At 41.6% G+C, this 72,089-nt stretch overlaps 2 protein-coding genes across 4 annotated transcripts in view; both read left to right on the top strand.

Moving 5' to 3' along the window:
- The first annotated feature begins 23,505 nt into the window (after window positions 1-23,505).
- Window positions 23,506-47,093, top strand: Hebp1 (heme binding protein 1). 2 transcript variants are annotated; one of them, XM_063238252.1, is made up of 5 exons: window positions 23,530-23,706; window positions 30,881-31,092; window positions 32,321-32,459; window positions 34,479-34,659; window positions 46,519-47,093. In XM_063238252.1, the coding sequence occupies exons 2-5, from the start codon at window positions 31,054-31,056 to the stop codon at window positions 46,688-46,690; spliced, it is 531 nt and encodes a 176-aa protein (XP_063094322.1). In that variant the 5' UTR covers window positions 23,530-23,706; window positions 30,881-31,053; the 3' UTR covers window positions 46,691-47,093. The 2 variants fall into 2 exon arrangements, with proteins under 2 accessions (XP_003470467.1, XP_063094322.1); XM_003470419.5 differs by lacking the exon at window positions 30,881-31,092 and having other exon boundaries at window positions 23,506-23,706.
- A 17,135-nt stretch (window positions 47,094-64,228) lies between these two features.
- Gprc5d (G protein-coupled receptor class C group 5 member D) overlaps window positions 64,229-72,089 on the top strand; it is a 9,231-nt gene continuing 1,370 nt past the window's right edge. Inside the window, exons 1-3 of one of the 2 annotated variants that reach the window (XM_003470418.3) lie at window positions 64,229-64,347; window positions 65,432-66,372; window positions 72,022-72,089. In XM_003470418.3, the coding sequence (XP_003470466.1) occupies window positions 65,475-66,372; window positions 72,022-72,089 (966 nt within the window). In that variant the 5' untranslated portion in view covers window positions 64,229-64,347; window positions 65,432-65,474. The remainder of the gene's footprint in view (window positions 64,348-65,431; window positions 66,373-72,021) is intronic. The other variant, XM_013153025.2, reaches the window with a different exon arrangement.

The following is a 72,089-nucleotide window of genomic DNA, read 5'->3' as shown; positions in this document are numbered from 1 at the left end:
ATCTCCTGATAGTGCCCTTGAAACTCGTTTTTTGCCATCTTCTTGAAGTTACAATCAGTGATAATTCTATCTTTCCAGTTATGGACTCCGAGTTATTTTACGAATCTACTAGCACAGTTTGGGATTCACATCTGAACAAATTCAAACAATGATGACTTAGGAAGCTACAGAAAGAAATGAAATGTCAATGTGCCACCATAGAGTCAATTCTATGAAGTACAGTTAAATGAAAAAAAAAGTGAAAATTCAAGTGTACCTTTACTACAAAAGAAAGGAAAAAATGGAAAATGCACATGTATTTTTTAATAGAAGACTAAATTAAAATATAATGAAAAATGATTACTTTTAGGAGTGTTGGGGATCAGAAAACAAAGCACCCACATAAAAGCCACAGCAGCAGCCTTGAAAGCAATGTCTCTCTCTGATATTCTCTTGCCCTTCTGTCTCATTCTCCCATGAGTTGGGACATAGGAACTAGAATTTCTCTTCAGTAGAGCAGGGACATAGAAATCAGAACCCCTTTACTTCAAAGCCAGCCATAAAACCTAAAATATAACTCTTTCCCCATATAAAGAAATTCTCTGACTTAGATGACTTGATTGTAAACCCTAAGGCCTCCATTACAGAAAGCATCTGTGCCATGCCCTAGAGGAAGGAATGCTACAAGCAAAGAGCCAACGAGGTGAACAGACAGGACCTGCTGGTTACCCCTGGCACCTCCACCACTCCACTGCCTTAGCTCCTATCCCTCTGTCCCAATCTCAGGTCTACAAAGCTGTTCCTTCTTCATCCAAGAATAGATGTGTACTGGAGTCTCCGATCTCAAGACACCCACATCACATAAAACTATGACTGAATAAGTCTGTTATCTCTTTTCTCCTGTAATTATATTGCCAGTTTATTCAGCTAACTCAAATATTAAAACTTCAGAGAGAAAGTTTGAACTTCCTATAGGAAAAAAAAAAAGCAGGTTGGAAAGAATGGGTTTAGAAGCTAGCTTCTCTGAATATACTTGGTTGTATAGCATTTGCCTTAGAGACCATGAAAATGGTTTATATAATTATAAAGCAAAATTAAATCAAGGTGAAGAATTATTTGATTTCTAAAAACTGAAAATAAAATATGAAGTATATCAAGTTGATGGCTTAACTATATTGAGAAGAACTAATTTGTAAAAACACAATAATGTGTATCTTGCCAGGTATGGTAGCACACACCTATAATCCCAGCACTTAGGAGGCTGAGGAAGGAAGATAGTTACAAGTTTTAGGCCAACCTGAGTTACACAGTCTGTTTAAGACAGTCAGAACTGCATAGCAAGATCCTGTCTCAAAAAAAAAAAGAAAGAAAAATGAAAAAAATATTAAATGTCATTCAAGAATCACATTAGTAATAACAATATTAATATTGTTAGTATGAAACTACTATACACATAGAATATAACAAGTAATTAGCAGAATTTGAAACATATGCATAAAAATAATAGACTACAGCAAAGTAGGTAATTACTAATGAGTAAGAATAAAGAAAGACAAAGTTGGGCAATGGAAAATGCACTCTTTTTTTGAACTAAAATGCAAATACTAATTTATGAGATATTTCTCTTTTTTAGAAACAAATACCTGTTTTAAGCTCTGTCCAAAGAAAAAAGATCTCAGCAAAGATGAAGCCAAGAGCAATGGGGCCCTCTAGTGTTGACTGCAACCTCCAAGTAAGTCCTGTTTCCCACTAGCAGGAAACAGGGCTTGGGGCAAAATGGGTGACTTCCCAGGGAGCAGGCATGATGAGCCTACAGCAGATCGCCACAGCCACACTAGAAAACAAGGGAAGCTTCTGCCATCTACCGGGTCACATCACAGGAATCAGTGTGAAGGGGCTCCCAGTAATCGAACATCGGACATGAGCTAGAAGAATAATGACTGCAATACACTGGACACAGTGTCTCCGCTACTTTTTTATTGTTGAGACAAAATACGTGACACCCAAAGTTAGGGGAGGAAAGGTTTATTTAGCTTACAGGTTTTTGAAGGTTTCAGTCTATACTAAGCCGGCTCCCAGGCAGGATGGTGTAGCTGAGGGGCAGCCATTCATGGTGGCCACAAGCAGCAAGAGCAAAAAAGGGATAAATAGAAAAGGTAAGAGCAAAAAGGGAAAAAATGGGGAAAGCACTCTGCCTTCCCTCCCATATACTGTATGTTGACTGCCTGCCCGAGTAGGTACAGCACTCACATCACCAATCCCAGCAGTAGATAATGAACCAATCACAACACTAGATTCAGCTGCCTCCATGACTGCCTGAGGCTTGGGAGGCCATCCAGACACAAACTATAACACATGGAAAATAGAGTATGTTAACATCTATATGTCCATAATGATACTTTAAACCCTCGTTGATTATTCTTTAGAGGCTGCCAACGAACCAAATCAGCTTTCTAAAAAGTAGAAATGTGAGGGTTGTGGCCTGGTTGTGTGTAGGATCATGTACAGGAGGCAGTGATAAATATTCTCTCGCTCCTTTTTAGACAAACAACTCCTTAAAGTATTCTCATGAATTCCCAGAAAGTTTCTTAGGCTTACTCTCCAATTCTTTACTATGGGATCAGCTCAGAGATTAACTTTTCCTTTTCTTCTGCTTCATTCTTCTTTTCTTCTTCCTTGGAGGATTATTTTCCAAAATAATAACCATAATTCAATACTTGTCTTAGGATCAGCACTGTTTCAAGGAACCTATCCTGAAACTATTTCAATGGGAGATGCTCTACATAATGGAATATTATTCAGCCTTTAAAAAGAAATAGTGCCATTTGCAGTGATATTTGAAGGATACTATATTAAATGAAACAAAGTAGGTAATTATCAGGGGTACTGGGTTGGGTCACAAGCTAGAGAGACTATGTTTAAAAATACAGAATTCCAATTAGAAGAAATAAGTTCAAAAGATCTATGCTATACAGTATGATGGTTACAGTTAATAACAGTATGTTATATAATTGAAAGTTGCAGAGAACAGATTTTAAATGTTCTCACCTCACAAAAATACATGCACAAAAAACATGCATATGCAGTAATACATTGTTAATTGGCTCCTTTTAAGTGCTTCCACGATATGTACACATTTCAAAACACGTTTTATGTCATAACTACATATGATTCTTTATCTTTTTTCTTTGAGCCTTCTTACTTTGTAAGATTCTTTATCTTTTAATTAAAAATAAATGTTAGGAAAAAATAGCAGGCCCTCAAAATGAAATTCTGATACCGAATCACTCACTAGTCAGATATTGATAAGGACCCCATCACTAGTGATAGGCACAGAAAAGATAATGATGAAAAATAGATGGACTCAGGTTAAAAAGACAAGTTAAGGCACATGTGGCAGTGAGAACATTTCCAAGGTAGTATTTAAATAGATTCTTACCCTTGGTAGCCACAGGGCAGATTCTGGTGAAAAGCAAGACCAGGATTTAATTGCCAGTTCAGCAGAGCTCAAAGAATTCTGAGTGACAGCCTAAACATGCCCCTTATGTCAAGGCCAGGATGTGACATGATAACAATGAGAATCAGAGACCTAAAACGAGGTTAATTTGGTGAATGGGCCTGACAACCTTGAAGTACCACAAAGAAATAACAAGTATTTAAGGTGGTGCATATACTAGTTACCTTGTTGTGATCAGTATACAATCTATTTATGATCTACATAGCAAATTGTATTCCAGAAATATGTGTAATAATTGTGTATCAATTGAAAATTACTTAACTTTAGTTAAAAAGATCTAGAAATCTGGCCAACATGCACAGAAGGGAATATAAAGATATTAGGATGCAGGGGTAGAAAATAAGGTAGAATAAGGGACCCCTTATTGATTTGGGAGCTCTTTTTCTCTACTTGGAACTTAACAACTTGGTAAGGACACCAAAACCAGTCCTAAAATGCTCTTGGGGTGCCTTTTTGAAATTTGGTTACAGTGTTGGTCTACTGTGAGACAAAGATGCTGGAACTTCCTGGCCAGTGTTATGAAAGTAACCATTAATCTACGAGAAGTATAAGCATTAAAATCATTTATTACGTGAATCAGAGAACCTACGGTCTGAGTAGTTTCACCAGGGAGGCCATCGGGCATCCCATTATAGGAGAAATAAGAGAGGCAGAGGTGACGGGTGACGGCAGTTTTAGGAAGTTCAGCTGTAAATGTCCTCTGAACATCACAGCTGTGAAAGGGACAGGAGATTCTTCCAAGGTACTGGGCTCTCTATTATCAATGAGGCTGATAGGGTTACAGAATAAAGGGTCAAATGGTGGCATCTAATGCTAAGAGCCAAGATGAACACATTACTGTCATGCGGACTAAGGCGAGAGTGACGGTTGAGGTTCGTGGCATCTGTTGCCATGCCTAGCAGACCATGGTATTACCGGAAGCAATATAAACAACAGGTTAGTGTTACTTGCTTTATTCAATCACACAAGGGTTGAAAACTAGTCAGGCATGGTGATGCACACCTGTAATCCCAACACTTATGAGGCTGAGGCAAGAAGATTACTGTGAGTTCAAGGCCAGCCTAGACTACACAGTGAAACTTCGTCTCAAAAAAAGAAAAAAGAGAGAGAGAAAAAAAGTAGGAAGAAAAAGACTGATTGAGTCTTCACAATGGGAGATTACAATCCTGTTTCCAAACCTAAATCAGTTCTAGACCTGAAGCCTATTTATTGAAGAGGAAGTCAAATCCTTGGTAAAGAATCCTGCAATATCATTGCAAATACAATAAGCAAGCCATCCTCCCCCAAAAGATCCTGCAGACTTTTCCCAGATATATTACAAAAAAAGAGACTATGCAAAACTTAAGTGAAAAAATTTTTCTTGTCAAAACGCAACAATCAAGGTACAACAACGGTGCATATATTATGCGTTGCCACCCCTAAATCAGTCACTCAGAGCATGAGGCATCTGCATTCAATTGTCTGATCAGTACTAGAACAAACCTTGCTTTTCAATGGACTCAGAGAAATCACTAGTATAACTATCTTAACTACATTACATATATACATATACATATATTGTTTCTTTCAGCTTCTCACACTAGTGAAAGAATATGAGGTTTACACACACATGACCGATTTATATCACTTATGATTATGGTCTCAAGTTGTAACCATTTACCTGTAATCTCAAGGTTATCCTTCTTTATAGCTCAGAGAGCAGAAGCTCATCAAAGTCATAGATTTCTAGTTCGAATGCATGTCACAGTGGGAATATTTGCTGGATTGCCATGACCAGAGCGGCTCCTGGAACTCTGGAAGGAGAATGATAGAAGATGAACAGAAGACAAGAAGCTGAGGCCAAAGTGAAGTCCTTCTCTTGATGGGAGAAAAGACTGCCCAGCAACTTCAGTACATTTATTTATACAATCAGCATAGGTTTACTGAGAGTCTAAGGGGAGGGTAAGATTCAGAACAGGAAGAATATCTGATCTTCAACAGAACATCATGCCTAATGGTTACACAGGGAACAAGAGAGGAAATATCTATGTTATCTCAGGGGAAAGCCAAGTCACTCTGTGAGTCAGCTTCCTGAGCTGCGTACAGTTCTCATGGGGTTGTGCCAAACTCATGAGAAGCAGTGACCTTGTTGTAGACACCTGAGATAGTTTTGCCCCCAACACTGGATAAACCTATCAGTGGTTGTCAAGTCCCGATCACATGCTTGAAAAACTGAAATTGTTTATTGATATGTTGAATGACAACCATCATAATGGAAATGGCCAACCTGAAGCCTCTAAAATCACCTGCCTTGTCTCCTGGGCATGACTATATTAGAGAGATAACAGTAGTACATATGTTATTCATGGTTTTCCTTTCCACAATTTTCTGGTACCTACAAGCGATATAAGAAATAGTAAATAGAATATTCCAGAAATGAACAATCAATAAGTTTTACACTTAGCCCTATTTAAGTAGTTTGATAAAATCTCATATCATCTTCTTCTGTCCTGTTGGGACAAGAATTATCCCTTTTCCCAGAATAACCATACTGCATGTGCTGCTCTCCCATTAATCAAATAGCTACATCAGTTATCAGAGTGATTATTATGGTAAGGCAGTGTTTACATTCAAGTATCCTTATTCTGAAACCCTTATTTAACTTCATAATGGTCCAAAAACTTAGGATGAGTGATAATTCAGGTATTCCAAAGAAAATTGTAAAGCACTTCCACTAAGTGAAAAGACAAAAAGCCCTTATGTAAATAAAGCAATTATATGCTCTGTTTACACAATTTTACTAGGTTTGGCTTTGTTCTGTCTTTTGTTAGAGTTTATGCTTTCAGATGGTAAGGGCAGCTATTTTGAATATAATGGGAAATATTATGATAATCATGGTTTCCTATTATATTGTTTTGAAGTCTTATAATGCTTTCATTTATTGATCTGATTTTATTTTGTTTTGTTTGATTTTATTATATGAAATTGTATAAATGCTATTTTGAAGAAAACAAGACATTATGGTAGCTATTGCTGATTTACTATCATCTTGTTTTGAAGTCCTACCATGCTTTTGTTCTTCTGTTTTGATTGATTCTATCCTGCTGTGTTTTATTTGATTTCATTATGTGTGATGTTATAGATAAATTTTTTGAGGAAAATGAGGTATTATAGCAGCCATTGTTCATTTTCTGTTATTTGGTTTTGAAGTCCCATAATGCTTTCATTCTTTTGAATGTTTTTTTTTTTTTTTTTACTATATTGTTAGGTTTGACATTATTGTGTGTGAAAGTCTGCTCAACTATTTCAAAGAAAAGAGACATTATGTTAGCTACTGTTGATGTCCATTTGTTTTGTTGTGAAGTGCTGTGTTGCTTGCATTTTCCTGTTCTGATTTGCTTTGTTTCATTCTGGGTTTTTTGTTGTTGTTGTTGTTCTCTTTAAAATTAAAAAAAAAAATCTAAAAAATAAAAGAAATTATATGCTGAGGTGTTAAGATCTACAGTAAGTTATAATTGTTACTCTCTTGTACTTAATTTATAAGTTAAACTTTATCATAGGTATATATATATATATATATATATATATATAGGAAAACAATAGTACAGAGTTTGGTGCTATTCATGGTTTCAGACATCACTGGGGGTCTTGGAATGTATCCCCAAGTGCATAAGGAGATTATTGTACCACATCTGGAAAGAATTACAGAAATTAATGCTACCCTGAAAGAAAATAAAAAAGAAGACAGTAATAGTAATAGTGGCCCCCATTGTGCCCCTATTTAAATTGCTTTTATAGCCCTGAAAAAAAAATATTAACTCTGCCTGCTGGGCTCCTGCTATAAACTTTTAAAGCTTAACCAAATGGTTGCCCCTAACCACAGACCTGATATTTTTATTGAAACAGACAACACAGCCTCCTTCTCTTAGTTAGTTCATTCACATTATTGAGTGGTTAGCACATTCTGCTTAACTCAGCAATAGAAAAGACCAAAAGTTTTCAAAGTTTTAAAGAAAATGTTTTTGACTGCAGAGAGAACAGTGGCAGTCATTCTGTGTTTTGCCCCAGGCTGTGTTAACCATTGTGGTCCCTGGAATATTTCCTCACAGAGCTCCTCTTTGATCTGGCTCAGGATTCAAAAAAGTTGAAAGATAAAGTCCATCAGTTGTTGAAGTTGCTAGCAGGCTTCTATTCAGCAAAAAACATAAATTAACCAATCAGTGATGACATATTTGCATTACAATAGCTACTGATGCCTTACACTGACATTTACAATATTAAAAGTCCCTGTTTCTTTGTTTTTGTTTTTGTTTGTTTGCTTGTTGTTTTTGTTTTGTTTTGTCTTTTTGAAAAAGTACCTCACTATGCAGTCAGGCTGGCCTTGAGTTCACTTTGTAGCCCAAGCTGGTCTTGAACTTGCAACAATCTTTCTGCCTCAGCCTTTGGAGTGCTGGGCCTGCAAGCATGCACGCCTGGCTCTTCATTTCTACACTTTAACAACTTTTATTTTTGGCCAACTCCAACTTTCATACAAGGAAGGGAGTTCTGGGAAATGTTCTAACTTAGATATGTTAAAGCAGCACAAACCCATATCACAGCAACTTTTTTGAGTACAGTGGAAATCATCTCAGAAAATTATATCCAAAATTTACTGTCCAAAACATTAACCACAAATTCTGATTGTTTTTTACTTGTATGGCAAACTTCTTCCAAATTAATCTCATTTTTTAGAAAGCAGCCATTTTATTACACTTAAGGTTTCTAGGAATCAAGAATTCAATCAGAGCACGATATGAATAGTGCACCCTGGCCTCACAATGTCTAGTGAATTCCATTGGAAAGATTTGAGCATTTAAGATTGTCCTCCAGGTCTGAAGGATGGAGTCTTCTCCACTATCATCTGGTGTGTGGGCTTACATGGCACAAAACTTGGCCTGACTGAGATTATCCACCCAGTTTTTCATGTAGCCTTTCCACCATGCAGCCTTGAGTAGTCATCCTTACTATGTGGGCTCAAAACTAAGAGGGCAATTGCTCCAGCAAATAAGATGATATATACATCAGAAGCCATGTTATGTCATTTCTGCTACAGTCTACTAATTATGAGTAAACAAAGCTAGTCTAAATTCAAAGAGAAGAAGTTATTTCACTTAGTGATGTGATCAAAGAACTTGAGTTCATTTTTAAAACTATCACACTGAAGAATCTTTCAAAATATAGGATCCAACTTTTGAATTAAATACAAGTGTAAGAGAATTTATTCATTGTCTCTTAGAAAATTACTCAAAACTAGCAAGGAGAAGGAAAACAAACACAAACATAATGCTCAATAAAACCAGGAAACAATTAAAATTCTGAACCTCAAAGCAGACAGAAGAGTACCAAAAGCAGAGAAGATCAAGCTGGAATTCAGGAAAATTCAGTGAAAGATGATCCAGGCCTTTGCCCATTCTGTCTGAAATCCATGGACCTGGGTCATCTCTCACTGAATTTTCCTGAATTCCAGCTTGATGATCTTTGCTTTTGACATTCTTTTATCAACAGTTCAAGGCTGAGCTGGGCTCCATAGCAAGGCCTGTGTTGAAACAACAAAAAGAAGAAAGAAAGGAAGGGAGGAAAGAAAGGGAAGAAGGGAGAAAAGCAAAGAGAAAGGAAAGGAGGGAGGGAGAGAGAGAGAGAGAGAGAGAAACAAAGCGGGTTAAAAAAAGCAAGGTATGTTATTAACATCAAAGCTGAATCAAGAGAAAAACATTAACATGGCTTTTTAAAAGCACTTTCTGATAATAAAAATACAATGTACAGTAGCAATATAATAGTTACAAAGATCTATGCACCAAACCACATAGCATAAACAACTGTAAGGCGCGTCTATAGGTATTAAAAAAGAAATAGACCACGTGGAAATTTTTAACCCCTGTTCTTCCATTAAGGTCAAAAATAGATCTTTCATTTCTCCACACTTTTATTTCTAAAACTACAAAAGGTTGCTTTAGATTGCAATCTAAAGAGATTATTTGTACTACCATGTGAAATGGTATAGCTTTGTTTGGAGGCTACTTAGATTAGTCAAAAATGCGCACTGTAAACTTCAAGGAAACTACTAAAAAGTTTTTAAAGAAGTACAGTTGATGAACTAAGAACAAGTAAAAATGGAATCATATTAAATTCTATGCAATTAAAATCAGAGAAGTCAGAAAAAGAAACCTCTCACAGTAAATAAAAGTTATAAGTATAGTTCATATTCTTCTAAATATATCAATAATTCTACCAATTAAAACACAGAAAGTGTCATAATAGCAAAGAAATACAAGTACAACAATATATTACCTATGAGAAATTACCTTAGTTACAAAGATAAGTAGATTAAAAGTAAAGAGGTAGGAAAAAATAAATATATTATGCTAACATTAATCCAAAGAATGCTGAAAGAGCTATATTAATTTCAAATAGACTTAGGATAAGACAAAGTTTCAGGGATGGGGAGCACTATGTAATGATCAAGGGGTCAGTTCCCCAGGAAGATGTAACAGTCTTAAATGTACCCACTTTCAAGTTAAATGGATACTATTAGAGATTTCAACTTTCAACTAGAAATTGATAAATCAAACAAGTAGAAAATAAGGATATAGTATATCTTCACAACCATGAAATAGATCAATTGATCTATTTAACTTACAGATTATTTCATCTAATAACAGAATACAAATTGTTCTCAAGTCCACATAGAACATTCACTAAGCCACATTCTTTTTTTTATTTAGGAGAAAACAAAACAAAAAAAACTGGAAAAAAAGGTAGAAATAATACAGAATTACAGGAAATAAACAATAAGAAATCACTAGTTGATAAGTTACATATTGTCATTTTAGAAATAGTTGTTCAGATGAAGCCACATTCTTGACTGTAAGACAAGCCTTATAAAACTAAAAAGAGGATAAATCATACAGGAACTCTTAGACTACAGTGGAATCCTACAAAAAACAATTAATGGAAATAGAGCTGGAAAATGATCCCACTCAAAATATTTCAGTTAAACACCACACTTCTAAATAATACCTATTCAAAGTTAAGTCTCAAGAGAAATTTTTAAATTTTTTGAATTAAATGAAAATGAAAATACAACTTATCAAAACATATGAAATAGGCTAGGTGTATATCTCCATGGCGGCCACAAGCTAAACATGCACAAAACCATGGGTTCAATTCTCAGCACCAAAAAATAAACAAACAAAAACAACAAAAATGTGTGAAACAGAGCACAAATAGTGATTATAGGGAAACATAGTGCTTATGTTGAAAAGGCAGAGAGATCTGAGATCTTAGAAATCTATAGAAAGAAGGGTGATCTAAACCTCAGGCAAGAAAAACAAAAGAAATAATTATCAAATGAAGCTGAACATAGTAAAATAGAGAAGTTCAACAAAATACAAGTTTATTCTTTGAAAGATTCAATAAAATTGATAAACTCGCCAACTAAACTAGAAAAGAGAAGGCACAAGTTACCAATATCAGGAATGAAAAAGGGTCATCACCATTAATCCAATCTCATAAACATTAAAAGAATAGTGAAAGTATACTATGAACAACTCTATACATAAAGTTGGTATTTGATGAAACAGACCAGTTCCTTTGAAAAGCACTGCATTAGTCAGCTTTCTTGTCTCTGAGATGCAATACCCATTACCCACAGTTTAAAGGAAGAGAGGTTTAATTTGGCTGAAGCAAGGGCTTCATGAGCAGTGAGCTCCAAGGCAGAAGAACATCATGGAGGACGGGTCTGGTTGAAGAACAATGCTTAGCTTACAGCAGTAGGGAGGCAGAGCATGGGAACAGTAGCCAAAAAAAGGGCTTCACATCATATGCAAGGTCACACTTCCGTGATCCACCCAGACACAACCAAAGTGTGCTGTCCTCATCCCCTATGTGGTTCCCAAGTCAACCTAGCTGATACAATTAGACTTAACCACATCAAAGTACCAAAATTCACATGAAGAAATATAAATAACCCAAATAACTCTATCTCAATTAAAGGAACTGAATTAATTAATAATAGCCTTGTGACAAAGAAATCACAGGTGTAGATGGTTGCACAAGCAAATTTATCAGCCTACATGGGAGATACTTTGACGGTATCACTACATTTGGATCTTAATGCCCCCACTAGACAGCCTGTGTATGAGACATGTAGTCTCCAGTGTGGCACTGTGTGAGACGGTGAAAATTTAACAAGGGACTCTGGTGAGAGGCCTTCTGATCATTGGAGGAGAGAGGCTTTGAGGAGAGAGTGTGTTCTGACTTTCTTCTCTTTCTCTTTTTCACCCCCAAGCCAAGACGGAAACGCCTTAGCTCTGCTCCAGCTCCTGCCATGATGTGCAACCTTTCCCAGTGCAACAGGGCCAGCTGATCATGAACTTCTGAGCCAAAATACATCTTTTCTCTTATAAGCTAATTTCCTCAGGTAGTTATTAGAGTCATGGAAATCTGATTAACACAAGTTCCTGTCAAACTTTCAAACAAACAGATCCTCTGGTCCAGGGAATTTCCATCATACATACCTATGTATGTGGGAAATGATATAATGTAGGTGAATTTCTAAGGCAACATCGTGAATGAATGTAGGTGATTTTCTAATGCAACATCATTTCTGTTATCAAAAACTTTAAAACAATGTACATGTTCACTGATAGGCTGCTTGTTAAATGATTATGCTCAGACATACATGAGAATTTCACAGCTGTGATAAAAAGCAAGTTACTCTTATATATCACATTGGAATAATTCTCCAAATATATTAGCACACTTAAAAACAAGAACCACATGAAGAAACAGTGTGACCATATGCTACTATTTGATTAACACTAGAGTTAGGAAGGAGAAGAATAGAGTACACACATATATTGGCATGTCCTCAAAATATCTCCAGAGAAAAATGTATGAAACTATTATAACAATTTATATTTCTGAGAAAGGGTAGTAGTTCCACAGGAAATACACAGGCTACAAGGAAAAATTTTCACTTCCTATCCTTTGGTGTATTTTGAAGTTTTGAAATGTATATCTTACTCAAAAAAATGTAAAAAAATTAAGTTAAGAGTTTCCTAGATGCCTCCTCCCAAAAATTCTAATTTGGGAGTCAAGGAATTCACATTATTGTTTGTTTGTTTGTGGGTTTGTTTTGTTTTGTTTTGTTTTGTTTTGTTTTTTTGAGACAGGGTTTTATTATATAGCCCAGGCTGGCCTTGAACTCACTATGCAACCCACACTGGCCTCAAACTCATTGTGAGGCCTCAAACTCCTGCCTCAGCCTATTGTGCTGGAATTATAGGCACGTACCACCAAATCTGGCAGGGAATCTGCACTATTAAAGCTCTCTAAGTGATACATCAGATGCAGGAGCCCCATGGGAAACACTACCCCACACCACAGACCCACATGTGACAGTATTATCAGAAAAAGTATCACACAGAAATGAGGGAAAAGAGAACCAAAGATGACATCCAGGTGCGCATCCCAATAGGGTGCAAAAATCATAATGTTCCACACCAGCTGGAGGGGAAAATTTCCAAAATGAAGGCCAATGTACCCAGGTAAGATGAAAGTTAGGGACAAGCTCTTCCTGCCATCCTACTTGCAATTTTAATGTCAATCATGTCATCAAAAAGAAATAAGCTGATGTTACAACTGGGTTAAGGGCAGTAAAGTTCTCTCTTTAATTCCTCTTTTTCTCCAAAGTTGCTGATAAGTTTCAAATGAGCACTTATACGACCTTTATACAACCTTTCCCTTCGCCGTTCTTTCTTCCTCTCCCTCCTCCCCACTTAAGTGTATTTCTGTGAGTACATACACATGATGACATCTCACCGTGAGGAGCTGGTACATACACATGTCACCTATTAATCCTTTTTACTTCCCCTTCCCCACCTCTTCCCCTCTACTCCCCATTACTGGATCCCCTCCCTATCTAAGGTCTATCTTTTCTATCCCTCCCTATCTAAGGTCTCTTGGTTTTCTATCATGTCTTTAATGTCACTCTTATAATAATTTATGCTTTTGACTTCTCAGGTAAGAGAAACATGCCATATTTAATCTTTGGTGTCTGATTTATTCCATTTAAAGTCTCAAGGTGTACCCATTCTCCTACAAATGATTCACATTTTTCCTTTCCTATGGCAGAGTAGCACGCTGTTGTATGTACATACACTACATTTTCTTTGTGTATTCATCTATTGATGAGTATACAGGTCATTTCCAAAACTTAGCTATTGTCAGTCTTGCTGCTATAAACATGGGTGGGTTATGTATGTATCACGTAATGTGATGTCCTTAATTCTTTGGGGACCATACCTAGAAGCTATATAGTTGGGCTGAGTGGAATTTCTATTTTTAGTTGAGAACTCTCCATACTGATTTCCATAGTGGTTGCACTATTTTACATTCCCATCAACAATTCCTTCTCAGCCCGCTATGACCTCACCAGCATTTGTTGACTTTTCGAGCTCTTAACAACAGCTAGTCTTTCTGCAACCTTATGTTGTTTTGATTTGCATTTCTCTAATAGCCAAAGGTGCTGAACACTTTTTCATGTACTGTTTAGCTATCCGTATTTCTTCTGAGACAAGTTTATTCATTTCAATTGCCCATTTTTGATTGGTATTTTACTTGGGGGTCAAATTTTGAGTTCTTTATATTTTCATATGTACTTTTACAAAAAAAAATTTTCCTCCTGACAAGTGCCCAAAAGCCTAGATACTAAAACATGTACGTACGTACACACACTCCCTCTGATGTACACTTCTTGAGAACAAAGATACTCTCTTACACAACCACAAATCAGTATCAATTTCAGGAAATTCAATATTGGTCCATTTTTCTAATCTAGACTTCTCAGTAAGACTTAGACAATCATTTTACTACTGTTCTTTATAGCCTTTTTTCCTGGTACAGGATATAGTCCATAATCACAGTCAGCATTTGTCATCTTAAATCTCCATTAGTCTGGGTCAGTTCCACAGTCTTTCCTTGTCTTTTAGCGGCTGACATACTTAAAGAATAGAGATTCATTTTATAGAATTTTCTTCAACCTTGGTTTTCCTTAGGTCCTTATCGTGAGATTCAGGCCCTATGTCTTAGGCTGGAATGTCACATAAACATTTCACAGCATCCCTCCTCAGGCACATTGTGACTTACTGGTCCCATTAACTTTGATGATTTGGAAAGACATTTTCCAGTGTCTCCCTGGTACCCTTGCTCTTCATTGGGAGATATTTTGAGAGGATGTAAATATCTTATTTCTCATTAAAAGAATTATTTAAATATAACAGACAATAACTGTTGGACTCAATTTTCTGTATGAATTAGGGTTTTCTCTTTTTACCTTTGCTTAAATAAGGATCCAAAGAAAGCCCGCACGATGTATTTTGTTGCTATGTCTCTTAAGGGACCAGAACTTCTTAACAACTCTCTCAAGTGTGACAGTGCATGACTGGCTGCAGCAGGATGCCTGCTGGGAAGTTCTTCCTCTGTGACCAGCACCTAGCTCACAGGGCTCATAGGTTTTCATTGCACCCTTGGGGTCTCACTTTCCTTACACTGTCTCATTTAACTGCAGGTAACTGCTGTGCTGGGGTCTTGCCAGACTCCAGAGTCTGGGTGAAGATAAGAGCTTACATAGAGCTATAAATCATAAGCAGAGCCAAAGTCCCCGAGAATCCTCAGCTGAGCCACCAAGTGAGAGGCAAAGGCGTAAATTAGGGGAAACAGACTTTCCTTGTCATTTCCTCAGGGCTGAGTATGGAAGGCCAATGACCCAAGGAAAATTTGTTCTTTGTAATGACTGCTCAGGTGTGTAGAGGAGCTTAAATCTCGGCTAAAATCTATCTCCGTAGTATTTGAGGCCTACGCTCCACACCCCCAGGTGCTCAAGTTAGTTATTTACTTTTGATTTTGCTTTTGAAATTTGGTTTAGTTTGTCTCTGTTTTGTGGTACTAGGACTGAACTCAGGGTCTTCACACTGAAATTCATTCTCAGCCTCTCCCCACTTTGTAGTCCAAGCTGGCCTCAAACTTGTGGCAAACCTCCTGCCTCAGCCTCCCAAATGCTAGGATTATAGGTATATGAAGATTATAGGTATATGACAATATAGTTATGGTGCCCGGCTCCAGCACTTTTCAGACAATGTCTTATTGAGTTGCGAAATTCTTCAAGCTAGGCTTGAATTGATCATCCCCCTCTCAGCCTCCTAGAAGGCTGGAATTACAAGTGTGCCGCACCAAGCCAGGCTTCAGGTTAATTTTAAAAGCAGCAAGACTCTGGCCCTATGGTATTTTTGTTCAAACTACCCTCAACATTACTATCTGCCTGCCCTCAGGTAGACTGCCTCGCTTCTATAGACTCCAATTTCCTAATTGACAACCTTGGGAAATACTAGTACTTTGCTCCCAAGATTATTGTGAAGGTGAGATGAGATAAACCAAACACAAGATTTATGATGCCTGCTAGCTCATACTCAGCTCTCTACAAATGTGAGTTATTACAGCTCTCCTACTAAATTCTTCTTAGTTGTAGCATTTTATTCGCAAAATCAATGCATAAATAAAGCATAAAATACATTTTGTCTATAGCAGCATACATTCCCACAGACACATACATACATGCTGTTATGATTGATACATTGTGTCAATTTGAGAAGTTTAGAAGTTTAACTAAAAGACAGCAGGGTGCCTCTATCCTTGCTTGGTAAATAGCTTCACCCTGTGCAAAGCACAGAAATTTTGTGAGTGCTACATCTGCCCTGGGGGTGGGGGGCTGCCCTGCATACAATGTAAGGGAGGAAAAGAGGCCTGCTCTCCCCCATCCCCTCTTTGCTTTGGCTGCTTTTGCTGGCTGCTTCCGGGAAGTGTTGCCCCAGTGCCAGGCCACTGTACCTTGGACACAGCTGGTTATGGACTGAAACCTCCACAAACAATGAACTAAATAAACCTTTCCTTCCTTCATTTTGGGTGTCAAGTATTTCGTCCCAGCAACAAGAGAAAAGTAACCAAGACAATGCACACACATGCACATACATGCACATATATGAATGTGATAGCTCGGACCCTGGAATAAAACCCAAGGAAGCAAGAAATTAAAATTTGGGGAGCAAAGGCTTTATTTTAGGCCAGGCCTGGCATCACAGTCTCCAGGAGCCAATTTGGAGACTGCGCGCCTTACAACTAGAAAGGTTGGGTTTTAAAGCCAAAAACCACAGGAATGTTGTAATCCCTGACACAATTAGATAGCATCTGGGCCTTATAGAACTTCCTGTAATTTCCTTGAAGTTAAGCATTTCTTTTTTTTTTTTTTTTTTTTTTTACCAGAAGATCTTTATTAGAATCACACTCAGAGTTTTGTTGTGTAGAGGAAGAATATTAGTCCATTCCAGGTCATTAAAAGAACTAACTTTTTTTTTTTTATTTAAGGAGAAAAGAAAAAAAAAGTGAAAGGGTACAAGTTATAGAGATTTACAGAAGAAAAAAATGAACAGTAGGAAATCACTAGTTAATGGATTACATATTACCATCTTAAAAATAATTGTTCAAGTCACAAAATTAAAGCTTGTAGAGTGGACATTCCAACAATGATACTGCAAACAGTTCTGTTCAATGATCCAATAAAACTCAGTGATATCATTTTCTATCTTATACACTTAAATATTCATGCAGTTATATCATTCAGAGCACTTTCTTTTCCTCTATTTTGTACAATGACTATTACACATTTTGGGTTTCATTGCTCCCACGGTTCTTATTGCTTTTTTGGAAGAGAGTAAAACCAAATGAGACATAACAGGACAGAATCGGTCAAGTCAAAAGGGTGGACATAATAGATAATATAAAAACATAATACAAGGTGATCAACAATGGTTACCATAATGCCTCCTGCTATCTCTAATAGAATTGCCTATATCATTAGTTATAATACAATTGAACAAAATAGTAAAGAACAAAACCGACAAAATGAAAACATTGGAGACATTGTAGGTCTTCAAAAGTAGATAAAAGTCAACGAGAATGGGCGTTATAATGAATCTCATTATCTTCTCAGCTGATGCCTAAACTTTCGAACCTGATACTATCCATCAAAACAGAATAGGGGAACATCAGTCAAAAACAAGATGGTGAGAGTAATACAGGGCTTCAAATCGAGATAATAGAAAGTCAAAGTAGGTTACTATATTATATCCTGCTATTTTTTTCCTTTTAATTAAACGGATAAAAATAAAAAAGTAAATAATGGAGTGGAGATTGAGAAAAAAGAGGGCATAACAGCAAAACAGCGCAGATCAAAACATAACCATTTAAGCAGAATAGTGTTTCACCACCAGATAATTCCGACCTAAAAGTAGTTACCATATTGACTCTTTCCTTGAAGTCCCTGAGTACAACTTCATATACTGTAGCATTAAGTATATCAAAACAATGTAAAACCATTTAAGAGAATGACAGCATTACAGAGTATTTAGAATCGACTAACAGAAAATGAACAATGGTTTCTGTATAATCTCCTTGTCTTTAAAAGGTTTTTGCTTATACTATCATACATAATAAAATCCAATAAGATACAACCTGTTTAGACCATTGGAGACAGAAGAACAAAAGCTAGATGAGACTTCAAAACAAGATGATACTAAATCAGTATTACCTATTAAGATGTCATTTTCTCTAAAATAGCTGTTCCTATCATCCAATTTTCTCTGTCTCATTTCTGTTGATCTCTTTTTCTGTCAGTAGCTGTCAGTTTGTCTTCTTCACTTTGTTCTCTGCTCGAAGTTAAGCATTTCTTAAAGAACAGCACATTTTATTACAGATAGCCAGATGAGGGGGAGGGGAGGTGGGTTACAGGAAACTGACACCTAAGGCTTTTACAACTTTTTCAGGAAATTGAAACTTCTAGAAAGATAGGAAGGGAAGGGGATGGGGAGGCAGTAAGATGCATACAGAACAGAAAATGAGGCGCAATGGTTAAAACTAGGTTACAACAATGAACACACCGTGTTACTCAATCATAATACCCAACAAATTGCAAAGGAAAGTCTCACTATGTATTAAATTCTTCAGATTAAGAAAAACACCTAATAATCCATGCTTATTGCAAACCCAAGTATCGAGTAATCCTCTTTCTAGTTTTCCTCACAATCCAAAAATTATATTTGTAATGCCATTGAGATGTTATTGGAATCCCAGCAGGTTAATTCCAATCTACCATCACCAGTGCAATCCATGGTGAGAGTAAAGACACAAGACATATTCCAAGATAAGGGCAGCCAAGGGGTCCTAAGTCCAATGCTTGTGAGGACGTGCAGACAAAAGCCTGGATCCTAGACCTCTCCCAGCATTTATCTTGTATAGAAAGGGGTGTAGCTCAGAGATGAATGATAGTGAGGATGTCCGGGATTACTGAGTAACTTGAGCTGGCTAGCCAGGTATAAGAATGGTATCTCTGTAATTTACAGAGATAAAGATATGCAGAAGAATCAATTTATATAACCCAATTAAGGTAGCAGTGGAATTGTTTTGGGGGGCTATCACTTCTTATCTTGAGGCTCATACCCAGTTGACATTCCTGGAGCTATTTGCTCTAACATCTCTTGTGCTCAATATTGTATTGTGGAGAACACTATGTGAGGAAACAGGACCGTCTGATGGCTATAGATTTTGCACATTAGCACCTGAGCTAGCCTTATTTGCAATGCTCAGAGCCAATTGAAGAGAGAAGGAAATATCCTAGCCAGCCTTTTACATATCAGTATAAGGAAATGAGTCTCCAAGTAATCAAAGTCACAGCAATTGTTTTGGATTCAAAGGGGGTCACTGGAGTTGTCTCCCACACATGCTTCAAAAATACTACTGACACAGCTGTGTTCAGCACAACAGACTTGACTGCGGCAGTGGACAGAGGCCAGCCTTTCACAGTTACATGGTGCTCAGTGCCTGAGGAGTGAAATCTGGTGCTCTGTGCCATATATGGACAAACTGAATCTTGCAGAGATAAGGAAATTTGCAGAAAAGAAATTGCTTGCACTAGCACGACAGAGCTAGATTGGAATCTGGATCTTCCAAACTAATGACTTCTGCTTCCCAAGTGCTTCTGCCACTTGACCATGCTGAGTAAGAAGAGATCCCTTTGGGGCTGGGAATTTAGCTCAACGGCATAAGCGCCTGCCTTGCAAGTGTACGTTTGTGAGTTCGATCCCTGGTACCGACAAAAACGAAAAAGACAAAAAAAAAAAAAAAAAAAAAGAGGTCCCTTTCACTGTACCTAGTTAAGTAAACAAAACAGGTGATTAGATCAAATATCAAGAACAGTTTCATTACTCATTCAATACTTATTGAGCAACCAGGGCGTGTGGCTAATGAGGAAAAAGCTAAAGAAAAATTAGACCTTTGTCCTTGAGAGAAATCAAAATAGGCCACTCCAAAATACATTTCCTTAGCATATTGCAAGTCGTCTGTTCAGAGAAACTACAGACCTCTGCAGACATGGGAATGGCTCTGAAAAGTCTTCCTTCTGTAAAAAGAACTTCGCATGCATCAGTAAAGAGCATGGCAGATAAAAGATTTCCAACATGACACCCCTCCTGCTCTCCACCTAGGAAAGATCTTTTCACAGGAAAAAGAGACTAGGGATCTGACATCGGGCTCAAAGATGGTCTTAGGATGACTGTTACCTGTGAGACAGTATCTGTATGATAAGAAAAACTGATTTTTTAGACTGGGGATTGAACCCAGGGCTTCACACTAAGCTACATCCACAGTCCTTTATTTTTGATTTTTAAGACAGTGTCTCACTCAGTTGCCTGGGGTGGGCTCAAACTTATGTTCTTGCCTCAGCCACTGAGAATGGTGGTATTACAAGGAGGCACCACTGCACCCAGGGATGAAACAACCTTCATTTCTTACCCTGGCTTCTCAGCTCAGCTAAACAGCTTAGATTCAGCTGGTGACATGGAATTAATGTGGATGGCTTTCTTTTGAGTTTTAGCCTGTTCTGTTAGGACTCAGTGCAGGTGCTTCATCCAAGACAATGGCTCCCCATATTTGTCATTTAACATATCTAGCAGAGAGAGAAAACTTTAAACTTCTATAAGAGATTAGTTTGTAAGAAAGCAGGGTTAAGCTAGAAACACAAAGTTCTGGGGTTCAACTCAGCACCATGGTGGAGGGAAATGGGGGTCAGGCTGTGAGCAGAAAAAATACTCAGGACTCTTACAAAGTGATAACCATCTCTTATAAACTCTGAGCTAAATGCTATTTAAGGGAAATGCAAATCAAAGTTATGTAGAAATACCATCTCAGTCCAGCCAGAATGACTGGGCGAATACAAAAAAATAAATGCTGGCAACGATAGGGAGGGGAATAGGGATAAGTTGGGACAGCCACTATGCTCGTCACGACGCAAGTTCTCAAAAAACTACAAATAGAGTTACCAGTTGATCCAGTTACACCACTCCTTGGGCTAGGAGTGTGGCTAGTTATGTGCAAGGTCATGGGTTCAATTCCTAGCACCCAAACCAAACCAAACCAAAACCAAACACTCCTTGGTATATGCCTGAAAAATTATAGTCAGCATAGTACAGAAATAGTTGCATACCTATATTTATTGCTGTATAATTTATAGCAGACAAGATATGGAACCAACCTGGATGCCCATCAGCAAGTGAATGGAAAAAGAAAATGTGGCATACATACATAATTTAGTATTAAGCCATAAGGAAAACTGAAATTCTGTCATTTGCAAGAAAAATGGGTGAATCTGGGGACCATTTTGTTGAAATAAGCCGGATTCAGGAAAACAAATTTTTAATTTCTCCCTCATACATTAAATTTTTAAAAATGACAACGAAACACTGCCAGACTCAGCGTGGTGCCTGCCCAACACGGCGCTAGACGGCGCCTGCCTTCAACACTGACTTCAGCGTTCTTCTTCCAAACTCAGAAATAGAACTCCCCACCTTTCAGGCACCAACATTCCGCCAATCAGCTGTCAAAACGTCACTCTTCCCGCCCCTTCAAACTCCACCCCCTGGCAAACTGAATAAAAGATCTCTGCTTCTTTGTCTGCCCCAAGGGGATCTTGCCCTCTACTGCGGCCCTCCCACCTCCACAATAAAGACCTTTTTCTTTTTTCCTTGCTTTGCTCTTGCTTTCCAACCTCACTGAGGAAAGACCTATCAATGACAAGTACAGGAGTAACTATTATTAGACAAAAAGCAGGGAATAAAAGAGAGGCAGAGGGGTGTAAGGCTGGGTAATGGGGGATGGATATGAAAAAATTATACACATTGAAGACCCCTCCCCCCAAGATGTGAAACTAGCGGGGAGGACTGGGGATGAGGTAACAGAAAGGGGTGAAAAGCCGGGCGTGATAGCACACTCTTGGAATCCCAGCACTTGGAAGGTTGAGGGAGGAGGATCGTTTACAGCTTTGAGATCACTTTGTGCTACAAAGTGAGCCCAAGGCCCCCCTGAACTACACAGCAAGACCCTGTCTCAAAAAGAAAAAAAAAAAAACCAGGACGGGGTGAAAGTGATCAAATTATTTCATGTGCATGCACAAATCTGCCAGAATGAAGACCATTTATCCCTACAATCAATAAAAAAGAGTGAAAATAATAACAAAAATCCCATTTCATATTTTAATGTCTCTAGAAGCATTTAAAATCAATTGAATAGTAACGTTGGTAGTATTTGGGGTTTTTTTTCTTGGCAGTACATAAAATAACAGCGCCTCTTACAATCCATGACATTTTAGAGTCAAGGAAGCATGAAATAATTAAGAGGCAATTTATTTTACAGCAATGAACAAGCAGTTTTTTGACAGAAAGTAAATCTTTTTTATGCACAGTTAATAAAGTTAATATGTTTCCATAAAACTAGAGGTCAGCAGTACCACCATTATTGATCGTCTCTGCCTGGCACAGGCTCAACAGACAGATGGAAGGAGATCCCTCGGATTGGTTCAGAGGCCTCCACAAATCACACTAGTCATTCAGTTACCAATTGCATGTGACAACCATGTTTGTATCACTAATCAGTGGGTTAAAAGTGCATAGATAAAAGTCACATGGGCAAATACTGAGACAAAGGGGACATACAGTGTCCACAGATGCAGAGATTGAAATGTGCTTTCAAGGAAGCAGACACCCAGAGATGAGTGGGAAAGGACGCTGCCCAGGTTGAAGGAGCCATGTGGCACAGAGGGGAACAAACAAGCAAAGAATATTTGGAAAGCAGTGCAAATGCAGAAGTAAAGATCAGTCTGTTGAAGCTCAGCATGACAGAGTGAGCTCAAAACATTATGGACATTGACACCACGAGCATGAGTTCAAATCCTGAACAAATCACACCCTGGTTGTAAGAAGTTATTTAATTTTGAGTGTCCGTTTCTTCCTTTATAGTTTATAAAATACTACTTTCTTAGTGGTGTGAACTTGGACAGGAGTAGAAAATAATAGTAATACAATTGGCTAGCAGGTTATGCATAGGAATGAATGAGCAAAGCTATGGATTGGAAGGATGGTGGAATCTGTGGTTAAAATCGATAAATAGCACGCCTGCAAACCCAGCACTTAGGAGACTGAGGCAGGAAGATCGCTAAAGTTCAAGGCCACCCTAGTGAGTGGGTTAAAAGTGCATAGATAAAAGTCACATGGGCAAATACTGAGACAAAGGGGACATACAGTGTCCACAGATGCAGAGATTGAAATGTGCTTTCAAGGAAACAGACACCCAGAGATGAGTGGGAAAGCTGAGTGGAATGTGAGTAGGAAAGTGAGTGCAGAGCTACATTGTGAGGCTCTGTTTCAAAAAAAAAAAAAAAAAAAAGGATTGTAGGAAAACAAACATCAGGAAACTAGTTAAGAGACTTTTTCAACCTTGTAAAGGAGCGTTAACACTCTGGGAACCAATGGGGCAGGCGCGGCCACGCCCACGGCTCCACCCACAGCGTCGGAGCTGCGCGGTGGTGCGCCCGCCGCGTCCAACCCGCTTCAGCGCAGTCCCTGTGGGCGGGGCCTCCGCGGGCCCTCGGGTCCTCTCGGGTCCCAAGCAGCCCCGCTCTCCCGCTCTCCCGTACCCGGAGTCCGTCCGCGGTGTGTTGCGATCGCCACGGCAACATGTTGGGCATGATCAGGAACTCGCTGTTCGGGAGCGTGGAGACGTGGCCGTGGCAGGTCCTGAGCTCCGGGGGCAAGGTAGGCCCGCGGGGCGCGGAGGTCCAGTCTCACCTCCAAGCTCGTCCTCACCCTGGTCGGGCCGGAGCGGGTTCTGAGGGAAAGGCTGGCTGGGCGGAAACTTCTGCGGAGCCCTCGGCCCTCTGCAGCCATCCTGTGGAGCTGGGAAGGAGGGGAATGGTGCAGCCAGAGGACCGGGCCGAGGAGCGGTTGATTCCGGGAGAGGATCCGTCGGGACCAGTCGGACTCTGCCTGTTGAATGCAGTCTCTTAAGCAAAATTGGGTTTGTTTTTTGTTTGTTGAGAAACACTGTTACAGAAACGACTGACAGAGCCCTAGCTGGCAATAAACAAACTAACAAACCTCCCAGATACTGGAGAACTGACATTAAAAAACAGGGGCTGGGCCCCCTGGACCTGGGCTGGGTGGGGCCGGGGAAAGGAACAAGCAAGAAGAGTGAGGGAGCCTTCATCAGAGGAGGGCCCTGAGCTAGGCCTCGGGGTGTGCAGGAGCCCAGTGTACAGCAAACAGGACGTGCAAAGTCCCAGGACCGCAGTTCCCTTTGGCCAGTAGCATTGCTAGAGTGAGTGAAGAGGGATAATTGCTGGATTTCTCCATCAGAGCTAATAAGGGCAAATGGGGCTGCCGCCTTGAGCACAAGCAGGCGGCCATCTATTATCTTCTCCCTGCAGACAGGTGTTTTGTACAGTGAGGCCAGCACACTGCCTCTCATTTGTGAAAAGCCCATGTCACCTGGGCACCAAGTTCTGGAACTTAGTACAATGAGTATCACACAAAAGCCCTTGGGTGCATGCTGTACTCTTCCACCAAACAGCAGCTGGTCATTCATCTGTCCCTGTTTCCCCAGCTGTATGTGAAATGAGCCACCTAAGTCCTGTCGAGGGTGATATATTCAGTGCCCACAACAACCAGGCAGATAATGGAAACGATTGAAGCTAGCAGTTCTGGATTACAGGGCATGGGGACTGGGCTAACTGGAGAGAGAGCAACAGGTCCCCTCCATAAAGGTGACTCCCACCGGTCACTGTCCTGGATTGACATCACCCACCAGCCAGGGTTGCCAGATTAGTACTGAAGCTAAGTATCCAAATTCTTGTTGTGAAATTTCCCAATTTAAAATTAACCCAACAAAGAGCCATTTTTTGAGTGCCAAATACTGGGCTAGATATTCTTCTAGGCAGTGGAGATAAAGAGTGGACAAAACCAACAGATCTCTGCCTTCACATAGCTTATGTTTTAGTGGCTAATGGACAAAGAAATAATGTGTCATGTGGTGGTGGTGAATAGTAAGTGCTGGGAAGAAAAGCAGGTAAGGCTGGAGACGTAGCTTGGAGGTGCATTTAATGTGTGCAAAGCTCTAGATTCAGCACAATTTTTTTTAAAAAGGCAAACAGGAAATGAATAAGTAAGGTATAGGAACATTAGGCATGAGGCTCTGGCTTTTGAGCAGGAGGTCAATGGCCAAAGTTGTTGGCCACTGACTGAAGACTCTCGTGAGCACTGGCCTGGTGCAGGCTGACAGGGTTCTGACAAAGCACGTTATCAGCAGCTGCAGGCTCAGTTGGCCTCCTGGGGTTAGTAGTGACCCAAGAGTCCACATGGAAGGCTCTGGCTGTTGCTGTCTGTCTCTGTGCAGTCAAGGCTGATCCCTGCCTTGGTTTCCCAGGCTCAGGGGCAGCACTAGTCAAGAGACAGAAAGAAGGGAGAAACCAGGGTATTTCTCCCTCTTTCTGCCCCTCTGTCAGATCTCTTACCATGAGGAACTTCAGAACTTTGCCTTCTGTACAAATCTGTATGGTTCTAGCTTTTACAAGAATGCAAAATATTTAGCCCAAAGGAATCTGTTTCTGCAGCTGTGGAATGGGTATAAAAATATCAAACATTTTTAGTTCTTGGGATGAAAATGTTTTATAAACCTATGCTACATTCTACATACATAGTGATTATGTCAGAACTCTCAGCTCCACTTTTAATTAGCTGTGTAGCCTCAGACAACTCAATCTCTCTGAAGCAGTTCATGACAGAAAGTAGTAGTTCATGCTTTTGAAGACTGTTACAAATGTTTTGGAGTTTGAGTGCGATGGCTACAAAAATTGTTCAGTCCGCACCAAGCAGTTCATTGGGTGCAGTAGCTACTGACTTCCCCTTAGTCTTAGTGATAGTTGCAGACAAGTTACTTAACATCTCAGCTACTCTGAACCCTCAGATTCCTCAACTCCAAGACAAGAGTGACAATGCCAGTGAAACAATCAGATCTTCAAAGGTATACATAATGTTTTTTAAATATACAAAGTCAGCCAGGTGTGGTAGTACCTGCGTGTAATCCCAGCACTCGAGAGGCTGAGCAGGAGGATCGCCGTGAATTCAAGCCTGGCCTAGGTGACTTAGTGAATTCAAGGCCAGCCTGAATTAAAAAATGAGACCCTGCCTCAAAAAAGAAAGAAAAAAAAAAATATATATATATATATAAATATATATATGGTCAGAATGTTATTTTGAAGAGAGTCTCCTCTTGGAATTATCTCCTTGGTCCTGAAAAGAGACCAGGTGGGAGACTCATCCATCCCCTGGCAGATGACTGGCACACTGTGAGCCCGTGGGGGGTTCAGGACTGGTTCCAGGCACGGTGATTCCACACAGACCTCATCAGGCACCTGCTTCATTGCTCAGGGAGAGGATAGACCACTTCCTTCACTGGGTTGAGTGAGCCCTGTGAATGCCCAGAACAGAACTGATATTAATAACAGACATCTATTAGACTCGTGTCTAATGTGTGCAGATAGGTTAGGGACCCCATAGTCTACATTTGAAGCCAGGCTCCACTCTTTGTGCCCTGTAACTTGAGCATGGTACGTAACCTCTTGCTTCTCTGAAACTGAAGATTAAAGCAATAGCTTCTGAAGGATTGAATGAATTTATGTAAGGTGTTTGGAATAATAACAGTTGTACAGAAAGCATTCCATTAGTTAGTATTACTAATTTTTTTTTCTGAGATAGGATCTTGTTCAGACTGGCCTTGAACTTGTGAGCCTCCTGTCTCAGACTCCCAGGTCAGTGTATTACAAGCATATGCCATCACACCTGACTAGTATTTTCTTACAATTAGAAATCAGGCTTCCCAAATATACATGTCGTATAGCCCCCACATCAAGTGGCCAGAAGAAACCTGACCTTGCAGAGGATTGCAATTCCATAGCAAAAAGCCTTCTCACAGGACCTCTTTCTGGACTTGTGTTTGGCCAAAGATTGTAGTGCATGTTAAAAGTCAGTATTTGTAACCCCAGGCTCAAATCCTCCCCTAGGAACTGACTGGATCTATAGGCTAAGTGGAAATGGGATGAAAGAAGGCAGCTGTATTTCATCTAACAAGAAAATACACCAAGGGGATATAGCTCAGTGGCATAAGCACCTGGCTGACAAGTGTGAGGTCATGAGTTCAATCCCTGGTACCAAAAAAAAAAAAAAAAGAAGAAGAAAAAACAACAAAATGTTGAATTTTATCTGGGTACAGTGGTGCATGCCTGTAATTCTGGCTGGTCAGGAGGCTGAGGCAGGAGGATCACAGTTGTAAGGCTAGCCTGGGCAATTTACCAAGATCTGGTCTCCAAAGAAAATTTAAAAAGAAAGAAAGAACTGAAAATGTAGCTCAGTGGTGGATACCATGTGCAAAAAAAGAAAAGAGAGAGATGTTCAATTTTGAGAACCAATACTGTGTTCACATAGGTGCCTTATCTTTTGCAGAAATAGAAAACTCTAGTGAAATAAATTCAAATAGAGCTCCCTGGAGAACTAGAATAGTTTTGTAATATCCATCTCTCAAATCTAAATTTTTATAGTGGTTCAAATGAGAGATTATGGACAGGGACACTGAAAACAGGCAGTGCCTACCTGCAGGAGACAAAGACAGCATGAGCCGGCTTTTCTCCAAGAGACCTTAAAGGCAGTTCTCATCCCTCTATCTGGCTATAGCTATTTGTATTCCTTTCATCAGAGCAAAACCAGGTTTCACTCTGACCTCTTATCCCAGCAATGCTTACACGATACACAGGCCAGGTATAACTACAGGGTGATACAGTTTCTAGTAGAAATAGTCCTGACTCCGTGGGACTTATGGTTTGGGAATGGGATTAAAAACAATCCTGTTTAATCGATATCACAATGCATTAGTTATGAAAGTACAACAATCTGTTGTAGATTAGGGACCGCTCTACCGAAGTAATTTGCAGGCTGGGGGACCTGTTGGATGAGCTTGTTAGGCTTAGGCAGATCATCCCAGGCAGAAGCAGCAGCGGGTTTGGAGGCACTGGCAAGGCAGGTAGAAGCTGAGATGGTGCCCAAGTCATCTGGGTGGGTTAAGTACTCAGTGAATGAAGACAGGGAGTTAGATTACATAGAATGCCCGCTCTGACACACCCAGAGCCTCAGTCTCGCTTCTGCTGGTGGCTGCCAAGTTGACCTTTGTCTATGCCAGCTCCCTGCTGAGCTCCAGACCACCGTGTCCAGTTGCCCAAAGGAGAGTTTGCTCAGACAAGAGGAGGCAGATGAATGGGCAGATGTGTAAGGGCCCTTCAGCTCTGGAATTATCTGGCTTTTGGAGCTGAAGAAAGGAAGGGTCACTCAGGAGGAATCAGAGTTGAGTTCAGTGTTAAGGGCTTTTCCTCTGAGAGCACTGGCTCTCTGAGTGAAATGGGTTTTTTCCAGCAGCTTACTTTCCTTGCTGTGGACTTTCCTGCCTGAAGATCAGACCGAGGGTGCAGATTGCATGTAACATTCCCTAGCGCTCTTCCCTGCTCCAGGGACCCTCCAAGAGTTGCATATACTTCAGTATCCTGTTCAGATCACAAAAATCAGTTGAACAAATTCAGAGGCAGTAAAACTGGCCTGCTGTCAGATCACCATGATTGGACCAGTGGCTACAAAGTCCATTCCCATTGGAATCTGGCCCCTGGAGAACCTCAGGCCCGCTCCCTTTCCATGCCCTCCTCACAATGGACTTGTATGCTTCACCTTGACCGCTCCTGTTTTACCACAGTGGGCCTTGCCACCTGGAGTCCCTTCCCTCAACGATCAGTGTTTATTATGTTGTGTACTAACCATCTGTGTGTTTCTTCCCACCACTTCCTTATTCTTTATGTCATATTAATCTCCAAGTCTGTAGCATCTGGCAGAAGTTTTCAATTGTCTTTATTTAATGAATCCATGAAATAGCAGCTACACACTCACGGGTCTGCGTGACCTTCCCAAACATACAATCACACCCACACACGGGGTCCCAGCCTGACCTAAGTAATTCCTTTCCTTTGTCCCACACGGCCTTGGCACAACTCCCCCTTCCTGTTTTCCTGGATAACCTGTTTTCGGCTCCTTCCTCTATGAGACTGGGCCTTTTGTGGTGTAAAAACCATGTTCTTCATCTCTATTCTTTAGCCCCTGGCACAATGCTCATAGGTTGCCAGAATGGAGAACTTGTTGGTGGAATACAGTAAAAAAGGAGAGAAAGACGAAAGAAAAGAGCCAGCTGGCTCCTTCTTCACTAAGTGCTTGTCACTGGCATCCCCACTTGTACAAGGAGTAACTGCATAAAATGATTCAGAGCTTTATCCTGAGTTGGACACAGGCGTACTAATGTCTCTTCAACACAGTGACCAAGGAGACAAGTAAAATGCTCCATCCGCCCGCACTGTTGTAGAGAGTCTTGCACCATTACAGTGCAGTTTAGGGACATGAATCCCCCTTCCAGTTTCACCATTTAGTAGCTGGGTCATCTTGAGCAACCCAGTCCGCCTGGTTGCTCATTTCCTCTTTGTTAAAATGGGTTGGATTGGGTGAACTTCGGAACTGCTTGCAGTTCTGACATTGTGTTGACTCACAGGACAGATAACATTTCTAGCATTTGAAACGTTACAAGTAGGAAAATCAGTTCTCAAATAAATGAAAGTTGTGGAATCCTCTGCTGTGACAGAGCCAGGAAGAACAAACCACCCTGAGCTTATACAACAGTTTGCTAACGAGAGCTCTTTGGAAGCATCAGCCTCCCCTGGAATTGCTAAGCCCAGAGCCTCAAAGTCAGAGTTGATTTTTGCTAATTGATTCTTGGTCTGGTGCCATTCTTCCTACCCAGGGGCAAAGGAGTTTAAGCTCATGCAGGCTTTGCTTTCAGATGTCTCTGGCCTCTTTCTCACCACTCTGTTTTAGTTTTACACTGAAAACAAAACAAACAAACAAAAAACATAGTGTTCACTTTGGCAGCACCTATACAAAAATAACAAATATTGTTGCATCCCTGGTATAAAGTTATAGTATCAAATGTGCTTATTCAGACTACTAAGTCCACTCACTTCTGCACAGCCCTTCCTTTCTCCAGAGATTCTTTGTGTGGCCGTAGGACCCTCATCCCTAGTTGAGAATCATCAGTCCACAGTATCATAGGGAAGCCTATTTGACCAACGTGGGGAAGCCAAGTCCTCTATTGTGTGTCTAGTTTTCATAAGCATTAGTAGCAGAGACAGCTTCTTAATCAAATAAACATCTACTGAACAGCTATCATGGAAAACTCTGTGGTCTAGTTCCTGTCCAAAAAGACTTTATTGCACATTTTTCAAACTATAACCATGTTCCAGTATCAGAGAGTAAAATCAGTGTAAAACAACTTTTCTTTTTTTATGCAGTAGAATAAAATTCACTCAAGCAGAGTGGAAGTAAACAGGAAAGTGGAAAAAACCATAACACCGCCCATACTTAAAGACAGTATTATGAATACAGATTTCATTTCAACCACGTATATGTCCATAATGAGGCATTGTAGAGAAATGTCTTTCTGATTTGGGGATTGTGGGGTGTTTGTCCTTAAAGTTTGAGAAATACTGCCTTACTGAATGTCAAGGAAGAAACATTGGATCCTGGGAAACATCACAGGACAAGGAGCAAATGGGGTGCTGGAGGAGTGCGTGAGTTGTTCAGAAGCTAAACACCATGGCCGGGAGTGCGATCTTAGGACAGAGACTCAGTGCACAGTGCTTTGGGGAGGAAGCGTCTGTGTGGGGAGAGCAAGGAGCTGAGTGTGAGAGGCTGGGAGGCTGTGAGAGTGAGGTGACAGTTAGGGAGAGGTGTAACTGGATCAAGCAATATTTCTGTTTAGTTTCTGGAAGAATCTCCATAATGATTTCTGTCGTAGTTATTCTAGTTGATATTGCCACCACTGATACAAGAAGATTCACTGTTGAACATATTCCAAAGGAGTTCAGGATTCCATCCATACTATAACGATAGATGTATGCCCATGTTGTTAGTGGCACCATGCACAGTCGCTAAGCTGTGGAAACAGCCTGGATGCCAGTCAACAAGTGAATGGAGGAAGAAAACATGGCAGTGGAGACACAGTGGAATGTAAGTCCACCCGTATAGGAAAATCAAAGCAGGTCGTTGGTAGAAGAATAAATAGAAGTAGCAAACGTGTTACCTGTAATTAGCCAGATTCAAAAACTTTAAAATTGCATGTTTTCTTCTTCTATGAGAAACCAAAAAATATATAATTTAATAAACAAATCAATAAAGGAGAGATAACAAGATACCAGGAGGTAGTCTTTTGGAGACAGGAAGGGCGATTAGCAGGGAGGAGGAGAAGGGGAGAGGGGTAGCAATGATATTGAAGATGATCACGATCCAGTGTCCCAATTTCCCAAAACAAACTCTGTAGATATATGGGGTTTTGCAGTTCAGGCTGGCCTCAAATTTAAAGTGATCCTCCTGCTTCAGCCTTCCAAATACTGGGATTACAGGCATGGGACACCAGGCTCAGCTTCCATGCTGTAATGCTAACATGCACTAACAAAAAAAATAAAAACAATGGAAAAGATGGCCTGGGGATGTACCCAGTGGAGCTCATGATTAGTGTGAGGTCCTGTGCTCAGTCCCCAACACCAAACCAAATAAAAAGCTAGGGAGGAGGCGCTGTGTCCTGGAGTATGTGTCAGCAGAGCTACCCTGGTTCCGCTTGGACTGCAGCCCTGTGCTAGTGTTTTGTGGCCTTTGAGTTCTGTGTGGTGGTTGTTGTTACTGTTGTATTTCTTCGTCTCCTCCCTTCTGACTTACTTTCTTCCTCTCGCTCTTTTGTCTTCCCTCTCCTCTTCCCCTTCTGCTTCTCCTCCACCTCCTCCTCTTCTCCCCGTTCCTCTTCATCTTTTTCCTGGCTCCTCTTGTATTCAGATGTTGGATCTCTGGTCTGGATCCTCTGATTTCTTTTCTCTTCTACGTTTTACCTCTTTTCTCAACTTGTTAGATTTCCTGCAACTTTATCTTCCAACCTTTCTGTAGAGATTTTCATTCTTCTTATTAGAATATTTTCATTTCTAAGGGCTCTTTTGATATCTAAATGCTCCATTTTATAACATCTCGGTATTTTCGGATGCAATGTCTTACCTCCCTGAGAAAATTATTTATAATAAGTGTTTTTCAGCTTCTGATGTCTCCATGTGCATAAGACCCGCAGAATCTGTTTCTTGTAGCCTTTCATGCTCAGGCCTGAGTCTCGCTGTCACCATCCCTGTTATGGACCATTGCTGCAGCACAGGCTGCTACTCTGTAGGTGTCAACACTGTGTCTCCTATACTTTTAGGAAAACATTTCCTATGAGGAAAGAGCCTGTGAAGGAGGGAAGTTTGCCACCGTGGAAGTGACAGATAAGCCCGTGGATGAGGCCCTCCGGGAAGCAATGCCCAAAGTCATGAAGTACGTGGGGGGCACCAACGACAAGGGTGAGTACCCTGGACAGGCCCTGGTCTGAGGAGGTAGCTTTGCAGAATCTCACTTCGTTTATAGGATGTTGCATGAACTAGTGGTACCGTATGAGCAGGGAGATCACCCCAGGAAACACTGAAAAGGCCACTCTGATGCCAGCCCAGGCTCCACTCACTTTAGGGAATCCCTGTTTGTATCATTCGGTTCATGGTTCGTTCCCAAGTATGGAGCCTTCTGCTGTCCATATATGTATTTTTTTTCTTTCTGTTTTTGACTGAACCCCAAGCCTTCACACTGAGCTATAGCCCAATGTCTTTCATTTTTTAATTTGAGACAAGGTTTTCACTAAGTTGCCCAGACTAGACTTGAACTTGTGATCCTTCTGCCTCAGCCACCGAGTGTGCTAGGATTACAGGCCTGAGTACCATACCCAGTTTGTTAATTGTTTTTCCCCGCTTTGGTTGATGGGGTAAAGTCATCCATGGTAAGCTGAGCTCCAGTGGAAAGCAAGGCTGACATCTGGCCAGGGTATGGAGGCTCAGTAAGCCTTGAGGGTTAAGATCCTAGGCTCTGTTCTGACAAATGAAGGGTATGAGAACTCTCAGGCCATCCCATTCCTAATGACTTGTCCATGTGACTGCTTCTCCATCTTTAAAATAACCAGCCTAAAGTTTCATGTAAGGTGTAACTGCTGGAGTAGAACCATATTTTTAAATACTGGCCTCTAAAGGAGCCCTCTTGATTTGTGCAGCATTTGGAATCATTGAAAACTAAATATGGGTCAGAAAAGCCAGGTTTAAAAAAAGCCCATTTAAAAAATTGGCTTAATTTTTAAGATATTTCTCAAGCTGATAATTTAGAAACTGGTATGAAACATAGTAATGTTTTCTAGGAGCAAAGTGACCAGACTTCGGAAAATAAGTTGACCAGTAGAAAGTCAAGAAGAAATCTTTTCCTCTTAATGCTGTTCAAAACATCTTTTTAGATGAAAATAAGTACAAAAATTATAATACTAAAGAATATTTTATAATAGTTATCACTAAACTATTTTAAGTGCAGTCATTGTTGTCTTTTGATATTCCCTTAGGGCTTTTTAATGTAATTTTTGTTATATATTTTGATTCTATTACTAATTATTTTCTACTAATACTAAGTAGTCATAAGAATAATTTAACTGTATCATATTGTTTGATGTGCCCATAATTTCTTAAAACATATTTCTGTTTTGAATAGAATAATAAGTTTTGCTGTACTAAAAGACCTATTACCTGTAGACTTTTCTGTATTTTATATTATTTCCTTTAAGTTGATTAGAATTTATATTTATACAGGAAGTAATTAGATACTGATATCTGCATTCTTAATATATATTGGCAAATAATTTTTTCAAGAATTGTACCACTCCTACCTCCCATGTATAAAAGTAAGAAGTGTTTTATATGCCTATGTCTATAGATATAGAGTTTAATTGATTTAGATAGAGTCGATATAGAGATCTAGAAATCTCTATTGAGATCTCTATAGAGATCTAGAGATTAATTGATTTTGTGATATAGATGTAGAGATTAATTGATTGATTTTGATTTGATATAGAGATAAATTGATTTTGTGATTCTAGAGATCGAAGCCAGGCTACATTCCTAGACTTTTAGTTTTTTTTGTTTGTTTGTTTTGTTTTTTTCTTTTTCATTGGTACCAGGGATCGAACTCATGACTGCCTGCTTGTAAGGCCGGCGCTTATGCCGCTGAGCTAAATCCCCAGCCCCAACTTTTAGTTTTTTGAGACAAGGTGTCTCTAGGTCACTAAGCTGTCCAGGCTCGGTTCTAACCTAGCATTCCTATCCCCCAGCCTCCCAGACCACTGCTATCACATCTAGCTTACCTATATATTTTTAGCACCTGTAAAATTCATTGTTAACTCCATGAACAACAAAGAAAAAGAGTCCCCATGGAAGAATGAGACCACTGTATCCTCCATGCCTGGAGCAAGCTGTGTCCCTGATACCCACTACACTCTTGTCTTTTCACGTTGTCAGGAATTGGGATGGGGATGACTGTCCCTATTTCCTTTGCCGTGTTCCCTAATGAAGATGGCTCCCTGCAGAAGAAACTGAAAGTCTGGTTCCGGATTCCGAACCAATTTCAAAGCAACCCACCCGTTCCCAGTGACGAAAGCATCAAGATTGAGGAGCGGGAGAGCATCACTGTCTATTCCACGTAAGGAGATGATTCCTTAGACGCCCATAAGCAGCCCTTGGTTCCCATAGCCTCTCCTGGAATCATCATCAGTGAGGTTTGCATTGGATTTTTGCTGCTGAAATTAATTCAAATAAGAAATACTGTATCTTGACAGTTATGCATGTTAATTTCATCAGACTGCAGCACACAAATATGTGCAGTATATCTGAATGAATGCCTTAGCCAGTTGCCAAATTGATCAGTAGATAAACTACCTCCTCTACTTAAGTTTAGGATGAATTCTTGCATTTGTTACAATGTATAGGATGCTGAGAGATGTATGGGACGCTCCAATAATGTCTAAGCCACGCTATAGCATAGTGTCACAAACACATGGAAATAGAAAAGATTGGGAAACACTTGATTTGCATGCCATGCTCCCTTGGAGTTCTAGAAAAGCAGAGGGCATTTGCCACAGCTGGGCTCCCACTCCTACCATTCTGCCTGGTTGTTCAAAGTCTATGGCCCTTTTAACAGAGCACACATCATTCCTATTGCCATTCTGGTCCTTTTTCCAGGCCCTCATTTGAAGGAATGCTCTGTTGATTATAGTGGCCAGTGCAGATTGTTGCAAGTTGTGTGTGCGCATGCATGTGTGTTTGGTTTGATTGTACTTGGAGTCACACTCGCCGGGGGCCTTACACTTGCTAGGCATACTGTAGCACTGAGCTACCTGGCCCTGTTGCATGTTTTTACTGTTTGGGCCCCAGGCTCCCCCTCAGATACCAAGTCTCTTCTAGATAATTAGTGATTTCCTATTTGTTAAACTCCTACTGTGTGACAGGTACCACACCAGCACAGGGGAAGTCCAGGACCCTTGGCATAGTAACTGTGGGTTGGGGTTTGGTTCTGCTCTTGGAAAACCTCATAGAATGAAACTACACAAATAATCTTGTACTGGACATTGCTTTGGTCCCCTCGGAAGAACCCTCCAAATTTGATCATTTGACTTTCCTGCTCCAACTCTGCTCTTGCAGTGAGGACAGGTTCCCTGAGGTCATGCCGCCTGTCCCTTGGAGTGTGAGCTTGTCTGTGTTCTTAGGCCAGTAGACCACAGAGCTCCCCTAGAGGTTAAAGAGTGTAATTCAGCTGCCATTGGAGCCTGCCGCTCTTGCACTTTGTTCTACTCCAGTCCTCTTTCAGGGTTCCCAGCCATCAGCACAGAGAGGCAGCAGAAAACTAGAGCAGGGACAAGGATAGGGAACTGGGGACCTGGGACTGAAAATTTAAGGAAGTACTTACTCTGACGGTCATCAGAGTGCAGGGTGGGCCCTGAGAATCAGTGCTTCCTTAAATCTTGCATCCTGGGTATCTGCTTATCTCGCCTTCATTTCTGCTCTGACCTTTCCATTCTACTTCCTGTTCTTTAAGAGGCAGCCCAGTGCCATATGATGAGTATTTTATGTGCAGTTTCCCAGCTCTGCTCTTTAGTACATGGTGTAATGTTTACCAAGCCTCTTTCAGGTTGTTTTGTTTTGTTTTTGAGATAGGGTCTCACTATGCAGTTCAGGCTGGCCTTGAGCTCACTATGGAGTCTAGACTGGCCTCAAACTCATGGCAATCTTCCTGCCTTTGCCTCCCGAGTGCTGGGATTCCAGTCTTGTACCACCACATCCAGTAACCAAGCCTCTTTAAGATTTAGTTGGCCCTTGCATAAAGTGCTGGTAATATAACCTACCTCATAGGATTATTATTAAGGAATAACAATAACATTAGTATAATAATATATAGCATTTATTATGCTATTTATAAATTAATGTTGCTGACCTGTGGTAGGTGTCAGTAATTACTCTTTCTCTTTCCCCTTATTTTTCATAAGGAGTGGGGTTCACACTATTATGTAAGTTCACGTAAGACCCCACACAGATGGGCCTGGCCTCTAATCATTTGTTCAATCAGATCCAGAGTAATGAGCTGTTACAATTGTTTTCTTTTTGTCTTTTAACTTTTTGTGTGGAAACTTTTAACTTTTAAAAAGGTAGAGAAAATAAGATAATGAAACCATATACCCATCATCCATCACTGATCTTTGATCAAGTTGGGGACAGTTTGTGTTCTGTATTGACATAGTACCACCCTGGATTATTTTTGGGTAAATTCCAGACATTGTATTATTTTGTTTATATTTTATTGTGACGACAGAAAAATGTTTTTAAAATATAATAATGTACTACCACTAAAATTTTAACAGTAACTTGTTGGTATGTTTGTAATATAAAATAGTCAGGGTTCTGGTTTCTCCTGTTATCTCACAGTTTATTTGCTTGAATCTAGATCCAAGTATAGGATTCATCATTGCAATTGGTCAGAACATTTTTAAGCCTTGGTATCTGTATCTTTCCCCACCACAGTGCTGGTTCACTTTCCTTGCAGGGTATGAATCTTTCATCCTTCTGTTTCCCACAGCCTAGATTTTGTTGACTACACTGGTGGCATGTCCTTTAACATGTCCTCCTCCACTACCTATAAACTTGTTCTTAGAACCAGAGACGAGTTCAGTTCAGATTTTAGAGATTGGAACAGAATATTTCCTAGGTGGCAGTGTGTGGGCCCATCCAGGATCCTAATGTCCAGTTGTCTTGTTCTTGTGATCTGAATAACTAGACATCATTTTGTTTTAGAGCTTGTACTAAAATAATAATGCTCTCTCTGTTTCCTCTTTCATTTATCAGTAAAGAGAGGTTTCTCCTAGATCTCCTGCTTGTTGTTCTGAGGTAGAGTCAGATAAAACAAAAGCAAGCTATAATCAGGAGTTTTGGCACACAATTATAATCCCAGCGGTCTGAGAGGCTGAAGCAGGAGATCACAGCATTAAACCCAAATTCAGCAATTTAGTGAATTAGTGAAACTCTGTCTCAAAAACTGTTTTTTGGGCTGGAGATTTAGCTCAGCGGCCTGGCTAAATTTTTTTAATTTTTAAAAGGCTGGTGACGTAGCTCAGTGTAAAGGCCTCAAGTTCAACCCCCAATACTGCAAAACAAAAAAGAAAAGAGGAAATAGAAAACAAGATACATGCTAATGCCTTCTCTTTTCTTACCATTTCTCAGAAAAATAATGTTATTTCTTGACATTTTCCAAAAGTGAGTAGACTTCACCTTTGTTTTTTTGAATATCAGCAGAAACATATGAATTTAAATATTCTCCATGTGTTTCCCTTTCTTTGCAATTTTTATTCTTACCGATGCTCAGATTGTCCCACCTTTGGCCAGTGGGAGCCTCTTCAGACTGATTTCTCAGTTATTTTGCCCTGACTTTGGTGAGCTGCTTTGCATGCAAGCACATCTTTAACTCTTTCTTGCTCTAGGGCTGGGATCAACTGTTTCTCTAACAAACCCCAGTTCCTTATGATGGGGAAAAAATATCTGTTTAAGAGATAAATTGACTTCTCTGAAATCTAAACAGCTGATAGTACTAAATTTGGTGTTTAGCCGGTTCTGTGAATTTTTTATTTTACCTATATACAATTTTAACTTTGTGTGTGGCAATTCCTCAACCAGCCACTTAGTGTCGCTGCATTGCCAAATGTGCATTTAAAAGTGCCCTACAGGAATTCGAGGTTTTTCTGATTCTATTGAAAGGAAGCATTAGTGAGATGTAGAAGACAACAGTACTGTTTCAAATATGAAAGTACATTTCAGATAACTTAGTACATTCAATGACAGAGCTAATTCTAAAATGAAAGTCTTGCATCCTTAATGCAGTCTTTTGTAGGGCCTTGTGGGAAAAAAAAGTCTGCAAAAATGTTGTATGTTGATTAGCAACATTAATTACCAACACATTTTAGAGATATAAAATGCTGTGGAAAATAGCACTGTCAGAATCCATGAAGGTTAGGACTTGACATTCAATACCGGGTTCTCAGCAGACCCGCAGCAGGAGAGGTTGGGTGGTTTTAGTGAAACTCACCATTTTAATGAGATGTGTGAGTGCAACAGAAAGTTGATATGAGGAGTTTATGATTGCAACTAACCACTTAATAGCAGTAAGAGCACTGGCATATTAGCAGGTAGGCTTCTTGGAGCCTCAGTTTCCTAATCTGCAAGGTGGGTAAGAGTGTATAACACATTAGATGAAATGGGATCAGATCTGTAAATGTCCACATAGTGCTAGGCATGAGTAGACGTTCAGAATATTTTAGCCTATTTTCTTCTTATTAATGTCACGTCCCTCTGAGATGTAAAGATTTATTACAAAAAAAAACAGCAACAACAAAGTCAAGGTTACAGTAGATGCACTTGGTTTCAACCCTCAGTTCTAATAATTATACTCTTTATAACTTTGGGCAACTTGTTTAATCTTTCAGTGCCTGTTCTCTTATCTATAAAAACAGGATTTACCAGGCATTGTTGTGAGCCCAGTGAAGTTATCCTTAGGAGAGAACCTGTTTAGCTGCAAGGACCTCGAATTTCAGTGTCACTTCTCCCTTTGAATAACTAGACCTTTGGGAAGTGTGACCTTGAAAAAGAGCTGTCTGGAAGGAGCCCATTCCCTAAACCTCTAAGGGTCACCATGTAAGAGATCTGCAGACCAGGGTAGGCCCAAGTTCCTAGCTAATTCCAACCCTAGTACTGCAGGGAGCTTGGACCAAGAGGTGACAATTGTATTCCGCACCTGCTTCTTTTGTTTCTCACTTCAAACTTCAGTGGGCCTCGCCTGTCAGAAAGAGAACCCTGTCCCTTTCTGCGCCTTTACCCTGGTTTGTTTTCCTTTGTATCACTGTTCTCCCTGGCATTGTATACCTGTCAGTTCACTTGTCTACCGCCCTCTCCCCAGTTAGGATGCAAGTTTGGGGGGGGGGGGGGGGGCCTTGGGCTGGAATCTAAAAAGTGCCCAGTAACTGAATGCTGGCCTTGGTCTTTCTTCTGCAGCACTCTGCCTCCCAGCTGTGTCCCCTAAAAGACATTGGTCCCCAACAGAACTTCACCTGTCACCCCTCTATTGGCATTGAGGTGATGGATGGTTTATCATTTCATCAAACTCAACATGAAGACTGAAGTGAAGTCATTCATGCATGCTTGCATTCAAAAGCAGTGCACTCATTGTTCACTTACTTTGAACCAGGAACAGTTTAGGTGCTGAAGTTATGACAGAGAACGAGTGAAGTCTCTTCCCTTTAAAGTGAGAGGAACATTCCATATAGGGAAAACAGACAAAAAAGCAAGTGTCTCAGGCTAACTAAGGGCGTGTTTTTCTAGAGCAAGAACTGGTGTCCACATTTTGAAATTAGAGGGAAGGAGATTTCTACTCAGAAGCAAATGCACTGGGGCACAAGGCCTCCGCCTATAAAATGGGCAGATGCCAATGACATGAAGTCCTTGTCCCTGGAGGAGTTCCGGCAGCATGTGGGCAGGTGTGTGACATTCTGCTGTGTCCTGCTTGGGAGGTTCAGAAGCTTGGTTCCATTAGACGGATGTTTACTGATTCCTTCTAATAGTTAGGCCACCTCACCTCTAAAAGCCTTGACAATGGTATGTATCTAAAATGGAATCAATCATCATGTCCCTTCTCTTATACCCACCAGTTGTCCCACCACCCTTCATAGACTGGTCTTGGAAAGAGCTTTGGTCGGCGAGTCTATGGGGTGATGCCCAGGTGGCTTCTCCACAGGCATCTCCTCAAAGAGTTCCCAAGCCAACAGGGCCCCAAACAGAGCTTATCCCTCCCTGTGCCCCTGTTTTACTTAAGTTCCTGCCATCCTCCTGCCCACCTGTTCAAATGTTTTGAGTCCTTCACCTTCCACACCTAACTGTTGGCTCAGCCCTGTCACCTCCCCACCGACCCTTCCTTCCCATCCCGACGCCGCAGGTCTTCATCATTTCTTTGCTGGACAGTTACCATGCCTCGTGATTGGTGTCCAGCTCTCCCACTAACTACTGCCTCTCTTCAATTACCCTCTTGTTGTCACCAGCCAAAAACACCAGGACCAGTTGTGTCATCTTCCTGCTTAAACACTAAGGCCACCCAGCTCTAGTTGTGACCTCCCTAGATGTACACATTTGGACCGTAAGCCCACACTAGTAGTGAGATCCCCTGTTCCACTGCGGGGGAGATGGTAAACCGTGGCTGGCCCAGGATCTAATCAGGCAGTGAAGCCGAGTGGCACTTGCTGCCTTCCAGGACATGGCCCCACTCCTGCTGGGCCCTGATCTCAGAGCATCCCAGCCTGCTGCCCCCAGCACTACAGCCTGTTCCAGACCTTTGCTCAGACTCCTCAAGCCTGCCCCGTCTTTGCACCTCAGTTCTGTGCAGAGAGAATCGTGTCATACTGCCCACGTCAACAGCAAGAAGAGATGCTCAGTGTGTAACTACCTGCTTAATGTCTTCCCTTTATAACTGTTTCCCAAGTATTCTCAGTCAGAACCAGTGATTCCCTGTTCCCTGTTCCCTGAACAGTTCTACCTGTGTGGCTGTGTTTCCTTCTGCCCAACGAATCAACATGTTCTCTCTGGTTTGACCTTGCAAGGGTCGAGATGCATCCTTTATCATCATTATGGATCCAGGGGTCTGGCCTGTGCTCTGTGCCCTGTCATTCCCCACACAGGAGGGCTGGCTCCATGAGCCTGATGAAGGCCACATCGCATTAGGCCTCTGCTGCCCTTGTGATCTTGGCCATTGCTACTCTGACCCCCTTTCTGCCATGCACACAGCTGTGTGCACAGCTGACTCCATGCAACTTGGTGCCAACCTGTTAGCTACTAAAGTTTTAGACCAAGTTGGGCAGTCACATTCAGAGTCGTTCTGTCTCACTTTTTCCCTCCCTGCGTGCCAGCACCAGACACTTCCTGGAACACAGTATGAATTTTTGCCTGCTTAGACTAAAAGCATGCCTTTTATACCCTGCAGTAATGCCTGCATCATCTCACCACCCCCACTGCCACTTTCAAACTCTCCCAGCTGTTTTGAGTCAGCCCCTCTGTGTGTGTGTGTGTGTGTGTGTGTGTGTGTGTGTACCTCTGTTCCCATAACAACCAAGTTTGCTGGGAGATTGGATGAGAGAAACTGCAGTCACCTGGAGAAAGACTTCTTTCAAGATGGAAGTTTGAACCTTATTAACAGGCTTAGGAAAATAACCACAAGAGAATATATTCACTTCCTAGTAGGGGCACAGAACATTTTATGAGCATTCCTGAACTCACTCAAATGGGCTCAGGAGTTGGGGGGCCAGAGATCCCATGAGTTCTCCTCCCAGTGGGGACCAGAGGCCGAGGCAGGGAGGAATGGGGAGCTCAGCATGACAGGCTGAGTCACCCTGCGCCTCCCTGCCTGAGGGCTGTGTTCCTGCTCACATTCGGTTTTCTGCTTATTCGTGTGGTTCTGTGATTGGGGTTGGAGTGAGTTACTTAACTGAGCAGCAAAGATGTCCACGTGTCTGTTTCCATAATTCTCCCAGCGTCATTTGTTTCCTGGTAAAACACTTCCAGGATGAAGCAATAGGAAGATGTTTGTCTTCATTACAAGCATCTTAGACTGCCTGGGAGTTAATATACCATATTGGAGGTTTTCTTTCTTCTGTTTTTTGTTTTGTTTTGGTTTGGTTTTTTTCTTATGCAGTTTCGAAGGATTGAGCCAGAGGCTAATGCATGCTAGGCAAGCACTCTAGCCCTCTAATCTACATTCCCAGCCCTTTTTATTTTTTTATTTTATTTATTTTTTTTTTTTTTGAGACAGGGTCTCACTGAATTACCCAGACTGGCCTCTAACTTAGCTATCCTCCTGCCTCAACCTCCCAGGTAACTGGGATTACAGGCATGGCCACCATGCCCAGTGAAATGACGGCTTTCTATTACTGAATTTTACAAATCCCTGAGTGATGGCTTCCTCCCAGTCACTCTGATGGATCTCCTGCTTCTCAGACAGCCCTGCTCAGTGTCCCCTGCCAGGGCTACCTCTCAGGTATTAGGATTCCCAGCTTTATCCTTCTGTACCTCACCTCACTCCTCACCATGACTCTAGCCAGCAGCTACTCAGTGGGACGCCCACACCCTGTCACCAAGTCTATGGCTTTATCTCTGACTCCATTTCTTTTCCAAGGCTAAGGAGAGTTGTACAGTGTCAGGCACACATCCAGTGCTGAATTAGCAGATGTCACACGAGTGACTCTCACAGAAGTGCCTTGATATCAGCATGCCCCAGACCAGGTTACTGGCACCTCCAGCCCAAGCCCAGCTCTCCAGAGTTACCTGTCAGCCCTCTGTCTCTGGTCTATGTAGGGGCATCTGCTTCCCACATCACTCCATGGCTTCCCCTGTTCTCTCCTCCCCGCCACATCCACAGCCTCTCCCCGCCTGTTCCCAGCCCTCACTGACTCCCTGCCACTGCCACCGTCCCTCCGCTACCCCTGGGCATCTTTCTGAAGCAGGCCCATCTTGTCTGTCTCCTACTATAAAACCCTCCCGTAGTTTGAAGACTCCCTGGCGTAGCTTTCAAGGCTCATCTCTGTCTGGCTTCATTTGATTCACTTTTACCTCCCCACCCCTGCTGGCCTCTTTGTATATGCTCAGGGGTTTATTATATGAAAGAGGGAGAGAAACAGACTACAGGAGCAATGGAGAAGTTAAACACTTACCTCACTAGTGGGTGCTGGTAACCTGAGGGCAGTCACTTTATTATCTCAGCCTCGTTTATTCAGCCAAGGGGCCTCATATATATCAAGTACTGTGCTCAGTGTGCAGGATACATCAGTGGGCAAAGAAATGATACAGATGGTGCCATCATAGAGCTCCTGTTCTCCCAGGGGACACAGGCTGTCCACCACAGCAATGCAGCTGGGATCTCCAATGTTTCCCAAGCCCTGCAAGTTAGAGTCTTTGTCCCCTGGGTGGCGCTACTGAGAGGGGGTGAGAGGTCCTCAGGTCACTGGGTTTGTACCCCAACCGGGACCGCAGGGCAACAGCACCACTTGTTTCTGCTCTGAGGCAAGCAGTGTGCTCCGCCAGTGCCATCCAGCATCCCCACTGGAGGCCTGAAACTTCCAAAACCACAGCCAAGTCAGCCTCTCTTTCTAAGTTCATAACCTCAGGGATTCTGTTCTGGTGACAGAAAGCTGGTCAACAGAGCACATAACACACGAGCTATGTAGTACGTGTGCTGGAAAAAAGGAAGGAGAGCAAGAGAAAGAGAACAGAGAGGGAAGAAAATGGGGCTGCAGTGTTATGAGAGTAGGCCTAATTAAGAAAGAGGGAATTGTTTATTCTGCCATTTCGGGATGCGACTTTAGAGTACCACCCTGTCCCTAATCGTGGGAGTCAGAGAATTGAAAGTCTTGTGAGAAAGCCAAGCATGGTGGCACACGCCTGTAATCCCTGCATTTGGGAGGCTGAGGCAGGAGAATTGTTGAAAGTTGGAGACAGCCTAGCTGCAAAGTGAGCTCAAGGCCAGCTGAACTGCATATTGAGACACTGTCTGAAAGAGAGTAAAAAAATTTCTTATGAGAGAACTGCCAAGCACGGTAGACCCTCCCTGTGAGCTAACTCAGCACCTGTGAATCAGTCAACTGCATATCAAAATGTTGGGGGGAAAATCACATGTGTATTGATAAGACTTTTGCCATGGATTCTTGAACAGTACAGCATAGCAACTATTTACGTAGTATTTACAGTGAAGTAAGCATTACAAGTAGTCTAGAGACAAGGTGGGCTGTACACAGGATTGAACCCAGGGCCTCCCACTGATCTGTATCCCCAGCCCTCTTTCTACTTCTTATTTGGAGACAGGATCTTGCTAAGTCACTAAATTTCCCAGGCAGGGGTCAAACTTGCAATCAATCCTCCTGCCTCAGCCTCCTAGATTGCTAAGGTTACCTTTCTATACCATCACACACTGCTTTAGAAAATATTTAAAATATACAGGAGGATATGCATTGGATATATGCAAATACTGTGCCATCTTGTATAAAGGACTGGAGCATCTATGAATGTCGGCATCCTGTGTGGGTGGAGAGGTTCTTGGAACCAGTGCCCATGACACCAAGGGGTGACTGTAACAGTAACAGCTCCTGTGTGCTGTGAGTTCACTATGTGACCGGCACTTAGCTAAGCAGTTCCCTGTCTTGTCTCCTTTGATCTTTTCCATGGCCATCTGAGATTGATGCCTTGTTATCATTCCTATAAACAAAACCAGTGGCCCAAAGATTCCAGGAATTAAAGAATTTTCCCAACACCATGAGCTAGAAAGTAACAGAGTGAAGATTTGAGCACACACACCACCCGTTATGCCTCCGACTGCTACTTGATGATACTCAAGGACCACTCCTTTGGGCCTTTCCAAAATCAGTAGCTGAACGAGCTGGCTAGCACTGTCCCTTGTCACTGAGAATAGTTCAGTGTCACAACGTAAGTAGGGGCTGCGGAAAACCCTCGACATTTGTTCCCATGTCCAGCATCTGATTGACTTCCAACAGGTGGTTTGCAGAAAAACCCACCCTGGATCTTCTCGCCCTCTGTCTGCTAACCCTATGTTCCCTCTACCTGAGCCTCAAGGAAGCCAGAGTTCGGCTCTCTTCAGCTGCCCTACAGTCTTTTCCAGACATTTGAAGAGCTAGCCCCTGCTGTTTGAAACTGGTGTCAGCCTCATTGCCTGATCCATAGCTATGACCTGGAGGTCATTAGCCTAGCCACTTCTTCGCAGATGAAACCCTGGGTGTTTTCACATCAGGGACCCCGTAATCAGTGTGCTGAGTGCGTACAGAGTGTGACTAACCACTCGCAAAAGAGCAAAGCATGATTCAGAGAGCACCACAGAAAAACAATGCACTATTTGGCCTCATCTTGGCCTGGTGCGAGTTCAGACTTTTGAGTCATAAAGCTTGTTGGAAACACGGGTGTATTTGACTCTAATAAAGATTTTTAGTGCAACCCAGATTTAGAGTGGTATATTTAGGCTACAGGATGACTTCTGGTGCAAAGGCAGATGACTCAAGGGAAATAATTATCTCCAAAAGAAAGATTTTACGGCTTCTCTTTCCCTCACCTCTGCCAACAGGAGAATTATCTAATTTAGTCTCCTTCTCACTCGGAAAAACATTCATGATTTGAGCAGGAAAGCCAGGTGTGGTGGCACTCACCTGTAATCCCAGCACTCTGGAGGCTGAGGCAGGAGGATTGCCACGAGTTTGGAGGCCAGCCTGAGCTGTGAAGTGAGTTCAGGGCAGCTTGAACTGCATAGTGAAATCCTGTCTCAAAAAGGTGAAAAAAACCCAAAAGCCATAAAACAAATTTGGGCAGGGCAAGGGATATATTAGGAGATTATTTGGGGCTACATAAAGATTGTGTGGGGTCCCTCCTAAGACTTCTTAGGTCGTTGCCTTTATTAGCTCTGATTCCATGACGCTGCCACACGTCCTTTCTGGGGGAGTGCAGTTGTTACAGCTGCTCTGCTGGGGGGAAACAGTGGCACCTACCCTTAGAGCAGGAGCTCCACCCTGCTTGTCCCTCTTTCCTGCTGGTGACAGAGGCCGAGAGGAGTAAGTGGGCAGTAGAAAGAGTTAAGAGAAAACACTGGGGCCATACGGTGGCCCCGGGAACAGCCTGCCATCTCTTTGGGAAATTGTAGATAAGGGAAACTCACATTTACGATGTGACCATTGTGTTTCAGCCCTGTAATGATTATAATTTTCACTTCTCTTATTTCAGTACTCTGTAGTATAAAGAAAATATAGGGCGTTTTTTTTACAGCTGTGGAAACTGAGGTCAGGACCACCCACCTAGGATGTGGCGAGTCCACAGTCTTGCCACTCTAGCGTGCTTGTGGTAATCAGTATGGTGATGACTTCTTTCAAAGACTCCCCCATCTCTCCGAGGCCGTGTCTTTCCTCATCAGCCCCTGCTCTTGTCTCCTCAGGCAGTTCGGTGGCTACGCCAAGGAAGCGGACTATGTAACTCAGGCCAGGCAGCTTCGTGCTGCCCTGGAGGGAACAGCCACCTACCGGAGCGACCTCTACTTCTGCACTGGATACGACCCTCCCATGAAGCCATATGGACGTCGCAATGAAGTCTGGCTGGTGAAGACATGAGTGACTCACGGAGCCCAGAGCCTCCCAGAAGTGAGCCTCAGTGTCCCCTCACACAGGGTCAGCCAGGAGACAGGACTTCTCAAGTTCCAGCGTTCCTAGTCCATCACTGCTGGGTTTTCTGAACTAAACATGTCGCATACTCTGAAGGTCTTTTTCTCCTGGGAAATAATACAGCCAAGTAGGCAGCTTCATTCTCATTGATTTAGAAACTTCTGTGATAGATCAGAAAAAAACCCCAGCAGTATTTTTCTCACCCAACTGGGTCACTGAAAACTGGTTTTTTTAAACGATCAAATTTGTATTTTTGTTAGTGCAAAGTTAGGTGATTTATGGAGTCTTCCGTCTGTGATTCTTATAAAAGGTCTGTCTAAAAGAAACCAAAAATAAAAATCTTTGACTTAAACGCCTGAGAAAAATCCTAATTATTTCCAAGGCCCTAGGGCAGCGAACTTTTCAGAGCTTTGAATAATATACACAGCACACAGTAGCATGTGTGCCACAGGTTCGCCACTGCTGCCTTAGGGTCTCTCAGATGATGTACTTGTTGGTGCTGTTGACATCGGTCACCACAGCAGGAATCTGGTTGAGAGTTCCAAAATCCTTGCAAGCTTAAACCCAAAGGCCCCAGGCAAGAAGGGTGCACCACAGCCTTGACCGACTCCCTACTGACATTGACTGTGACTCACTTAGTGCATCCAGGGCCAGAAGGAGGTGATGATCACATTCCCAGCTGTGGTCCATGGAGAGTTCCAGGAGTCAGAAAAAGCAGGCGTAAGAGAAAAATCACAAACAACCCCACAGGCAGAATATTTGCCGGGAGGATTTATTCAGTTTGGTGAGGTGAGATCAGAAAGAGGACAGAAATGAGACAAGCGACATGCAGTTTGGCCTGCAGAGAGGGCAAGAGGCAGGCTGTGTGGGAGAAGAAGGGAGAGCGGAGCTGGAGCAGAGCTTGGGGGTGAGTGAGCTCCCTGGATCCCAGGGCAGGCAGAGGGTGCCCTGATCTTCACGGGTATACATGGCCTGGCCTGTCAACAGCACCCCCTGGGCCAGTGGCAGTGATTCTCCCGGAAAAACTTGGGGAGCAGTGATGGCTCTGGAAAGTGCTTCATAGTGAAGAAACCAGCTGTAGTCTTCACCACCAGGGCTCAGGCAGCTGGAGTGAGCTCCCTCCCAGACCAGGAATGAGAGCTGCCATCCGTACTCCCCTCCAGGCTGTGGCCATTCTGAAGATTCCCCAGTCAGACACCAGCCCCACCCCACCCCGTGTACACACTGTCTTAGGGAGACAGTGACAATCCCCACAGATGTGAGGAGGACCGGGTTCCCACAGCCTCACACTGAACTTGGACCGAGACAAATATGTGGCTGCAGGGACCTCAGGATATGCCGAAGGGTTTGGATATTTTCCTAGGAAAAATTAAAAGCATATGAGTAGCTTTGAGCAGGAACCCGCCTCCATGTTTTAGAAGGAAAATCCTGAGGAAAACATGAGAAGGGGTATGGTTAGGTGCAAGCTGACTGATAATAATGGCACGCAAAAGATGATGATCGCCTCAGCTAGGGTAATGCAGTGTTGATGGAGAGGAGTAAACAGTTTGGAGCAAGATGGGGTCCCCAAGACTTGGTGACTGATGGCAAGTGATATGAGGGAGAAAGTTTGGAGGGGATCAGAACATCTCACCTCAATTTGCCATTTTGGCAAACTGATTATTTTCAGCTGAAGGCAGCTGAGAATTAGCAGACACAGAAGGCCTCTCTGCCCCGGTCTTCCCTACCAAAAATCAAGGTGCAAAGTTCCCCTGAGAAAACTACTCACCTTGTACAACAAAGTAGCAGGGTGTTGGGGTGCGGGGGACATCTTTATCACCAGAGACAGGAGCCAATGCTGAGATGAGTCTATAAAATCTTACTAATGCAACACTTACCTTTTGTGAGTTTGCCATGTATGTGTCCTGGTCACTTTCCCACAATTTTCCAAGCCCCTTTACCCTTTGTCTTAGCATGCCTCCACAATGTATTGTTCGTTGTTAAAATGGTATATTAGCCTGGGGTCGATTGCTTCTTTCTATGAGGCAGCCCCCATGCCATATAAAAAAAGATTAACATCAAATAAAATTTTATGCTTTTTCACCTGTGAATCAATTTTTTGTCATGTCAATTTGCAGACCCCAAAGACCTGTGGAAGGTAAAAAGGTAAGGGGACAATCTTCCCCTTTTACAGGGTCAAGTACAATGCCCAGAATTTTGGCTTAGATGAGTGGGTGGATAGACTTGAGATAGGGAACACAGTGGGAAACAAAGTGACCAGAATGGGTTCAGGAAGGAGGACTGCAGAGCGTTCCAGTGAGGACACCTGGGGGCAGCCAGCAGTATGGGTAGATTTATGTTTGCATGTCATATAAAGAGAGAGTAGATGGATTGTGAATTCTCCAGAAAAGGCTATTGAATAAGGGAAAAAACCCCAAGTAAAATCTCAAAGGAACCCCAATATTTAGAGAAGAGCAGCGAAAAAGAGATTGACAAAGATTAAAATGGCCAAGAGCAAAGGAGAAATATTGGCAAACCAGAGAGAAGCGACCAGCACCAGCACGTGTGAAAAGGCCATCCCAGGCACGGCCCCATCACCCTCCCTGAGCTCCTCCAGCCCCCCTCTCCCCCCCATCTCCGGATTTCTACTCCTCCCTCCCTTTGGTCCATTTTCTACACAACAGCAGAAAGATCTTTGCTTCAGACTCCCATCTGGCTCTTAGACTGCAACTCAGACTCCACGACCTGTGGGGCCTCCTATGAGGTCACCCCAACTAGTGCTCAGCATGTTTTCCTTCTGATGTCTCCCTGACTGTCCCCAGCCTTGGACACACTACATCCTTGTCTGCCCCAGGACCTTGCCCTAGCTGTTAGCAGCTTTCCCTGAAAATAAGTCCTAGGTGGAAAAATAATTAGACTTGAAAACTGGAACAAAAATTCCAGCTTCCATCCCCTGTCCTTGCCTGCTGTCACGGTTCTGCTGCCCAGCGGCTACTCTGCAAGGCAGGGAAGGCAAGGATAGACTGGCTGGGGCTGGCATTTTTGATCTCTAGTTCTCAAGGCTTTCTCCAGGTAGGTCTTATTTCCAAGAGAACACAGGTAGTTCTCCAGTGTAGCATCATGTTTTTCTCTGTAATACAAGCTACCACGTGTAGTTTGGGGACTTACTTTCTTTCTTCTGTCTCACACTAGATATAAGTTTGGTTAAGAAGAGGCTCACGCTGCTCTGCTCTCTATTACATAACCCTCATCTAGGTCAGGGATATACCATTTAGGAATGCAGTAAACTGTAAATAACAGAAAATGTAACCAACAGCAATTTAAACCCATAAGGTTTCCTTTTCTCACATAGCAAGAAATACAGAGATAGGTCTAGTGGCCCAGTGTTGGCATCTCTGCAATTGTCTTCCTCTTTCCCTCAGGATAGCAAAATGGCACAGCTCCTGCCATCACATCACAGTTGAAGCAGGAAAAGAAGAAAATAAGGAATGGCTATGTCATTTCCCATCTGTCCTGGTGCATGAGGAAACAAAAGGTTTTCCAAGAGTTTCTCCATCAGAGTTCCACTTGTAGTTTATGAGCCAGAACTAACATACGGGGCCACCCATACGTACAAGAAAGGTAGAGAAAATGGGTGTTTGTTTTTCCAGGCTTAGGTGTGGGAAACAGCAAGAGCAATGTACACACAGAACAGATTTGAGTGTCAGAGCGGGTCAGAGCGTGGAAAGGTGGGAGTCAGTCATGGGGATGGGATGAGGCCACATGGTAGAAGATTCTAGAGGCTTAATTCCACCTTCTCACTACTGAGCCAGGCACAGCTCACAAGCACTTTGCTGCTTCCCCTCCCAGTGAACCCTGATAATCCCATCTTTCTTCTCTTGCCCTTTGCAAATCCAAAACAGTGGAGCATACATAGTCAAGAGGAAGAAGAGAGCAACGACTTTCAGCCACCTGTCCCACACTGAGGACTCGGGGTGATGGCATGATGATACAGTGATTTAGGGGGAAGGGGGTAAGAGCTAAAGAAATGAAATATTTACCCTTATCCTGCATTTAATAGTAACAAATGCAGGACCACAGACATCAGAGTTCCTCACTGCCAACCTGTGCCTACTAAAGCCATCTTTTCCCTGATTCCCTCCCACTCTTCTGTCAGTATCTCTCTCAAAACAGAAGCTGAGGAAAACTCCGGCTGTCGTCTCACTGCTTGTCTCCCTAGGTCTGGAGTAGAGCAAGTGGCTAATGTTTTAGATCGCTGTATACCTAAGTTGGAAAATAGTCAAGAGGGCCAATTCGCCCTTCCCACAAGCCAGCAGCAGTTATGCCGGGCCAGGAGGAGAAACAAGAAGCCAATTTGCCCTTCCCATGAGCCAGCCAGTGTGGGCTGGGAGACAAGAAGAGGCCCCCCGTCCACCTCCGTCCCCTTGGGCAACCATCTGATTCAGAGGAACACAGGCTGAGTTGATAGCAACTGAGGTACAAAAACAATTTAATGCCTGTATTATTTGATTGACTTTGCAGGCCTAAAACCAGTAGTCTGAGCATCTATTTAGAAGTTAACATTCTGCAATATAGCAACTATGGGTAATTTCCTTCTGTCTTGTTTTTAAAATTCAATATTGTTCTCACTATTTTGTGTCCCATTTCGTTACTTTGTTTTCTTCAGTGTTTTGTTTTGCTTGGTTTTATTCTGTTCTGTTTTGTTTGATTTTATTATGTCTGATGTTATGGGCAGCAATTTTGAAGGTAATAAGAGGTATTGTAACCATTGTTGATTTCCTGTTTTGAAATCCCATATCACATTCACTATTTTGTTTTGATTGGCTTTATTCTGCTTTATTTTGTTTTATTCTCTTTAAAATAAAATGTTTTTAAGAAGAAAAAGAAAATAGTCAAGGGGAGGGTATAGGTATCAGGACATACCCAAGCTGCGCTCTGAGTCCACTGCCCAGGGCCCGGGCCTCAGGGTGGCAGCCTATAAGGCACGAAGTCTCTAAGGATGCTCTGCCCACCCTCTGCCAGGATCTGCCCTCCCGAGGCATTAACATGCTTTGCATTTTTGTAACCTCCACCCAGCAGAATTGTTCTACAGGCACAACCGCAAACTCACACGCTTACGTGTGTTTAAGGGGCGTGGGGTGATTGTGTGTATAAACACAGGGGAACACTTGGCTGAGTTCAGGGAGTTGGTTGGTCATCATTTGTTGAAGGAAGACCTCCTTAATTCCCACTTGGCTTCTCCACTCATGAGTAACAAGACTTTGATCTTGAACACAGTTATTAAAGTTTCATGACATGCCTCACTGATGGGTATTTATATGATTGAATGCCATGGGTTTTGCCTTTGAATTTATATTCTTGACTAGCCCCAGGCTTTCCTCCTTCGAAATATTTTTGTTTCTATAGCAATATTATTTCTTTGGGGCATTAGAGACTGACCCAAGTCACAAATGCAGAATCAAGAATCAAACTAGATAAGGTAGAAATGCTAGTACAGACTGTAGTTGTGGCTAGAATTGGTGTGGGCTGTGTTGAGCTTTCTGTATTCAAACTTTAGTAAAACTACCTCATCTCTTTTTAGAAATGAGTTAACTGGAACCCCATCAAAATGTCATTTGTATAAGCACAGGGATAATTAAGTGCTGGTTCCCCTAGGATACCCTCCTCCATCTCTCCTGTGTGCTGTGCTTACCCTGCTCCCACACCTCCATCCTCCTGTCCTTCTCTATTTTCTACCCATCCTTTGAGTCCTGTTCTAGCATCGATAATTTATTTTTCAACGTTGCTCTTCCTCTTTGATTTATAATCCCTACCTCACACCTACCACATAGTGACATGTATGCAGGACTCAGTTTTATTACTGTATATTTGTATTTTTTTAAACTAAGGGCTGTTAATGGCTAACATTTATGGAACATTCACTGTATCCCAGACATGAATGACCTTATTTCACCCTATGAGGTTATCCTGAGCACTGTCATCTCTATTCTACTTACAGAAACACTGGGGTAGCTCATTGACATGCTCCGGGCCGCATGGATGATACAGAGCCAGAATTTGCACCCTAGGAATTTAACTCCATAGCCTTGTTCTTATCCACCGTACAATGCAACAAGGAGTGTTCATCCTGTCTGCTTTCCTGGCTGGCAGGAAAGACAATGAACCCGGGCGTGTGCCTGCAAGAGTGTGAGAGGTGGCTGCTCCCTCCTCCCTGTGCTATTTACTCTGTGGCTCAGCCAAAGTGGCAATGGTATACTCCACATAATCCCTGTGTCCCTAGGGTATGTGCTGCTGCCAGAGATGTAGCCGAACAAGTCCATGCACCTGAAACTCCAGGAGCAGAACAGGTACCTGGCAGCAACCTATCTACCGCTTGTTTGCAGGCTTTATCTTCTCTCTCTCTCTTTTCTCGGTCAATTAAAATTCAGTTAGCGCCCTTCAATAGTGTCTGTGACACTTTGAATAAGTAAAATATGTATTTGTGATTATGCTCTCTTTCTTAGAAATTCACCCAGGACATTGCTGTGTGATCAGAATGTGTTTTCTGAGTCAGGGTAGGGGTCTATACTAACAAGGCAGAGCCCAGCAAATTCTCAAATTTTTTTTAAGAATCAGATGGAAGCTTTAATTCTTGGTAGTGTTCATGAGGCTCCATGGAGGAGGTGGGGTTATAGGGGCTGGTTTAATCCTTCTTGGTCACTGGAGAACAGTGTCCTTGATCTCGCTCTCACTGGGGATTACCTTCCATCCAAGATGAATCCTGTCACTCCCATCCTACCATTTACTCCCTCCTTGTGAGTTCAGCAATTTTGTTTTCAAATACTAAAGATCAAACCCAGAATCCCTTGCATGCTAAGCAAGCACTCTACCCCTGAGCAAAACCCCAGGCCCCTGGCCTTCTGATTTCAATCTCTCCCTCACCCCTCGTTCCAATCAACATAAATCATGCTCAAGTTGCTCCAATTAAGATTTTTAAAAATCTTTCATCTACCTGGTCTTGCGCTCCAGGTATACCCCAATTCTCTCATCACTTTCCAAAATTGCTTAGCCAGTTACTTTATACCCAAAACATTCAGATCCTTGCCTCTCTTTCACTCCATTCCTTGATATTTATACCTTTGATCCTTATTTAGGAAGTTCAGCACATGTTGCTCTTTATCAGGTTGGATGGCTCCTTCATATCATTTGACACAGATCTCTCCTTCTTTGTAGTAATTGTAACCTGCCATTGTCCAGGTGTGCCCACCTCTCACTGTGCCCCTACTTGTTTTAGAGGCTCCTCTCCCTGCCCAGTCTTCAAATACCACTGTTCTTTAGGGCCAGGGCCCGGTCCTCTTATTGCCAAAGCATATCACTCTGCATTGTCTCCTAGGTGAGCTCCTCCATGGCCACATGGGTTCCATGATCACCCATATCCAAATGACGCCCAAGCATTTATTTTTAGTCCATTTCTCTTATTGACATAATATTTCTCTTCATCTCATCTCCTTTCAAAATGTGCCTCTCGGGCATGCAGGAATAAGAAATGAATTCAGCTGGAGGTTTAGTTCAGCGACACTAGCACCTGCCTGGTCAGCATAAGATCATGAGTTTGATCCCAGATACAAAAAAAGAAAGAAAGAAAGAAAGAAAGAAAGAAAGAAAGGAATTCTTTGCTGAGACACGAAAGTTTTGCAAGAATCACTTATAACGGCTCTTAAAGAATTAGTAAGATTCACCTCTTTCTGAGTCTTTTTCAGAGCTGGGGATGTAGCTCAGTGGCACAGTGTCTGCCTGGCAAGTGCAAGCTCATGAGTTTGATTCTCAGTACCAAAAAGGAAAAAAAAATTTCTAAGACTCTATTTCTAGTAGGAAAGGACATAGGGTGTAGGAAGTATTCATTTATCCTTCAGGTTGTACATATCTCACAGTCTGTAAGACTCAATTATTTACCAGCACATCTTACCAATTTTGAGGTGACTTTCTTGAGTGCTGATATTTAGTATTATTCATTTTCATTCTCTTAGTTCCCAGAATTAGCCAAGTCTCAGAGTATGAGATGAATAAATGAACCAGCATGTTTCCCAATTTATACAATTATAAAGACCAAGCTGAGAAATGAGGCTGGAGAGAGGCAGCAGCCTAGACATCCATCACCAACCTGGGATGTGCTTATGGTGCCAGAAGCAACAATGCACAGCAGAAAAGGCACAAAATGCAGAAATAAATCTAAAAACTTCAGAAGCATCTATCTGATGACCTACCTTGACCAGCTGCACAAGTAATCCACAAATACTTTGAATTTACCATGTCCAAAACTGAGCTCTTATTTCATCCCCTTCCAGTCCCCCAAAGCCTTTTCCTGTCTCAGTCTTCTCTAAACCAGCAGTGGCAAATCTATGGCACGTGTGCCACAGCGGGTATGCAGAGCCCTCTGCCAAGCATCAAGCATCGAATAACAGTTGTTTCTTCTTTCTTTCTTTTTTTTTTAACTGAAACCACAGTAATTGCAGGGTTGACATTTTATGTATAAATGGGTTTTGGGTTGCAGTTTGGGCACTCATCTCCAAAACGTTCATGTCACTGCTCTAAACCACGTAGAGACTCACCCAGGGTGTTTGCTTAAATCACAAAGCTAGAAACCGGCTTCTCTGCTCAGTGGATGCCGTTGGGCAACATCTTTCTCTCCTATACAACTATAATCTGAGATCATAATATTCCTCCCACCAGCAAGGCTATTCTCTCCACGGACAGCCTCACTTTTTCATGATCATCCCATCAGTTTCCTGTTTTGTCTCAAAATTCTTATAAAAACTGGAGGACTGGATGGGGAAAAGTAGGGACCCTGTCTTGGAGCACAAACCCAAATGGTACCTCTGATCAAAAATGAGAATCTAGGAGACCGCACGAATTTCACCAATCCTCTGCTCTAAATCTTTCCTATTAACTTCTACCTTGTTGGCTGCACCCACTCCCCCCGCTCCTGTTGTACAAGCTGTATTTGATTCCAGGGTTTTGTTGTTGTTGTTGTTTTGGTTTTGGTTTCTGAGACGGTATCATTTTGTAGTAGTCTGGCCTTGAACTCTCTATGTAATCCAGGCTGTTCTCAAATGCAAGGTGATCCTCCTGCTCAGCCTCCCAAAAGCTGGGATTACAGGTGTGCGCCATCATGCTTGGCTTGATTTCAGTTTACAGAACTTTCCTGAGCTCCTCTATATGCCAACCCCTATTCTAAGCAAGTAAATATATCAGTGAACAATACAAAGCTCCTTGCCTTGTAGCACTGGGGAGATCCATAGCAGATAATAAACACATGAATAATTATTTTAGAAAACAGTAAGTGCTATGGCAAAATTTTAAATTTAACTGAAGAGAAAGGGTGATGTTGGGGAGTACAGCCTGGAGAGGATGTATATAATTTTTACTTGTATGATCAGGAGTGGCCTCATAGAGGATGGAGGCTGGTGGAGGGGAATTGGCAGAGGAACCAGCAGTTCAAAGGCCCTAAGACAAGGTGACTGAGGGGCCCTGGGAGGTCACGTGAGCTGGAACAGTGAGCAAAGAGGGCATGGAAAAGCTGAGCTCACATGAGGCTTCTGGGGCCACCTTAAAGCCCAGGACTTTTCTATAAAATAGAAACATCCATTGTGGGATTTGCACAGAACAGCGATATAATCAAAAGAACTCTCTGGCTGCTGTGTTGACAATAAGAGGTTCAGGCTTGGGTTTGAGTGAGGGGATGGAGCAGAGACGGATGACGAGTTAGGAGTCTACTGCAGAAAGGCAGACAGGAGATGACGGTCACCTGGACACTGACGGTGACTTTGAAGTGCTGAGACGTGGTCAGAGTGAGTTTGTATTCTGAAGGTTGAACCAACAAGATTTCCTGGTTGGTACAATGTGGGGCGTGAAAGAAAGAAGGGAGTTGAGATGATTCCAACATTTTTGGCTTTAGCCTCCAGATGAATGGATTTGCTATCAAGTGAGATGTGGAGTAGGTATGGGGTGAGCAGGGCCCATTTTCCCCCATTCTCTCTCTCCTGCCACCAGAAAGGCCCAGATTCCACCTCCAAAGTATCCCTCGAATCTCACCGGGTCTCCCCATCGCCTCTACCTGCAGCTGGAGAACTCATCTCATCTCACCTGGACCTCGAGAGGGTCTCCTGCTTCTCATCCTGGTCCTTCCCACTCTGTTCCGAGTGCTGGTGTTCCTTGCACGTTGGGCAGTGGGCAGCCAGATGGATCTCTTCCAAGGTAAGCTGGACAGCGTCACTTCCCTGCTTAATGCCATTGCTGGTTTTCTGTTCTTCAGTGCACCCTTCTACATGTTCCAACAGTGTTGTCAATGTACTATAATTATTACATTGATAAAAAAGACTTTGGAATGCTCAATCATCCTTTCAATGAAATTCATTTGCCTCTGGGTTTATCTGATCCTCTATGGATATGTTTTTGCCTTGGGCAAGTTGTTTTTGTAGTTTTTCCAAATAGAAGTTGACACAGAAAAATGATGATAATGCAAATAATTTTTTTTTTTTTTTAGATAGGGTCTCGCCATGCGTTTCAGACTGGCTTTGAGCTCACTTTGTAGCCCAGGCTGGTCTTGAACTCACAACGATCCTCCCACCTCAGCCTCCCGAATGCTGGGATTACAGGCGTGAGCCACCACGCCTAGCTGCAAATAATTCTTGAAGATAAGCATGTATAATAATTGTGTTCCACAGAGATTCAGCTGAACAGCTGGACTAAGAGGATCACTTCCAAAATGGTTTTATGTTCATAACTCTGTCGCCATAGTGATGACTGCTGGAAAACTGGGCTTGGCTGGTATCATTGACCAGAGAACCTGTAAGCAGTCTCTTGTGTGACTTGGCATTTTCAGAGTATGGCAGCCCTGTCCCACAAGAGAGCATTTGGTGACCAAATATTGCACATGACCAAAGCAGATGTTGCCAAGTTAGCTTTGAGCTTGCCTTGGAATTCATTCCCACTGTGTTTTATTGGCTACAAGAGACTCTCTAAAGCCCCCCAGATTCAAGTAGAGAGGAATTAGACTCACCCTTGATGAGAGGAATGTCAGATAATTACAGCCATCTTTTAAAGCTGCCATGTCTTTTGGAATCCTCAAATATGCCTGATACATTAAAAAGGTATCATATGGAGCTGGGGATTTAGCTCAGCGGCATAAGCACCTGCCTTGCAAGCAGGCAGTCGTGAGTTCAATCCCCAGTACCAATAAAAATGAAAAAGACCAAAAAAAAAAGGTATCATAGTTTTCCCTCATAATTAAATATTAGTGAAGAATGCCCAAATATCAGCTAAATATGCACCTTTGCCCTGTCCAAAAATATTTGCCAACATTAGATTCTTTTTTTCTTTCTTTCTTTTTTTCTTTCTTTCTTTTTTCTTTCTTTTTTTCTTTCTTTTGAGACAAGTTCTCACCATGCAGTTCAGGGTGGCCTTGAGAACACTTTGTAGCCCAGGTTCGTCTCAAATTTGCAATGATCCTCTTGCCTCAGTCTCCCAAGTGCTGGGGTTACAGACATGCACCACCAGGTCCGGCAATCCAAAAATATCTTGTTTCTGAGTTTATGTACTGTGGTTAGTATTTGCCTTCATGACAATCAGGAACTTGGCTACATATGCTAAGATGTTTTTGATTAGTTCCTACATCTGAAAAAAGAGATTTCTACAATTTTTCTTTCTGTTACCTTATTTTATTTTAATAAGATTCATGATGAATAAACCATGGGTGTTAGCAAATTTTTAAGCAATTTTTAACAACTGCTATGTGTTCTGGTCAGATTTGTTGTCCAAACCTGAAACTCATTTGCAGCTTTTTTCTTTTTTTCTTTTTTTTTTTTTTTACTTTTTAAAAAATAATTTTAATAAACTGTGCTTTTTCTTAAGAGGTCCTGCATATCATCTGTTAGAATTACTCCTAGGGCCTAACTGTTTTGTTGTTCAAGTATCTTTTCAAGTTGTTGATTATTGGCTGTGATAAGTTGCCTGTGGATGCGTAACAAATAATATAGACCACAAAGCTTAAACAACAGGAGTTTTTCTCTGAATCTTGGAGACTGGAAGTCCAGGATCCAGGTGTTACAAGGTGGCTTCTCCTGCAGCCTCTCCTTAACTTGCAAATATCAAACCTCTTAGGGTCCTCACGTGGTCATCCGTGGTCATCTTACATGTGTGTCTGTGTCCTGATCTCTTCTTACAAGGACCCCGGTCAGATCAGATCAGGTCCCACTTTACTGACCTCCTTTTACTTTAATGACCCATCCCTGAATGAGGTCTTCTAATGAGACACTGGAGGTGAGGACTTCATCCATCAATGGGGTGGTGTGTGCACAATTCTGCCTGTGCACCAAGGTGTACAATCTTTCTAAACGTTTGCAGTTTTTTTAGGTTAAATAATATTGAATTGATAACGATGCTTTTCCAACTAGCAGATTATAGCTAACCCAGTTGTGGGTGAAATTAATTTTAAACAACATGACACGTTCTCTGTAAAATTGTCTTGTAATTTATATTTGATCTAACTAAAAGTGTCAGCAACGTGTGCCACCAGTGTTTTGTTAAGTTTAATGACAAAATCTGTACCAAACTGTAACTGTGTTAAAAACACTACCTTGTTTGATCAGTGATAATACAAGTTTGATATTATGGTATACTATTTAATTTGTTAGCTGACATCATTTATCATGAAAAATCATATCTATCTTCCATTCATTCTGGGAGCAGAATTTCTGGCAGTTATCTGACTTGTTTTTAATCTTTGCCATATAAAATACAACCAAATAGCTTATTAAAAAGCTCTTTTATTATTATTACTTGACAACTTAAAAGCTATTAATAGATTTACATATTTTTCCTTTGGAAACATGAGACATTTATTAAGAGGATGTCGTGTTTTCCCCTGGTATGTTTTTTACTTTGAAGGTTTTAAGCTTCCATTTATCAGAATTTTATTACAAATAATGTCAGCTTGGTCACTTTTGTTAACTTATGCATGAAAAATAAAATCTCATTTAAATAATGTTTACTACAAGGTTTTGTATCAACTCTCTTTTTTAAAGAATGCAACTCAAATAAAACTTACCAATTTATTAGAATCAACATTTTTATTCATCCTGTAAGGTTTATATTTCTGGATGCAGAAGTTGAACTTGAATTTACTTCTATATTCATCATATTGTCTGTTTTCTTCTAATAATGAAGCGACCCAGTAAAGGAAATATATGCTAGTTAAACTGAAAGGTTATTATAATCACCAAGTAAGGGGAAAACATAACTCTTTTCAAAAAATACCCTGACATTTACGAATGATACTCAGCTGAGAGTCTTGACAGTTTACTGGTCCCAGATCCATTCCTCCAGTATTTCATAACAAACTCACATTACACAAATACAAAGTATACACACTGATATAAAATGGATCAAATTATATAACCAACAAGTTGAATGAGATGCCCCAAACCGGCTGCATAATCTTTAGGGTCCCTTGCAAAATGAAAATATAAGGCCCTGCCTGAATATAGGTGAGTCATTGTCCCTTTCAAAGGGACATAGACTTAGGCCATAGCAGACAGATGAGGCCAGGTGAGGGTCCCATGAGAAACGGCATAGAGAGTACTGCTGAGGGAGTCCAAAGAATTTTACCAATAGCCACAGTGGGAAGAAAGTCAAAAGTTATTTAGTTCAGGGTACGCTCTCATGAGGATGGTGGGCTGGTTTCCAAGACAAGAATCACGCGTCAGGTCAAGAGATTGAAGTTTTTATAAGGGTTTAAGCATATGGAAAAATGGCCTAGGCAGTGAGTGTGATATCCAGAGTGTCTCCTCCCAGATCATTTAGGGCCTTCTAGACCTTTTGGGAGCTCCTATATTGTCTTTAAAATTATGTTTACAGTTATAGTTTTGATGAGAGCATTTCTTCTGATTTATAGAAGACCTGGTCTTTAGATACAAAGGTGAATAAGGAAGTCTACCATATCTTTTAGAGAAGAAGGATCTGGCTTCATTAGGAGGAATGAATGAGATTTGCATTGAAAGATTTGTTGCTGTTTGATGATTTCCTATCACAGGGTAGCCACTACAAGGACCAGCTCCTGCCATAGTCAGGGGCAGAAATTGGAACCCAGAAGGCTCAGGGCCAAGTGGTGGCATAGACCAGGTGGACAAGAGCCCATCTCTGAGCAGCAAAGAGGCTCCAGAAAGTAAGATGATGTTTTCAATGAAGGTTCTAAGATCCCTGCACACGCTCAGTCATCTCATTCTCTTCACTTACCAAATACAAAATCAAAGATGAAATATTAAGAATTTCAAGATTATGACCGCAGAGCCATTGAACTCCCAGTGCAAGCCCTACTGAGTCGGACTTGCACAGTGCTCTGGCTGCACCCCAGGAAGCCAGCAAAGGAGGTGTCAGCAAGCAAAAAAACCAAATGCATCTGCCACCACAGCCTGTCCCTCCCAGGTGGAGCTGTTGCAGGATGAGGAACGTGAGATGCGCCCTCATATTTTGCTTCTTTTCTTGTTCTTCTCTGGTCATGGCCCTTAAGTCGTATCAAAGGGCTCACGTCTCTCTAAGGGCCTGTCCCCAGAGGTAGAATGCATCAGGAAAGGGAACCCAGCACAGCAGAACAACCATTACCGGGTATGAGACAACCCTGAGCTGTCTTCCAGAACATTCCATGCCTTCACCTCTCAGGGCCCCTGCTTCCTTATTACTGAATTCCTCACATTACACAGTTAGCTTCTTCATTGTTAATGAAAGCATTAGGCTAGCTGACCTCCAGTATTCCCTCCAGCCCCATTTCAGTGCAAGAAACAACACAAAGAGATGCTTGGCAAAAGGCGTCCAGCCTCTTGACTGTTTTATCTCCATGCTTAATGCATGTGCTATAATCGATGCATTTTGATTCATCAAAGCCATATCTGAGCTCTTTGTTCAGGTGTTGTTGCTGCATAGAAGCCAAAAGAAATTAAGGGTGAGTAATTTGGATGTGTGTAGACTAAATAGGTCCTTATGTCCTTTAGACCTAGCAGCAGATGGGTTAATTCTATCATCCAAGATTTTAAAATGACAATAATTAGTACCTAAGCCAGGTCCTTTTATCTGAGGTGCTCAAAGGGCTTTGTGGTTATTAACCCATTAACTCACCTGCCTCAAGCCATCCAGGGGTCAGGAGGAGTTTCTTTACAGCCACATGGGCTGAAGGAGACACCAGGAAGGAGGTAGGATGTGGAGGTCACCGAAATACCTCTCTTGGAAAAATTAAATGGAAAATCCCCCTGTTGGTTTACCAACACCACTTTACTGCTGAGTGAATTCTCTATAGACATTATATGGCATCCTCTGGAAAATCCCTTTACCTTCTCCATAAACTTGAGATTTCTGGCTTCAGACAGATAACAGTTATGCCCAAAGCAAATAAAGGAGAACACCTCATCCCTAGAGTTTCCTTTCCTCAAAGGAGAAAATGGTGCTTTAAGTTAAAGAATCTCTAAAAATAGAAAATCACTTCAGAATAAATTTGGCAAGGGTTTGTTATGTTGATGACATATTTGCAGGTGGTTTCCATGAAAAAGCATCTGTTTAAAAAAAAACCTACATTGCTAAAAACTACATTTTGCAAAGTACTTTTATCATTAGAATTATTTAATCAATCAAACCATTCACCCAGGAGATGGCTTGCATGGGGCCAGGTGCTATTTGGGCTCAAATGTGGAACCTAGATGGGAGTAGTGGCACATGGCTGTACTCCCAGCACTCTAGAAGGCTAAGGCAGGAGGACTGTAAAGTCAGGTGCTGCCTGTGCAACTTAGCTAGATTAAATCTCAAAACAAAAAATAAAAATGGCTGGGAATATAGCTCAGTGTGAAGCCCTTGGATTCAATCCCCAGTATATAAAAAATAAATTGTGGAAGCTGACCCCTAAGCAGCTACAATTCTGTCAAAGATACGAGATTCACACAAACAACTTGATAAATTCTGTTTGTTATTATTCACTTACTTTGGCTTATTATTTATTAGCTAATTGTTTTACTTATAAATTAACAACATACAATGGTCAGAAAACTTGAATAGTACACACCATAGGTTGTGAATCTACTGTAGAAGGTGATCAGTGAGTGATGGGGTGATTGCAGGAAGAATCTAGGGAATCAGATGAACTAGATCATAGAGGTAGGGAAAGGGTTGAAATCAGAAAGAGGATCAATGGAAATAAAGCAAATGGCAGTTTGGGACAAGGACTTGTCAGAGATGATTCAATGGCAGCTTATTTCTTTGTGAAACTGTGAGAAAACAAACCTGTCGAGCCCAGATGGAAAAGGTAGAGCCAAGTTCACAGAGCACCTTACAACTAACTTAAGCAAGCATTGATTTGGGATCCTCAGAAGTCCTTTGTCAACATGCAAATATTCAGGAAAATAAGGACAGAGTACATGGTGGGGGGCGTGCATTTGATGCATGTGAGACATGGTACCATGTGCTATATTGTAGTCACAACAGGAGAAAAGAAATGTGTTATTTCATTACCAACTGGTGACCTTTAATTGTGACTGCTCTCATCTCAGGATCTAGGAATAACCCAGTGAAAAGAGACCCAGAGCAGGGCCCTGCTAATGGGAGTGAGGTGGTGGAGAATATTTGCACGTTACCGTTAAGCCACGGGCAGTACCAGAAATGACTGCTCAAGGTAAGGTCCCACCTATGATGGATAGCCAGGACCTGAGGAAGAATTTCAAAAAGAGAGGGAAAGAGATTAGCAGTGTAAACAAACTTCCCCTTATTTACAATTTTGCTTTTTTTTTTTTCTTGTTTTTTTTTTTTTTTTTGGTGTTTGTTTTTTGGTTTTGCTTTGGTTTTATTAGTGGTGGTGGCATTGGGGGTTGAACGTAAGGCCTTTGCACTGAGCTATCTCTCTAATCTTTTTTATTTTTATTTTTATTTTTATTTTTGAGATAGCATCTTACTAAGTAACTCAGTTGCCCAGGCTAGGCTGAATTTGCGATTCTCCTGCCTCAGCCTCTCAGAATGCTGGAATTACAGATGTATACGTGCCATCACATTATCACATTTAGGCCACTGACCTTCTGAATGCTAATGGTAGGCAATATCACCCTTCCTATGGTCCAGTGAAACTCTTGTTAGTTTGTAAAAGGGATGTCGTTTTGAATCTTGTAATAACATTAAGATGTATGGAAGTCTCTAGAAGTGGCTTTTTTAGGAAGTAGGTCAGAAGGATGAAATACCCTTCTGTAAGGCCAAATGGACCCCTGTTTTTTCCTGAATACACTGACTATAGGAGAAGGTGCAGACTTCCCTAGCTTCACACTCCTTCACGATATCCCAGAGGCCAAGTGCCTGGGCTTAGCAGAAGAATGAAAAATAATGGTTCTCACCAAAAAAAAAAAAAAAAAAATCTACGTGGAAAAGTTGCTGTGAAACTGGAATAGGTGTGTCTTTCTGTCCTTCCGGTTCTTTTTATAGGCACTGCAGGAACCTGAGTGAGGGCCTGCAGTTCTTCCGCCCATTTGGGAGAGATTAAAGAAGCTGAGGTTGTCTCCTTCTTACTCATTTGCAGTTAAAACCTCACCATCACTACAGCCTCAGCTTCCAGAGTGGACACAGAAGAGGTAAGTCGGAATCAAGGTGACTGCTGTCGCCTATGCACTATGCACCGGGATCACCTCAGCCACCTAGTTTGGGATTAATTAAAGGGGAATGGGTTTAGGGGTATTCAGAAGCATGGTGATTTGGTTTGATTTGGTTTGGTTTGGTTTGGTTTGGTTTGGTTTGGTTTGGTTTGGTTTGGTTTGGCTTGGCTTTGCTTGACTTGATTTAGTTTTCTCCAAATAATTATATGAGATGTTTTTTAACAAACTATCCCAGTCAAAACATGGACTTCGGTATGAAACTTTTGGTAAAAATGGAAACATTTTGTATAATATTTGATAAACAATCTGCAGGTGTTGAATAATAACCTGTTTCATGGATTGACTTGAATTGAAAGAAGAAACAGTCATTGAGTTAAACTTACTGGGAAAAGTCATCTCTGTCCTCCAAGCAGTGCATCTGCATCTAGAATAATCAGTGCTCCACTAGTATGGTCAACCTTTGGTTGACATAGCTGGAAACCCAGCAATCATGCAAATATTGTGACATACCCTATCTTATGAAAAAACATTCTGTATTTGCTTTCAAAAAGCCCTAGAAATTGTGACACAGAAATGGATGACTTTTCAAACCTTGCCTGGGCAACTTAGCAATTTAATGAGACTCTATCTCCAAAAAAAAAAAAAAAAGGATTATCTAGTGCCCCACGGAAACCCACTCTGTTTCTCCCAGGAGAAGTATGGAGCTTTCTTAGCAGATAGTTTGGAGAATCTTAGGTTAGAGTTCTCATTTCCTTTCCTGGTATCCTACATACAACAGTTATAAAACTAGGGATGATATATGTCTCAGCATTTCCCATCCCCGTAGACTGATGGATATATATATCTGATTTTTATCCCTCTATGGAAGCTTAGCACATAGATTATCAGGAGTCAAATTAAATGGAACTTGAGACTTCTCAGTGTCCTAGCAAATCTGGTAGAACCGTTTCCTTCACGTGCCCAGGCATCTTCATTTGGAATGAGAGACACTATAGCCTAGGATCCTAACATCATGCAGTGGTTGGATGGAAAGTCATCTGTTTGTCTCTTCCTTTTTCTGCAGGGTACCAGAAGACCATTCCTGTGAGGTTCACTCATAAGTCACCATGTATGAAGATTGCGTGGAGTCCACTAAAGACTATTATCTCTTCTGTGACAATGAGGGATCATGGGGCATAGTCCTGGAGGCCTTGGCAGCAATTGGCATAGTGGTGACAATTCTGCTGCTCTTAGCCTTCCTCTTTCTCATGCGAAAAGTGCAAGACTGCAGCCAGTGGAACGTCCTCCCCACCCAGTTCGTCTTCCTGCTGGGTGTGCTGGGGCTCTTCGGACTTGCTTTTGCTTTCATCATCCAATTCAATGAACAAACTGCCCCTGTGCGCTACTTTCTTTTTGGGGTTCTCTTTGCTCTCTGTTTCTCATGTCTCCTGGCTCATGCCTCCAACCTGGTGAAATTGGTCCGGGGTGGAGTCTCCTTCTCTTGGACAACAATCCTGTGCATTGCTGTTGGGGTCAGTCTGCTCCAGACAATTATTGCTATTGAGTATGTGACTCTCATGATGACCCGTGGCATGATGTTTGAGCACATGACACCCTATCAGCTCAATGTGGACTTTGTTGTGCTTTTGGTCTATGTCCTCCTCCTGATGGCTCTCACGTTCTTCATCTCCAAAGCCACTTTCTGTGGCCCATGTGAGAACTGGAAGCAACATGGCAGGCTCATCTTTGTCACTGTGCTCATCTCCATCATTATCTGGGTGGTGTGGATCTCCATGCTCATGAGAGGCAACCCGCAGCTCCAGCGGCAGCCCCAGTGGGACGACGCAGTCATCTGCATTGGCCTGGTCACCAATGCATGGGTTTTCCTGCTGCTGTACATCATTCCTGAGCTCTGCATTCTCTACAGATCATGCAGGCAGGATTGCCCTGCACAAATCAACACCTGTGGTGCGGTCCCAGTCTACCAGCGCACCTTCCGCTCGGAGAACCAGGAGCTCTCCAGAGGTACTTTCCCGAGGGGATGTGGGCAGGGTTCAGGGGACAGGGAGGGGCTCCACTGGAAGAAATAGGGCAGCAGGCAGAGCAAGAGGGATCCAAAAGAAATGGCCAGATATTGGGTGAGTGACTTTGTAGTTCAAGCACAAAGATGAAGACTCCCAGATTCAAGGTTAACTTTTTATGAAAAATTAGTTCTTTCATAAAACAGAGAGGGTCCAAGACAGAAATAAATCAAAGATCCTAAGTAAAGAAGGTGTGACTCTGAGTGCTCAAGCTGAGTAAAGAGAGGCACCCACTATAAAAACCAGTTAACTAGCCCCAAGTTGGGCTTGGATCACGCTATTGTATGACATTGAATGCTACATCCAAATGAGTTGGCTATCAAATACAAAAGTAATCTTGGAAATAGTGATGAACATTTTAAAATTTCAAGTATTGAAGCTAATTCGTCCCAACATAATGTTAAATGTTTCATGGGATTTGTCACTCATAAAAGCCACCGAATCCAGCAGCTTCTGGATTTCTAGTTTAAACTGTGAACTGTTTTAAATCTTTCAAGATTTACAAAAAAGCCCAGGAAGGATCATTTAATCCAAATATGTGAAAGTTCTAATGTGTGGTCATTGGTAGACATAAGGCATCTGGCTTACATGATGTTTTCATAATAATTTCTGAGTCATATTTTTATTATTATGTAAGACCAAGCCACCTGACTCTATTTTGTTATGAAATAATACGTATTATGTATAATAACAAAGATATTTGGTCCCCAGCAACCTGGGGGAAATGGTGCTAATTTCAGTTATCTGGAAATGCATCAAAATCCATTAATTCCTTTTCTGAAACATCTGGCCTATTATTCAGAACTCACTACCACTGTTTTACATCAATTTTCATGTCTTAATGGGCAGCTGATTTCTCATATTTTATTTCTAGTATATAATAATGGTGTTTTTAAATATATTATTTGGTACACATAATGTTCACCAAGCTAAAGAAAATTAATGTAAAGCTTTCCTTTTAAGTGCATATACTTTTTTGAGCTGCATTCTATGGCTAATTATAGATTCAAATTAAATCCTATTTAGATAAATGTGCCCATTAATTCTTTTCAGTTCAGTTGACCAAGAATCAGAAATTAACACTATACATTCCTCTAAAATTTTTTCATTGCTTATTGATAATTGCAATCAGATCACTGGAGAACTGTGGCAAGAGTTGCAGAGTCCATCTTTCTTGAAATGTCTTTTCATAGTTTTTACCAGTAGATAGGATAAAGGTTGCTGTGTTGGCTTTTTTTGTTGTTGAATGTTTCCACCAAACAAAAGTCAGAAAGAAGACCTGAGTTTCACAAAAACTTACTACAGTATTCCTTACCTCCCCCAAATATTAAGCATGTGTGTTTTAAGGTATGTCTTAGTTGAAGAGTGAGCATTTATAGAAGGACATGCTTCCTCAGTTGGCCATGACAACTCTGTTACCAAAGCAAGGTTAGAAAACCATTTCTGAGCAGGAAATAGTTCGGCAATGATAGTCATTGCCAAAGCAGTTCGATATTTCGTGGGGAGAAAAAAAAACAATAGTGTAGTTAAAAAAAAAAATTCTGAATTTCTCTCCAAGATAGGACATAGCTACCAGAAACTTTAGGTTACAGAATGGAATCACAAGGTAGGTCACCCGGAAAAAGCACAAATATCAAAAATTAGAAGACTAATTAAAAATCAATTTAAAAATGCAGGATTACAGCTACTCAGGAAAGAGGTAAGTGCCAGAGAGGTAGAGGATCAGTAAGTAGAAAGAGCCTGAAAGTCATCAGGGGTCAGGAGCAGCGGGAAAGCAGTTCTGCTGCCTGGGGCTGTTTGCTGAAGAAACATTTAAGATTCTGTGTAAACAGACGTGGCTGCCAAGACCAACCATGTCCCTGTCCTCAGCATGAGTCATTCTCCAGCCAGTCTTCCCATCCCAGGCCTGGGAACCTTTAATGAGAAGTATGGGGACTTCGGGGAGACTCTGCAGAAAACCACAGAGATGATTAAAGGGTTATAGCATCAGACCTGTGTGGAAAGGGTAAGACAAGGCTGACTTGGCAGTTCTTAGGCTTTATGTGCCTTTCTAGTAGTGCTCTGGCTCTCTCTCTGTCTGTCTGTCTCTCCTTTCCCCTTTCCCCTCTCCTCCTTCTCTCTAAATTCTGAACTAAAATGCATCACTTTGTCCAAGTCCATCAGGCAAATGGACTTATGACTCTTCTGATTACTGCTATTTGTAGCTGCGGCTCCAGTAACATAAGTATTTGATTTGCCACTGGGTTTATAAGAACAGAGTTCTTCAGCTAAAGAAATGTAAGTCAAAGGATGATTAGCAGAGAATTTCACAAGAATGAAGATCTCCCTGCAAGAGGCTATTGTCCTGTCAGTTTTCCATCTCAACTAAAAAAACAGGGAGTGGGAATGAATTTGAACCAAATCAGGAGGGATTAGATCAAATATGAAAATAAGAGATGGGAAACACTTTGCTTGAACAGATTAGCAAAAAGGATTAAGGACTCTATCTCCCCAGAAATCTTTCAAGAGAAGATTAGACTTTATCTTGCTAAAGTGGCTTCTGGATTTAAATCCAAAATATAAAAAACATCTGGATAGAAAGTAAAAATGCAATCAGGCATGTCACTACCAGATACTGAACAAATGGTTATAAATATTCTTCACCCTGGTTCTAAATATGTATGGATTGAACTTTCAATTCAGTTGCTCTTCACCAGGATCTTAAGCCAAAAGTATGGATAAATGCTCTTGTGGCATTTGATTAGTATTTTAGAATCTCAACATATTGTTAGGCTCAGGAAACTGTAACAGAAAGATGCTCAAGAGGAGGGCAAAGAATTTATGCATGTATGAATAAAGTAATTAAAATGCAAAATAAAAATGCAAAAGCCATTATGTGAATGTTTAATTAGTCATTTACATACATCTGGGATTGTCTATTTTTTAGCATATCTTTCATTAATTAGATCAGTTGATGGATAGGCTCCTTGGAGTTGGCGAATTTCTTAATATTTCTGCTCCCAAATGAAGTATAACTAATGCCCAAAAATAAATGAGTGGATTACTAAATCAGCTGGTCTCTTCACTGGAAATTCGTAGAAACATTAATCTAGTAGACTATCAACTACCAATATTTTTGTAAGAGAAAAGCTTCTCTTCTATTACCCATTTTATCAGTTTTAGATTAATTAGAATATTTTTACATTGAGCTTGCTAAAAGAAAAGCCCATCCATGTTCAAAAGAATCACAAGACTGTGGACATTTTCCCACATGATATTTGAATGTGATAGACAAACCTACAATGATTCATTTTGAAGATATTAGGCAAAAATAACCAATGAATCTACATGATATAAAAATGGATCAGTGAAAACAAAATAAAATGAACCAGGCGAAAATTGTTCCTGAAAACAGGAGTCTTTTGGGATATGTTCCCATCTTTTGCTAACTAGAGTCCTTTTGACATTCTCTTCCACCTTAATCCAGTTCCATGATGTCAGGTGTCACAACTGTCGTCTGTTCCTCCACAGCAAGCTCTTTTTGATATTCTTAGATGTTGCAAGGATTTACAAAAATTGATTTCAGATTGAGTGGCGTGGTGCATGCCTGTAATCCCAGCACTCAGGAGGCTGAGGCAGGAAGATCACTGTGAGTTCAAGGCCAGTCTGGGCTATGTAATGAGTTCAATAAGTTCAAATTCTGAATTACATAGTGAGACTCTGCCTCCCCTTCCAAAAAACAAGTTGATTTCATAAATGTTGATAAATTTTATTTACCAGTTAAAGACTCACTTGAGAAAGAGTTACAGGCAGATGGGGGAGGAGGGCTGAGAGCAAGTCAGAAGCCTGCAGGCTCTGCGAGGGTTTGACACCCTTGGAGATCAGCGCATAACTGGACAGCAGCACCCGGGTTTCAGGACTCCACTTGGCTTCTTTCATGCCAATTGGAAAAATTGCTCCTGCAAACACAAGACCAGGGGCTCCAAGACTCTAGGAGTCTCCTCAGTCTTTGTTGATAAATGAGGGTTATTATGCCCCTCCTTACCTTCTCTACATGTAAATGTCAGGTCTTCCTCACTCTCAATTCCTATCATGAGATGGTTGCTGGTTGATCATAGAGAAATATTCGGCCTTTTGGTAAATCCATGAGCAATAACTGTAGCTCGAGAATTACTTTTTCTAATGTATCATTTGGCCTGATGAGAATGTTGGGTGAAAGCCGGTTACCAAGGGACTGAATGGAGGAGCTTTGGTACACTACAAGAAGCAAAGTAAAGCCAAGACTTCAATTTGTTCTGCCTTAAAAGAAAGATAAGCAGCTGGGGATTTAGCTCAATGGCACAAGCGCCTGCCTGGCAAGCTCAAGGTCGTGAGTTTGATCCCTGATACAAAAAAAAAAAAAAAAGAAAGAAAGAAAGAAAGAAAGAAAAAGATAAGCATTTGCCTAATGCAGTGGTACATACATGCCTGTAATCCCAGTTACTTGGGAGGCTGAGGCAGAAAGATTAAAGTTTGAGAGGTCAGCCTGGGCAACTTAGAGAGATCCTGCTCAAAAGTTTCATTAAAAAAAAACAAAATAGAAGAAAAAGCTGAGGATTTTAGCTCACAGCCCTTGGATTTAATCACCAGTACTGGAACAGGAAGGAGGAAACTGAGAGGAGGAGGGAGAAATGACACGATAAATATTTCAAACCTTACAGCCTCCAGCTTCTTTTAAAAATGCCAGCAGGAGGAGGTTCTCAGAGCCTCAATTAAAATTACACACCGTTATCACCACCAAAAATAATACACAAAGAGCACATATATTTTTCTCTATGTCATGCTCTGATCCAAGGGTTTTATGCACATATGAGTTACATCTTCAAAATAACTCTATTCAGTACATTTACTATTACATCACTGTCTCTTATTTCCATCAGGAAGCCAAAGCAACAAAAGGCTAAGGAACTTGGCTTTTACTAACACAGGTGAGGGACCCAGCAATCGTTCTCCAGGGCTGGAGTCCTTCTCCACTCAGCACTACAGACCCTGAGCATGAACACTAGTGATGCAATTACACCTGTCATCCAAACACAAACAATGCATCGAGCATGTGCCTGGCCTTGGAGATGGGCAGGCATCTGTCCACACCATTCTCAGGTCTAGCTGAGAAGACAGACACAAAGAAAATAGCTGCGTGTGTGACTGCTCGATCACAGTGTAGGATGCCTCTAAGGGTCGTTATTTTAATTATTATATCCAGTTTTTAAAATCGAGAATTGAGCCCAAAGGGACAGTTTAAAAGAGGGTGATGCCCAAGTTTACACAATTATCACTAAGAGAGCGAGCGCTCTGCTCTGGAGCTAGCGTTCTTTCTCTGGAAAGTGATGGTGATTCTTCCACCAATTTGGTTACCAAATACCATTGCTTCTCCTATTCACACACATATAACCTCCTTCATACGCTTTTAAATCACTCCTAAATCATACAGGTTTTTTTCAATAACAACCCCAAATGAATATTGCTTTTCAAGGATCAGGGACTCCTTTGCAAGCTATTGAGCCATTTCATCCTCAAGAGCTGTTTCCCCCTAAACTTCGGACACTAACCCAGCCCTCCCTCCTTTGGCTTTCAGCCCGAGACAGTGATGGAGCTGAGGAGGATGTAGCATTAACTTCCTTTGGTTCTCCCATTCAGCTGCAG

Source organism: Cavia porcellus, unplaced genomic scaffold (genome assembly GCF_034190915.1).
Source record: "Cavia porcellus strain 051 isolate PalLab524CR breed Dunkin Hartley unplaced genomic scaffold, mCavPor4.1 scaffold_27, whole genome shotgun sequence".
Lineage (NCBI taxonomy): Eukaryota > Metazoa > Chordata > Mammalia > Rodentia > Caviidae > Cavia > Cavia porcellus.
This window is presented reverse-complemented; position numbering and strand designations above follow the sequence as displayed.

What these genes read in the sequence shown, in the direction of transcription:
- Hebp1 (XM_003470419.5), top strand. Translation starts at nt 23,629, where the DNA reads ATGTTGGGCATGATCAGGAACTCGCTGTTCGGGAGCGTGGAGACGTGG. An exon ending in TCCTGAGCTCCGGGGGCAAG is followed by an intron (nt 23,707 to 32,320) that starts GTAGGCCCGCGG and finishes CTATACTTTTAG; the next exon opens with GAAAACATTTCCTATGAGGA. An exon ending in AGCATCACTGTCTATTCCAC is followed by an intron (nt 34,660 to 46,518) that starts GTAAGGAGATGA and finishes TTGTCTCCTCAG; the next exon opens with GCAGTTCGGTGGCTACGCCA.